Source organism: Pezoporus wallicus, unplaced genomic scaffold (genome assembly GCF_028554395.1).
Source record: "Pezoporus wallicus isolate ANWC-B61680 ecotype Strahan unplaced genomic scaffold, APGP_CSIRO_Pwel_v1 contig_8488, whole genome shotgun sequence".
Classification (NCBI taxonomy): domain Eukaryota; kingdom Metazoa; phylum Chordata; class Aves; order Psittaciformes; family Psittacidae; genus Pezoporus; species Pezoporus wallicus.
The window spans coordinates 287,465-356,046 of record NW_026641095.1 but is presented as its reverse complement, the minus strand read 5'-3'; the positions used below and the strand labels follow the sequence as shown (position 1 = coordinate 356,046).

General features: G+C 54.0%; 3 protein-coding genes across 5 annotated transcripts in view; all 3 read left to right on the top strand.

Moving 5' to 3' along the window:
- ACE (angiotensin I converting enzyme) overlaps positions 1–11,474 on the top strand; it is a 16,887-nt gene extending 5,413 nt beyond the window's left edge. Inside the window, exons 6-25 of the mRNA XM_057421974.1 lie at positions 30–127; positions 641–813; positions 1,027–1,250; positions 2,819–2,963; positions 3,418–3,516; positions 3,740–3,862; positions 4,323–4,534; positions 5,040–5,176; positions 5,446–5,604; positions 5,998–6,085; positions 6,275–6,418; positions 6,643–6,834; positions 7,137–7,234; positions 7,511–7,683; positions 8,105–8,328; positions 8,515–8,659; positions 8,866–8,964; positions 9,366–9,488; positions 10,472–10,659; positions 10,883–11,474. Coding sequence (XP_057277957.1) covers positions 30–127; positions 641–813; positions 1,027–1,250; positions 2,819–2,963; positions 3,418–3,516; positions 3,740–3,862; positions 4,323–4,534; positions 5,040–5,176; positions 5,446–5,604; positions 5,998–6,085; positions 6,275–6,418; positions 6,643–6,834; positions 7,137–7,234; positions 7,511–7,683; positions 8,105–8,328; positions 8,515–8,659; positions 8,866–8,964; positions 9,366–9,488; positions 10,472–10,659; positions 10,883–11,079 — 3,041 coding nt within the window. The 3' untranslated portion in view covers positions 11,080–11,474. The remainder of the gene's footprint in view (positions 1–29; positions 128–640; positions 814–1,026; positions 1,251–2,818; positions 2,964–3,417; positions 3,517–3,739; positions 3,863–4,322; positions 4,535–5,039; positions 5,177–5,445; positions 5,605–5,997; positions 6,086–6,274; positions 6,419–6,642; positions 6,835–7,136; positions 7,235–7,510; positions 7,684–8,104; positions 8,329–8,514; positions 8,660–8,865; positions 8,965–9,365; positions 9,489–10,471; positions 10,660–10,882) is intronic.
- Positions 11,475–17,870: 6,396 nt separating this feature from the next.
- KCNH6 (potassium voltage-gated channel subfamily H member 6) lies at positions 17,871–48,292 on the top strand. 3 transcript variants are annotated; one of them, XM_057421975.1, is made up of 16 exons: positions 17,871–18,097; positions 21,219–21,449; positions 29,498–29,653; positions 32,276–32,385; positions 34,002–34,314; positions 35,705–35,916; positions 38,694–39,122; positions 39,827–40,226; positions 40,813–41,012; positions 43,066–43,318; positions 43,397–43,590; positions 44,662–44,761; positions 45,015–45,302; positions 45,727–45,907; positions 46,789–46,987; positions 47,683–48,292. In XM_057421975.1, exons 1-16 carry the CDS (start codon positions 18,022–18,024, stop codon positions 47,968–47,970), a joined length of 3,630 nt encoding a protein of 1,209 aa, XP_057277958.1. In that variant the 5' UTR covers positions 17,871–18,021; the 3' UTR covers positions 47,971–48,292. The 3 variants fall into 3 exon arrangements, with proteins under 3 accessions (XP_057277958.1, XP_057277960.1, XP_057277959.1); XM_057421976.1 differs by lacking the exons at positions 17,871–18,097; positions 21,219–21,449 and adding an exon at positions 29,339–29,429 and having other exon boundaries at positions 29,470–29,653; XM_057421977.1 differs by lacking the exons at positions 32,276–32,385; positions 34,002–34,314 and having other exon boundaries at positions 17,874–18,097.
- Positions 48,293–49,517: 1,225 nt separating this feature from the next.
- Positions 49,518–66,636, top strand: DCAF7 (DDB1 and CUL4 associated factor 7). The gene is made up of 7 exons (XM_057421998.1): positions 49,518–49,853; positions 56,728–56,886; positions 57,252–57,363; positions 58,408–58,526; positions 59,067–59,276; positions 59,835–59,952; positions 60,341–66,636. Exons 1-7 carry the CDS (start codon positions 49,716–49,718, stop codon positions 60,511–60,513), a joined length of 1,029 nt encoding a protein of 342 aa, XP_057277981.1. The 5' UTR covers positions 49,518–49,715; the 3' UTR covers positions 60,514–66,636.
- The last annotated feature ends 1,946 nt before the right edge of the window (positions 66,637–68,582 follow it).

Genomic DNA, 68,582 nt, shown 5'->3' with positions numbered 1-68,582 from the left:
GTTCTGGTCCAGCTGTTTTCTATTCTCAGGCAACATGTGGGCTCAGCAGTGGAACAACATCTATGACTTGATGGTCCCCTACCCCGACAAGCCCAACCTCGATGTCACCAGCACCATGGTGCAGCAGGTGATGGGCTTAAGGACTCACCGGTGGCACCAGGGGGGACAAAACTGTGGGGTGCTGGCCAAGGCTTACTCATAACATTGGCCCCATGGGAGTGGTTTCTCATACGTGCATAGTGAACAGCAGAAAAAACATGTCTGGGAGGGGAAGGAACAAAGAAATGACCCCTCTCCCTCTCTGGCAATGACCAAAGAGGCAGAGGGTGGGCAAAGAGGAAGGACAGTGCAGTGGGACTGGTCCCCAGGTTGGTGCCTGCATCCACATCATCACACAGCTCCAAATGTTCCTGGGCCATCAGCCCTGCTCCCTTCTCCTGTCCGTGCTGGGCACCAGCATCATTGCTTGGTGCTTCTTAGGGATGCTCACACCAGTTCCGGGGCTGGGGCTCCCCACCAGAGCAAGAGGGGCAGGATGCTGGTCCCTTGGAAGGACTCACCTCATCCCTATGGTGCTGCTTCAGAGGCCATGCCCATGGCATGGGCAGCCCCTTCCTCAGCCACAACCTCCTGCCTGCAGGGCTGGAATGCCACGCACATGTTCCGGGTCTCAGAGGAGTTCTTCACCTCCCTGGGGCTGCTGGAAATGCCCCCTGAATTCTGGAACAAATCCATGCTGGAGAAGCCAACGGACGGGCGGGAGGTGGTGTGTCACGCCTCGGCATGGGACTTCTACAACCGCAAGGACTTCAGGTGTGTGGGGCCATGCAGGGACCCAGGGCTATAGGGTGAGATGCTCCTCCATCCCCCTTGGTGTGCAGCTCAGTCTGTCACCTTCTGGGTCATGGTCCCTGTGGGGCACCATGCTGCCCTGCCTTCCCCTCCTTTGGGTCTTTTCCTTACCCTATGGGGTGCTGCCACCCTCTCGAGGTGGCTCCCTCACTCCACTCTGTTTTCTGCCACCAGGATCAAGCAGTGCACGACAGTGACCATGGAGCAGCTCTTCACGGTGCACCATGAGATGGGCCACATCCAGTACTACCTGCAGTACAAGGACCAGCCCGTGTCCTTCCGCAGCGGGGCCAACCCTGGCTTCCACGAGGCCATCGGCGATGTCATGTCCCTGTCCGTGTCCACCCCCAGCCACCTCAAGAAAATCGGTCTCCTCAGCAGTGCCACGGAGGACACAGGTGTGGTGGCCCCCATGGGGAGCTGGGTGGCACGGAGGAGGGGTCTGGGACATGCCAGGGTGGGCTGCAGTCTGGTGACACAAGACCCCATGGCTGATGTGCTCCTTTCATCCATGCTTGGTTCCATTCACAACCCCTGCTTGGCTCCATGGCTCCACGTAAGAGCCGTCTTGTCTTTATCGGTCCATGCACAGCCCCTACTTGGCTCCATGGCTCCATGCACAGCCCCTGCTTGGCTGCACAGGTCCATGCACAACTCCTGCTTGGCTCCATGGGTCCAGGCACAACCCCTGCTTGGCTCCACAGGTCCATGCACAACCCCTGCTTGGCTCCACAGGTCCATGCACAGCCCCTGCTTGGCTCCACAGGTCCATGCACAACTCCTGCTTGGCTCCATGGGTCCAGGCACAGCCCCTGCTTGGCTGCACGGGTCCATGCAGAACCCCTGCTGGCTCCATGGGTCCATACACAGCCCCTGCTTGGCTGCACAGGTCCATGCACAGCCCCTACTTGGCTGCACAGGTCCATGCACAACCCTTGCTTGGCTCCATGAATCCATGGAGAACCCTTCATGGCTCCAACCTCTCCATCCCTGAGGGCTGGAGGCATGCTTTCCAGAGCTTGTGTATGCTCTTCCCTTCTCCATCAGAGCCCCAGATCTGCAAACAGCATCTCTGTGCTTGGTCATCCCTGACCTCCCCCGTGTTTCCCCCTCCTCCACCAAGAAACATCCCCCCCCAGGAGCTCTGCAGGGGTGGCACTGAGTGCTCACAGGCAGCGTCACAAAGACAGTGTCATTAAATACATTTCATGACAGGGAAGCCATCGCAGCACGCAAGTGTCGGGCCAAAGCTGCATCAACACCACAGAGCAGATGGTCCCTGCCTAAAGGCATCTCTGCCTGCTCACCAGCCTTTGGCAGCTATACCACCATAGTAATGGCAGCCAGTAGCCCCTCAGGGCAGTGCTGCCAACCCCTCTTTGACCCCACAGCTTCAGCTGGGTCTCCAGCTGGTCCTTTTCCAATCTTTCTTCCCTGTGTTTGCTCGAGGCAATGGGGAAAGCAGATATCTCCATCCCCTGTGCTCCCCATGACACGGCGGTGACTGTCCTAGAGTTGGCTCTGGTTCTGGGTCTAAACCATGAGAGATTTTGCAGTGGCAGAACAACCCCCTTCACCCTGAGGCCCCAGAGTGAACATCTGAAGAGAGAACCATTAGAGTTCCACTCACTAAAACCTTCCCTCTGAGAGCAGGGCTGAAGGAGAGGGGACACTTTGTGCCATTTTACTGATTGGGAACAATGGGAGTGACAATGTCCCCTCTCCATGTTTGTCACTCCCATTGGTCCCGATCAGTAAAAAGGCACATATTGCCTCAGGAAGGAGCAGTATCTAGAGAAACCTCGTGTCCTAAGCAGCCCTCCATAGGGAGCAATATTGTATGTCGAAATGCTTGTCCCCATTTCCATCCAGACCTGCTCACCCCATTGCCCACAAGAGGTCCCTTGGGCACAGTGATGTGCAGTCAGGCTCCTTCCCAACCTGGTTCAGGCTCTGTTTCATGCAGAGAGCAACATCAACTACCTGCTGAAGATGGCCTTGGAGAAGATTGCCTTCCTGCCCTTCGGCTACCTCATCGACCAGTGGCGCTGGAACGTGTTCAGTGGCCGCACACCCCCGAGCCGTTACAACTACGACTGGTGGTATCTGAGGTAGGGGATGGTCATCAAGGATGGGTGGGGTGTGCAAGGAAGGAGGGCAGGGAAGAAGAAAGGAAAAAGTAGCCATGGAGATGGCTGGAGAGCAATGGATGGGATGGATGTGGTAGAAGTAGTAAATGCCCCATCCCTGGCAGTGTTCAAGGCCAGGTTGGGTGGAGTCTTGGTTGAAGTGGTCCAGTATGAGGTGTCCCTGCCCATGGCAGGGGTTGGGACTGGATGATCTTAAGGTCCTTTCCAACCCAAACCATTCTATGATTCTGTGATGGGTAGATGGGTAGGTGAGTAAATGGGTGGATGGATGAGTGGATGGATGGATGGACAGACGGGAATACATGGAAGCACATTCTAATTGTGCAGATTTCTTCAGCACTGCACCTTCCCTTCCCATTCCCTACTTTGATTCTTCTTACCCCATGCTCTTGCTCTCGCTCTCTGTCATCCTCAGAACCAAATACCAGGGCATCTGTGCTCCGATTTCGAGGAACGAAAGCAACTTTGACGCTGGAGCAAAGTACCACATCCCTGGGAATACCCCATACATCAGGTAGAGGAAGCTCTGCCACAGGGACAGATGCTTGGGGAGCAAGAGGAATGGGGCTCAGCTCCGTGGGCAGGGATTGGAATGCATTGCTCCTGCTCAAGGCATCCAATACTTGGGACCACAAATGGTGGGGATCTGATACATGACTGGATGCCTTCCCCCAGGTCCTGGGACTTGTCTGCTTCCTTTTATCCCCAGCGCTCACCTCCATGGGCTTCCTTGGCAGGTACTTTGTGAGCTTCATCCTCCAGTTCCAGTTTCACAAGGTGCTGTGCCAGGCGGCCAATCACAGCGGTCCCCTGCACACATGCGACATCTACATGTCCAAAGAGGCTGGAGACAAACTCAGGTGGGGACAGAGGAGGGTCGGGACAATCGCCACGGGCAGATGTGTGCGTGGAAGCTGATGGTGTGCAAAGGAAGGAAAGAAGAAAGGAAGGAAAAGTGGCTATGGAGATGGCTGGAGAAATAGCTTTGCAGATGGATGGATGGATGCATGGAAATACATGGAAGCACTGGGGTGGGGTGAGTGGTTCTCACCAGAGTACTGCTATTGTCGCTGTCGTGAGCTCCCACCCAGACAAGAGGCTACTAAAGCACATCTGGTTCCTATAGACGCCCCGGGTGTTTGCAAATGCATGAGTATGTGATGGGGAGCCCTCAGTCCCCGCAAGCAGAGGCAGTTCCCAGGCTCATGTCCCACTCAGTAATAACGCCTTAAACCCTTGAGATGCTGAGACACCATCACTCCCATCCCATGTCCCACCCATCCCATGGCCTCATGCTCTTGCTGTCCCACTGCTCTGCAGGGAAGTGTTGAAAGCTGGGTCTTCCAAGTCATGGCAGGAAATCCTGTTCAACCTCACTGGCACAGATAAGTTGGATGCTGGAGCCCTCCTGGAGTACTTCAGCCCTGTCACCGAGTGGCTTCAGGAGCAGAACAACAAGACCAATGAGGTGCTGGGCTGGCCTGAGTTTGACTGGCGTCCTCCTATCCCTGAAGGCTACCCTGAAGGCATTGGTAAGGCTGCAACTCCATCCCGGACCTGGGCAGGGGGAGAAAGAGGTCTCCTAAGGGACATGAGTAACCCACAGGCTGAGGGAGGGGAAGGTGCCCATGCCAGGAAAGAGAAACAACCAGCTCCATGTGGAATGCCACAGGGTGTTGCTTCCCAGGAAGCAGTGCCATTAGCCAACCCCTTAACACACCATTGTCTGGTGATGCCATCAGTCATGATGTGACAGATAGCCAGTTCTCAGAGGCATCTTTTCTGCTCTCATGGGAGGGTCTAGGGCATGCAGCTTGCCCTGTTATCCCATCCTTTATCCAATGGGACATCCCAGCATTGCCCCTCTGCCCCCATTTCTTGGCTCAACCTGCTTCCAAGTTGTTCCATCCTTCAATAGACCTGTAGTTCTGGGAAAAGCTCAACTATGGATTCTCTATGGGGTGGTGCTCTTGCAAAAAGGACTCTCCTGACCTACCCCCCCCCCCCCCCCCCCCCATCATTTGTCTCCTCCTCTAGACAAAATATCAGATGAAGCACAAGCAAAAGAGTTCTTGTCTGAGTACAACAGCACAGCTGAGGCAGTGTGGAATGCCTACACCGAGGCATCCTGGGCCTACAACACCAACATCACCGACCACAACAAGGAGATCATGGTATGGGAACAACCCCAGGGCTGTGCAGGGATTGGCATCATCCAAGGCAGGCAGCTGGTACCCAGGATGTGTTTCAGATGAGCTCTGAAAACCAGGGCAGCATCTGTTCTCAAAGGAGGTGGCTTTGCCATGAAAACCCTCATCATGCCATGAGGTACCCACAGGGGAAGGTGTCAGTCATGGCAGGCCAGGTAATGTTTGCAGTGATGGGCTGTGTCCCAGGCATCTCCTCAAAGTAACTCCTCTTCTGTGTTCTCCTGCCCTTGCAGCTGGACAAGAACTTGGCCATGTCCAGGCACACGCTTGAGTATGGCATGAGGGCCAGGCAGTTCGACCCCTCCGACTTCCAGGACGAGAGTGTCACACGCATCCTCAGGAAGCTGAGCATCATTGAGAGAGCAGCCCTGCCCGAGGATGAGCTGAAGGAGGTGAGCTGCAAGGGGACGGAGCAGGATGGGGGAGTTCCTGCTGCTGCCCAAAAGGATGTTGTAGTGAGGTGGGGTCGGTGTCTTCTCCTGAAGAACAAGGGATGGGACAAGAGGAAACTTTTAGGAAATGCTTCTGGGCAGGCCTTGAACAAGGTGGTAATTTGGTACCTTCTCCACAAAGCCAAGATCCTTGTCTCCAGGGTTATCCCATCCTAAGGTTGCCTTAACCCTGGCTCCGTGGGTGTCAATGGCACACTGCTTATTGGCCCCAGTATTGACTCCACTTTGCCTCCGTTTGGTGACACAACCCAGAGGAAAACACCTGAAGACATCACAGGGGGCTGTGACACTCTCCAGGGATGGTCAGCTTACATTCTCCAACTTTCTTTGCAGTATAACACCATCCTCTCAGACATGGAGACCACATACAGCGTGGCCAAGGTCTGCAGAGAGAACAAAACCTGTCACCCACTGGATCCTGGTAAGATCTGGCAGGGCGGGCAGTGAGCCATCTGCAACAGAAAGGAGGGATTAGTTAACAGGGGCATGAAGAAAGGTCAAGCAAGGACCTTACCACCTTCTTTGTGGTGGTGGTAACAGAGGAGCAACATCATTGCATCAGTCCAGCCCATCCAACAGCATCCCTTTGGCTCCATTGCTCTCTCTTCAGACCTCACAGACATCATGGCCACCTCACGGGACTATGATGAGCTCCTCTTTGCCTGGAAGGGCTGGCGGGATGCTTCTGGGAAGCAGATCAAGAACAACTACAAGCGATACGTGGAGCTGAGCAACAAGGCAGCGGTGCTCAACGGTCAGTGCCTCACTCCCTTGGAGACCCACCATGGTCTTAAGCCCATGTGAGCAGAAGATGGGGCTGATCCTACAACCAAGGGTCAAAATCTTGTGTGTGTGGAGGTTCCACCAATCCCTATGAGATCTACTCAAAGATATGGGAGTCCTTGGGGTGTCTTGAGCAGCAAGAGAGACTCTTACCCAAGGAGGGCAGTGTCTGACAGCTTCTCTTGCCTGCTACAGGCTACTCAGACAACGGGGCCTTCTGGAGATCCCTGTATGAGACACCCACCTTCGAGGAAGACCTGGAGAGGTTGTACCTGCAGCTGCAGCCCCTGTACCTCAATCTGCATGCCTACGTACGCCGAGCCCTGTACAGAAAGTATGGTGAAGAGCACATAAACCTGAAGGGTCCCATCCCTGCTCATCTGCTAGGTAAGGGCTCTGCTCGAGCAGAGTTGTGTCTCCAACAGGGTGTAGTTTACTCCGAGTCATACCAAGAGCTGAGGCTGGTCTCTGTTCAGCTCTGGACAAAGGGCCAAGGCCTTATGAGGTGGGGAACACACTCAGCGTGACTTGACCTCTCCTGCATGGACAAGCTCCTCCTCGCATCACCCTTGTGGGTGCAGGCGGGGACCAGGCAGGATGATGCATCCCATGCAGGAGTAGGGAGTAACTTGGTGCCTTTGCTCTCCTCTTCCTCCTCCTGCCTTGCGTTGTCCTCCTGCACTTCCCAGGGAACATGTGGGCCCAGTCATGGTCCAACATTTTCGACCTGGTGATGCCTTTCCCGGATGCTACCAAGGTGGATGCCACCCCAGCCATGAAACAGCAGGTCAGTGCATTTCCAGGGGGAGAACCTCTGGGACCCAGCACCCTTTTGGTCATTGCCTCCAATTGCTGCCAAATGCTTTGCTCTTGCCAAAAATCTCCATCCAAAAGGCTCATCCATACCCTCTCTCCACCTGGATATGCTAAGGGCTGGATTCAGCTCTAGCTGCCCTCAAGTATCTCCCTTGCCCAGAGGAACCAGGCTGTCGCTGGCCTCCCATCCCTCCCACAGCCGCCAGCACCATCAGCATCCTCAGCAGGTCCTCTGCTCTCTCCCCAGGGCTGGACTCCCAAGAGGATGTTTGAAGAGTCAGACCGTTTCTTCACCTCTCTGGGGCTCATCCCTATGCCACAGGAGTTCTGGGACAAATCCATGATCGAGAAGCCAGCGGATGGGCGGGAGGTGGTGTGTCATGCCTCAGCCTGGGACTTCTACAACCGCAAGGACTTCAGGTGCCCGTGGGGAGCACACGATGGCACCAGCTGATGTGGTGCTGGGGCAGATAACAGTGTAGGATAAGGGAACATGGCCTGATGCCACCGCAGCATCTCTTGCCTTGTGGCACTGTCACTGGTACTCAAGATGCTGGCATTGCTGGCAGGACCCTCCATGGTGGATGGAAGACAATCAGGGCCTTCCCTGCCCTGCCATGGAGAATGGAAAAGCCAATGAAGAAGGATAGGGAAATGGGCAGGGTCATCAGGAGATGCAGGAGGAAACCAAGTTACCAACCCCATGGAGCAGGACCAGCCCAGCCTGGCAACAGATGTGGGGAGGGAGGCCAAAGGGAAAAATAGCTCAAGGGGGTGAGATGTTTCCTGGTGATTTTCACCCCAGCACTGCCCTCCCTTGTGCCCCCATGTCCTGCTCCAGGATCAAGCAATGCACCGTGGTGAACATGGACGACCTGATCACTGTGCACCATGAGATGGGCCACGTCCAGTACTTCCTGCAGTACATGGACCAGCCCATCTCCTTCCGCGACGGGGCCAACCCTGGTTTCCATGAGGCCGTTGGGGACGTCATGGCCTTGTCTGTCTCCACCCCAAAACACTTGCACAGCATCAACCTGCTGGACCAAGTCACAGACAACATAGGTGAGGTGGCAGCAAAGGTGGGGAGCTGCTGGGGGCAGGATGGGCTGGGCAGCGTGGAAGGGGTCAGGGACATGCATGAAGGGGACAGGACCTGCTGGGGACACCCTGCTCTTGGGCAGAATGACCCATACAGGGTGGAGAGGTGAGGACAGTGGCACCTCGCTCACACCTTCACTCCCTGGGCAGAGAGTGACATTAACTACCTGATGAGCATCGCCCTGGACAAAATCGCCTTCCTGCCCTTCGGGTACCTCATGGACCAGTGGCGCTGGAAGGTCTTTGATGGGCGGATCAAGGAGGATGAGTACAACCAGGAGTGGTGGAACCTCAGGTGTGCTTGGATTCAGAGCCCCCCTTTGGTGCAAGGGCTTTGGCCATCATCCCACTGGGTGTTTTCTCCCTATGGTCCAGTCTGCCGCAATGGGACATGATGGGATGCAGAACACCTCATGCTGTCCTCACACCCCACTGTGTCCCCTCCTGGATTACCCAGCCTTCTCTTCCCCATGCTGGGCTAACTCTTCCTCTCTGGTCCAGGTTGAAGTACCAGGGTTTGTGCCCACCAGCCCCAAGGTCTGAAGATGACTTTGATCCTGGTGCCAAGTTCCACATCCCTGCCAATGTTCCCTACATCAGGTGAGCAAGCAGGGCTGGGGCAGGAGAGTCACTGCTTGGACACAAAAGCAGGATCCCCAGTTGAGATGCCAGTGATGGCACCTTGTTTGGTGGTTGCTGGGATAAGTGGTGGTACCATCCCGAGGGTGTCAGGAACCCTGACAGAGCTTCAGAGGAGAAGGCTGGATCTGGGGGAACTTCTCCCTATCCGAGGAAGATGGTTCATCCACCCAGGCAATCATAAGACACATGTTAAAGGAGAAATGGCATCATCAGATTGAACTGAGTTGATGCAGGTGTAGCTCCAAAGCCAGTGATGCTCCTCCAGACTGGAAGGGTGCCACCAGGGAATGAGGAGGGGGCACTTCTTCTCTTGCACAGCCACTAGTGGTGTCCATTCCCATATCCTCACCCCTCTGCAGGTATTTTGTCAGCTTCGTGATCCAGTTCCAGTTCCACCAGGCGCTGTGTGCGGCAGCCAAGCACACGGGTCCCCTGCACACGTGTGACATCTACCAGTCCAAGGAGGCTGGGAAGATCCTGGGGTAGGTGTGTGGGGAGGGCAGAGCCTGAGAACACTGGGGCTGTTCAGCCTGGAGAAGAGAAGCCGCATGGAGACCTCAGAGCAGCTTCCAGTGTCTGAAGGGGGCCTATAAGGATGCTGGGGAAGGGCTCTGCATCAGGGACTGCAGTGACAGGACAAAGGGTGATGGGTTAAAACTGAAACAGGGGAAGTTCAGGTTGGAGATAAGGAAGAAATTCTTTCCTGTGAGGGTGGTGAGGCACTGGAATGGGTTGCCCAGGGAGGTTGTGAATGCTCCATCCCTGGAGGTGTCCAAGGCCAGGTTGGACAGAGCCCTGGGTGCCATGGGTTAGTGTGAGGTGTCCCCACCCATGGCAGGGGGGTGGAACTGGATGATCTTAAGGTTCTTTCTGACCCAAACCATTCTATGATTCTATGCCCCCCAGTACCTTAAAGCCAGCCCAGCAACACAGGAGGCAACACAGCTCCTGGTCATCCATCCCCACCATGGGGTGCTCCTGGCCCTGGGTGCAGGCAGGGGGTACCCGGGTGCTGGGTGCTGGGGCTGTGATTGCAGAAGCAGCCACTAGATGGTAGCTGGGACCCTAGCAGGTAGAAGGCTCCCTCTTCCTCCTCCTTCTCTTCCTCCTCCTCCTCCTCCTTCTCCTCCTACTCCTCTTCTTCTTCCTCCTCCCACCCCCTGTTCCTTAGGGAAAACACCCTCCTTGCTTCAAAAAAAGCACCTGCAAAATTAACCCTTTCACGCAGGAACTGCTCTGCACCAGGTTCCATTCACTGGAGGGCTTTCATCCATGCAAATCTCCCCATTCCCCTAAGGAAAACCTCCTTCCCTATGGTAGCAAAACAACCTACCCCTGCAGTGCTGGGGGTGCAGACTGTATGCGGGGTTGCCAACACCCAGAGCCCGAGGGCCTGGGGAAAGGGAAGGGCTGAGGGCCAAGGGCGGGAGGGGGAAACCCACCGGATCCCATTTCTGCTGCACAGGGAAGCGCTGAAGCTGGGATTCAGCAAGCCATGGCCCGAAGCCATGGAGCTCATCACGGGGCAGCCCAACATGTCAGCCGATGCCCTGATGAGCTACTTCGAGCCGCTCATGACGTGGCTGGTGAAGGAGAATGAGAAGAATGAGGAGGTCCTGGGCTGGCCTGAGTACAGCTGGACTCCTTACGCAGGTATGCAGGGCTCAGCCAAGCACAGCAGGGCCAGGCTGGGGCACACGGAAGAGACGGAGCTGTCTTGGTGCCCCTTGGCCACCCAAAACACAGAGTATTGGGATGCTCCTCCTTGATTTCCCATGGAGCTGAGTCTAAAGGGCACAGAGCATCCAAGACACCCAATCCACCGTAGCCCAGAGCCACCGGCACCAACACTGTCCCTCATTTCTCCATTTTCCAGCCACTCCAGCCCAAGCTGGCTCCAGCAGAACTGATTTCCTGGGCATGTCCCTGGCCAGCAACCAAGTCACAGCAGGCAGCTGGGTCCTGCTCGCCCTGGCGCTCGTCTTCCTCATCACCACCATCTACCTGGGGGTCAAGTTCTCCTCAGCCAGGAGGAAGACCTTCAAATCCAGCTCAGAAATGGAACTGAAATAAGGCAGCATGGACAGGGTGCAAGCATGGGTGTTTGGCCAGGCTGGCAGCTATGCCAGAGGCACCTTTGCCACTGAAGCCATGGGCTTCCAGAGCCCAGGACTCCTCTCTCCAATCAGGTCAGATGTTCTTTAGCCACTATGCAAGAGCCAAAGCAGAAAAGAGCTATTTATTTGTCAACGTCTGCACTGGGAGAAAGAGGGAATTCAGGCACCGGCAGGCACGGAGCCGGGGCTCCCATCAGCCATCTCCGACCTGTAGGCAAAGCCACAGAGACTCCAAGCGACAGAGGGCAACGTGGGGAGGGATGGAGCACATTCCCACCCCTCTCTGCCCGATGCCAGGCTGTTCGCTTGCATGGATGGAAAATAAACCCATGTCTTGTCACCCTCAGGGCAGCAGCTCGGCTCCTTCTTGCAGGTGGGACCTCAATGGGGCAGGGCTCTGGAGCAGCACAACACAGTGCAAGCACCAAGCTCTGGGGACCAGCCTGGCTTTGGGGGCAACACAACTGCAGCACCCAGCTTGCCCCATCCCCATCATGAAAGCTCAGCATCCTCTTGCAGCATCTTCATCTTCCCCTAAACCATGGAAGCACCATGGACCACATGCCTAAGGAAGGGGCTCAGTTAGGCCCAAGATCCAAGCCTAAAGGGCTTGGGGTTCACCATGTCCAAGCTGGGACAGGGATGGGGCTCAGAGCACAGGAAAAACGTGGCTTTACATAAGAGCTGGGGGGCTCCAAGGTCAGGGATCGCCTCCTGCCATCCAGCTCCTGATTATCCCGGGATCAGCTTCCCCCCCTCCCTCTTCTTTCTTCTGCCTCTGTAAATAAAACTTGGTATTTGTTCTGCAGTGATTAGGTGCAAAACTAATCCCAGCCTGGGGATTATTGCAGCCTTGAAGAGCTGTGATCTGCTGCAGGCTGGAGCCGCAGGGGAAATGAAGGGATCTGGGATGATCCACCCGAACCCTCCCCATCCAATGGGCTCTGACCGCCCCAAGTCATGTCTTAATGCTGGGAAACTGAGGCTTGGGGGGGGTTCATTGCACCGGGAGGGAACAGAAGGTTCCAACCCACACCACACACCCACGGGGAGGTGAAGCCCCAGCTCACCCCGTGTCCTTCCCCACGGCCACATCCTGATGGGTCTGCTTTATATCCTGCACACCAGGCACCCTCCTCTCCCCCCTTCCCGGCAGTGCACAGACCTGGCACGGTGGGAGCTGCGTTTGAAGCCAAGTGTATTTTCAGCCTGGGAAAGCAGCTGGTGCAGGTGTGTTCCATCCAGCTCAGCTCCTCACTGGTAATTTTGAGCCCCTTCTGGTTCCTTTCTGCCACATTAGTGGGTGAAAAGAGGTCTCCAAGATCATCAAAATCCGACAGGTTTGATGGAAATTGCTTTTTGGAGGGCAAGAACAAATAAAAAGGAGCCACATTGAGCACTGGACACAAGCTCAGCCCTAATTAGACACCAGAGAATCCACCTCGGACTCTGTCCTGGACGCTGGACACAGCTACAAGGATGTGTGATGGTTATGCTGAGCTATGGCCTCCTCAGAGGCAGATGGACAACCCGAGCCCATCAGAAGATGGGGGTTAGACACCAAGTTACCTTGAAATGTGGGTCCAAGGTCCATGCGACAGATGGGATGGGGTTGGACACCAGGCTGCCTTCAACACGGGTCCAAAGTCCACCCTGGTCCACAAGCCCAGCCCAGGGGAAGGCTCAAGGTCCCAGCTTGAGTTTAAATAAAGCTCCTGGCGCAGGGAATGGGGGGGCTGGTGAAGCCTTTTGGGGTGATGAAGGTGTGCTGGTGCCAAGATGCCTTAAAACCCGGGATGATTTTCCCTTCCCTGCTGTGATAACATCTGGAGAGGTTTTGCTGCCTTCTGGCTCCTGCATCGCGCTTTCTGCTGCAATTAGGAGGCTTAGAGAAATTGCTCCCTAAGGAGGGGAAAAAAACACCAAAACACCATAAAAGCAGGAATAAAAGGGGCAGATTCCCCTTTAATTCACCTCAATCTTTGATGGGGAGCGCGGGAAGCAGCGGGGGCTGCCCCGCACCCTGCGCAGAGGCTCCCAGAGTAGAGATTTGCCTTAAAATCATGGAATTCGACGCAAAAAACCACCCCGGGCTCCCTTTGCCACCCTTTGGGCACCGCGGAGAACGCTCTCCCCTTCGGTTTAGGCCCGTTATCCGCCGCAGGGAGGTGGCGGGGGGCTCCCGTGGCCCCGCGCAGGCCGGGGCTGGCCAAGCCGGGTCTATTCTTAGCGGGCGGGTGGCCGCGTTCCTCACATTCCCGTTCCCCGGGGACAAGGAGCGCCTGGAAATGCGCAGCCACAGCTCGGCAGCAGCCGGGGGCCATCGGCAGGGGCTGCCCCGGGCAGGAGGGGGGAGGCGGTTGTTCCCTGGGGAGCTGCGGATGGAACCTGGGACTCCCCATCCCAGCTCCTTGCCTGTGGCTGTCCCCAGCCTTCCCTCCCTGCAGGGAGCAGGAAGAGGGGGTAAAGAGGGTATAAAGGGCAAGTGGGGGACCCCAAATACACACACACACACAGAGAGCAAGCTCAGACTCCCCCCAGCCCCATGGCTTAGCCAGAATTCCCCACCAAGGGATCCAGCCTGGTGTATCAATAGGACAAGGGGTGATGGGTTTAAACTTAAACAGGGGAAGTTTAGGTTAGATGTAAGGAGTAAGTTCTTTACTGTGAGGGTGAACAGACAGCCCACCCTCCATGGGCAGCATCCCTCCATCCTGCATCCTTAGGGTGCGTTGGCAGCAGGACCCAGCCCAGGCTCTGCTTGTGTCCCCATGCTGGTGGGGACTGTCCCCATTGAGGCCCTGCAGGTCTTGGGGAGTGAAATGAGAGCACTGCAGCCCCAAATGATGGGCCAAACCCTTGGCACTTGGCTCCTCTGCATCCTGCCCTTCCTGGCATATCCCGCAGCATCCCCATGACTCATTGCAGCCGCCTGCTCATCCCACTCCCAAGGATGAGCCGTGCCTCAGTTTCCCCCACTGAGCAGTGAAGATGCTGGTGTAGCTGCCATGTGCCGCATCCCACAGCCGAGTCCCTCAGCTTTTCCTGCCACTTCCAACTGGGAAGTAGCTTTTAATGGGAAACAACGTCCGTGACTTGGTTTAATGTCACCTTGTCCCTCCCATGTTTGCAGCCTCCCATCAGGCCTCCCTAGGGATGCTGTGGTGGAAAGCCCAGGCTGATGAGGGTTAATTTGGGCTGCGCAATTAACGGTGTTTGGTTTGGGTGTGTTTCTTTATGGTGAGCAAACAAAGAGTGTGGAGGTGAAAAAGTGGGGAAATACATCAGGATTTGAAGCGGTGAGAAGCAGGAGCATCCTTCCCCCTGCAAAATCCAGCTGCAGCCCTGGTTCCTCCTTCCTGTCACATCACTGGAGCATCTTCCAAAAGCGAAGGGCAAAGCAGGGGCATGCACCGTGCCAGGGAGCCGGGACACTGGAGCCTGTCTGGGAATACAGTGGGGACGGTGCGAGCCCATCTCTCCTGCGCTGGCTGTGTTTGCCGTGTGGCTGTAATTCCAGCCATGTGGAAAAACACCGTCTCCCCGTTGGCAAACACCTCTCCCGACAAGTGTCAGCCGGCAGCTGGGGTTCAAGTGGGTCCCGTCCCCTCCATCCCACACCTCCCACCCCAAACCCGCAGCCCATGGCTGAACCTGCCCCTCACCGGGTGGGTGACAATTCCCTGCGGAGATGATCGTTCCCCGCACTCTCCGGTGCTGCAGGAGCAGGGAGGAGGAGGATACCCTTGGGAAACACCCAGGTCTCCTTTGTCCTGGAAATTGAGTGGCTTCCCACTGATTCCCCAGGGTCGGGAAAGGATGGAAAGGAGGGGAATGGAATAAAACACTCGAGGAGGAGGAGGAGGAGGAGAAGAAAGAACTGAGCGGGGGGGGGGGGGGAGGAGGAGGAGGAGGAAGAGAACAGGGTAGGGAGAGAGGATTTACTGCTTAGCTGAATTAGAGGGAGCTTCCTTGAACAGCAGGAGAATTTGCCCAGACACCCCAATTCTTCCTGCTTGGGATAAATGTAAGCACAGGATTAACTGCAAGCATATGCTTAAAACCCAAGGAATTGAAAGAAGTCTGGGCATAAAGCGCTCCAAGGAGGGCAGGGCATGGACGAGCACCCTTGTGGCTGCAAGAGCCACGGGAGGAACTGGAGCTTAGTCAATAATAACCTGAATGGGAATGAAACAACTCCACATGAGAGGGCTCTATGGGGAAGAGGTTGTTCCCTCAGCCACAAAATGGCATGACAGTCCCTAGGCAGGGAAATGGGGATGAAGTGGTCCCACCACCATGCCCGGAGCAGGACAACACTTCCAGGGGTCCCTTCCCATGCTGAAAGCCCCACTGGTGCCCCCATGATCTGCTCTGCTGAGGAGGGGTGAAGCCCACACGTGCTCTTCTCATCAGACACATCCGTGTCCACGTGATGTGTCCATGAGCATCCTGGACTGATTTATGGGATGAGAGGGGGGCAGGAGGCCAACCTTAAATCCTGACTGCCTGCTGATTAATCATCACAATTACACTCATATTAGCTATAGCAATCATGGGTTTGCTTTCCCTTTGCGGAAGTGGCCATCCAGGAGCCTCCGAGTGGCTTCACAAGGCCAAGTGACCAATGTCCCTTGTTTTCCAGGGAGGAAATTGCGGCACAGAGCTGCCTCCCTCGAGTCACCCGCTATATCAACAAGAAAACAGAGAAGGCAGGAGCCTGGACTCCGTGTCCCTCTCCCTCCCCCATGCTATTAAGCTGCATCTGTGTAATATAGAGCAAAACATCCTCCACGAATTGCAGTAAATCATGACAGAGGCACTGCTCAGGGTGGAGAGGGGGGGAGATAATGGGTTTTTCAACCCTCTTCAACAATAGAACAAGTTTTTCTCCACTGGGGAAGACTGACTTCTATGAGAGACAGAGATAAAAGCAGTACCAGGGCTCTGAAATAGGGCTGGAAGGGCACCTGCCTTTGCTCAGCCACTTACAGTGGTAGGAGGCAGCTCCAGCAAGGAAAACGCTGTGGGTCGAGTGCCCCACAGGCATGGCCTGGTCCCCATGTGTATTGCTGAGGTACACTGGAATATTAATTGAAACTCCCAGCAAAACACTCCTGCTGATGATAATGGATCATAATCCTCTTAGACCAATTTCATGCCTGAAAAACTGTGCATAGCAAAGTAATAATAGAGAGCCCCTCGGTGGGCACTGTTCTTAGCAATGGGCCTGGGAGAAGAGGGGATTTCTCTGGAAGCCAAGGGAGCTGCTCCCCTTGGCTCTGACCCCCAACGGCCACCGAGAGATAGGCAGAGGAAGAGTTGGGTTGGGGCTGCTCTACCAGGGCAGCATCGCTGTGGGACCCCCAGAACACAGAGACCTGGGCACCCACCGGACCCCTGTGTCCTACCGAGCCCGTGGGCCCTGCTGTGGGGCAGGGACCCCGGCACCCTCCGTGCCCACAGAGCCCTGCCACAGCCCCCCCATGGCAGCCGCCCCCCGCCCGCCCCTTCAGCACCTCGGCGGGTGGACAGCGCCGGGCTCGGGGTCCCGCCCGGCCCGCGGCACCCGGAACCCCCTGCACCCCCCACCAGCACCCCTCATGATACCCCTGTACCCCCCAGCACCCCCAATATCCCCAGCAACCCCCCAGCACCCCCCATCATACCGCGGTACCACCCAACACCCCCCAAATCCCTCAGCACCCCCAAAGACGCCCCAACAACCCCTAACACCCCCCAGCACCTCCCAACACCCTACAACAACCCCCAGCACCCCCACATCCCCCACACCCCCCAGCAACCCCGAAAACCCCACAACACCCTCCAGCACCCCCACACACCTCCCAGCACCTCTGACACCCCCCAGCACCTCCGAGCACTCCCAGCACCCCTCAACACCCTCTACCCCCCCCCCCCCCGTACCTCCCACACCCCCCAGCACCTCCAGCACCCGACACCCCCCCCGGCACCCCGGCCTGCACGCCCTCTCCCGTCCCCCTGTGCCTACTAGCACCTCTCCTGCACCCCTCCTCCGCACCCCTCAGCGCCCTCTCCTCTCCTTCTGCACCCTTGCACCCCCCCCATCACCAGCACCTCTGCACCTCCTCCTCCACCTCTGCACCCACCCCGACTCTCCTGCACCCCCTCCTTTGCCACCCCCTGCACCTCACCCGCACCTTCCTTCACCATCCCCATCCCACAGACCCCAGCACCCCCTGTCCCAGCCCCCCAAATTCCCCCCTACACCCCCTGCCCCTCAAGGACTCCACATCCCCCCCAGCACCCCCTGTCCCAGCACCCCGATTTTCCCCCCACACTCCCTGCCCCAGCCCCTCAAGGACCCCACATCCCCCCCAGCACCCCCTGTCCCAGCCCCCCGAGTTCCCCCACACACTCCCTGTCCCAGCCCCTCAAGGACCCCTCATTCGCCCCCCAGGACCAGTCTGTTCCCCCCGGGGCACCCCAAGGCGGCAGCGCCGATGCTGCGGGACACCGGGGAGTCCTAAGGGGGTACGGGGGGACAGCTGTTGGTGCTGCGGGCTCCCCGGAGCTCCGTCGGGCCGGGGAGCGGTGACTAAGCACTTTGGGGATGTCTCCTCTTGTTAGTTTACTCCATCACCTTCTCCCCCTTTCAATCGGGTCCTCCCCCCTTGATCCCCCCCCTCCCCCCCCCCCCCCCCCCCCATCCTCATCCTCGCCGGGCTGTGCGGGGCGGGCTGCGGGGTTCCCCCTTCCGGCCACCGGGAGCATGGGAGCCCCGGGCCGGCTCCGCTCCAGAGCTTGGGCAGCGCTGGGGTGAGGCGGAGCGGGGCCGAGCCGAGCCGAGCCGAGGCGCTCCGGGGCCGCGCCGCGCTCCGCCGCCGCTGCCGGAGGAAGTTGGGCTCATCCCGGCGCGATGCCGGTGCGGCGGGGCCATGTGGCCCCTCAGAACACGTACCTGGACACCATCATCCGCAAATTTGAAGGGCAAAGTGAGTACCGCACCCCCGGCTCCGGAAGGGGCAGAGCGGGGCCCCCGCAGGGTGCCCCCGGGGCAGCGCCGCTGTGACCCCGCAGGGGTGGGCGACGGCCCCGCGCTTACAGACGGGGCGGCAAAGGGGGGGCAAAAAGTGGTTCCAACGCCGGGGGGGGGGGGAGATCCGCACCCCCCACACAGTGTGGGGCAAGGGAAAGGGGTCCCCGGGGTCTGCGGGGGGGTCCCCGGGCAGGGCTTTTAAGGGGTCCAAAAGCCCTACCGAGCTCGCTGCCTGTTTGCCTTCAACTCCGCGCTGCTCGCAGGCAGCCGTCCCTAGCGAGGTGTTGCCATTTGCTGTTGCTCGGAGCAATCCCTTTATGTGAATTTTGGGGGCTGGTTTTCACGTCAAAGAGAGTGAAGGGATCGTGGGCATCGGGGAGCGCTTCGGGGGGTGGGAATAGGGGTCCCGCTCCCACTCTCTGCGCACCCCAATAGGGCTGGGTCCCCCCTCTGCAGCCGGGGAGGAGGGAAGGGGGAGCGCTGGGGGCACCCCAAAAGCTGTGCTCGGGGGTGCGCTCTGGGTTTCCTCCTGTGTGCGGTTTGCCGGGGGAGGGGGGTCCCATGGCGCCCGCCCCGGCTGTGAGTGACGTGACCCTGGGGACGGGAGCGAGAAAAACTGTGCCTGCTTCCTATCAGTGCCCGCTGGGAAGCGGCGGCTGAGGAGCAGCGGGGGCAACACGGGGCGGCGGGGCCAGCGGGGCGGCAGCCAGGCCCCTGCTCCCTGCCCGTGCCTTGCCTGCTCCCTGCTTACATCCCTACCTGCATCCCTTGCCCACGTCCCTGCCTGCTCCCTGCCTGTGCCTTGCCTGCTCCCTGCTTACATCCCTACCTGCATCCCTTGCCCACGTCCCTGCCTGCTCCCTGCCTGAGCCTTGCCTGCTCCCTGCCTGCGTTCTGCCCGCATCCTGCCTACATCCCTGCCTGCTCCTGCCCGCTTGCTGCCCACTCGCTGCCTGCTCCCTGCCTGCGCTCTGCCTGTTCCCTGCCTGCACTGTGTCTGCTCCCTGCCTGCATCCTGCCTGTGCTCTGCCTGTGCCCACACCCCTACCTACATCCGTGCCCACATCCCTGCCTGTGCTCTGCCCGCTCCCTGCCTACATCCCTGCTTACATCCCTACCTGCATCCCTTGCCCACACCCCTGCCTCCTCCCTTGCCTGCTCCCTGCCAGTCATAGCAGGCACCAGGCAGGCTCTGCCCAGACATCACCCCCTGCCCCCCCTTGGCAGCTTCATGGTGTGAAAAGTGCTGGGAGACACCAACACCCCCCCCCCCCCCCCCAGGTCACATCGCTGCCATGGGCAGGGCGTGCTCCCATGGGTGCCTTTACACCCTGCAGCTCCCATGGGTGCAGGGGGGGAGGCCCAATGCTTCCCTCCCAGTGCCGGTGCTGAGCCCCAGTGCCATGGGGGCAAGGGGTGGAAAGCAAACCAGGGGTGAAAATACCCCCAGGGAGACCTGACTGCAGCTCCTTCCCATCCTGGCCCTGGTCTCATCCCCAGCACGGCTCTGGCTCCCTGCAGCCCCATAAATCCTGCCCTGCACCAGCCTAGCCTGGATGAAGCCTGGATCCGGTCCATGGAGCTGGCACTGGCTGGGGAAACACTCATAGCATCCCTCAAGTGCAGGGCTTTGGGGGAAGGTCCCCTCCTTGTGCCACCTTCCAGCTGGCAGAGCAGTTTGGATAGAGAAGGATCGGGAAGAGGAGGCTGGGAAACATTTGGCCAGGGTGGTTTGTGCTGTTTGCAGCACCAGTGTCAGCTCTGCATGGGAGAGGGAAAGGTGCTGGGGGGGGGGGGGGGGGGGGGGGGAATTCCCCACCTCAGAGCGATGTCATAGGGTGGGATGAAGCAGGAGAGCTCGGTGCAGCATCCCTGCGGCCACTGGTTTTACCGGGAGGCTGGGACAAGGCAGGGACATGAGGAAGAGCCCCGATGTGCTGGGGAAGGGTCCCCCCATCCCACCGCGCCCTGGAGCCACAGCATGGGGACCGTTCTCCCGCATTTGGGTGGAATTCCCCACGCGGCTGGAGCGCGGCTCTGGAGCAGGCAGGCTGCAGATGCCATTCCTGGGTAATCCAGGAGATTAATTGGGGTCTGGGCTGGGAGGCAGCCTCCAGACAGACCCTGACCTGCCTCCGGCCCCAGCCCAGGAGAGGCAGATGCTGCTGGGGGGGGGGGGGGGCACAGCATCCACAGCATCAGCATCCACAATCACACCCCAGCAAAGCTGACCCGGAGAGGGTCCTCCCCAGCCCCGCACCCCTGAATTCCCTGGAACCAATGGAAATGAAACCAAATCAATGAAAATGGAACCAAATCAAAGCTCCAGGCTGGCTCTCCCCCAGGATAAGGATGGAAGCGGCTCCGTCTGGGCTGGATGACGTGAGCTGGGCATGACAGCAAGTCCAGCCCAGCGGCTGCAGCAGCAGGAGGGGATGGAGTGGCACCACTCCCTGCCTCAGTTTCCCCTCTCCTCCACCTGAGCCCTTTCCTTGTTGAGTGCCGGGGCCCAGCAGAGGCTGGATTTCAGCTGCAGCCCAAAGGCAGGATTATCCTAGAAAACCTGAGGGGAATCATTAATGTGATGGGTTTCACCTGGCTCCCCATGGAGTTGAGCTTCATGCTCGCTCCTCCTCTCACCGCTTGCCTTCAGTCATCTGAGCCAAGGTGCGAAGCCTTGGAGATAACTCAGGTCGCTGATGAGCTCCTGGGGAGAGATGAATGCTGCTGCTTTTCTCTCTGCTTGCAGTGCCAGCCGGGGACAGATTGCCCATGCATTAGGCAGCAGCGAGGCCCCACATGCAAGCAGTGAGGCTGTGTGGGTTGGCCCAGCTCCAGCAGAAACTGGCTTTAATGGGGATCCCCATGGCCACCAATTCACGTGAAATCAGGGAAAGTGGGGGAATTTCTCCTCTCGGAAGAGCAGCACGGGGTAGGGGGGGCTCCACTGCCCAGTGTCTCTGTATAAGCCCCACAGTCGGTAGCATCCAAAAGCCCCAGCACCCTCTATCCACGATGGGGCTGCCCTTCATCCCTATGGGTCTCCCTCAGCCTGGTGCTCTCCTGGCTCCCTGCAGACCGCAAGTTCCTCATCGCCAACGCGCAGATGGAGAACTGCGCCATCATCTACTGCAACGACGGCTTCTGTGAGATGTTTGGTTACTCCCGCGTGGAGGTGATGCAGCAGCCCTGCACCTGTGACTTCCTCACCGGCCCCGACACCACCAAGAGCTCCATCGCGCAGCTCACCCAGGCCCTGCTCGGCTCCGAGGAGTGCAAGCTCGAGATCCTCTACTACCGCAAAGACAGTAAGAGGGGCTTGATGGGGTGAGCTGGTGCTGGGAGCTGTCACCTGGCCTGGGGCTGGGGTGCCAGGAGCTGGTGGTGGGGTGCGAAGGGGGCTTGATGCTAACAGGGCATTGCTTTGTCCATGGGGGCTGGCACTGGGATGGAGCCGTCTTCGCTGTGACGGGGACCTCAAGCGATGGAAGTTGTTCATCGAATCACAGCATGGTTTGGGTTGAAGGGACCTTTAAGCTCCTCCAGCTCCAACCCCTGCCACGGGCAGGGACACCTTCCACTGGAGCAGCTTGCTCCAAGCCCCTGGGTCCAACCTGGCCTTGAACACTGCCAGGGATGGGGCAGCCACAGCTTCTCCGGGCACCCTGTGCCAGCGCCTCAGCACCCTCACAGGGAAGAGCTTCTGCCTTATACCCAACCTAAATCTCCCCTGTTTCAGTTTGAACCCATTGCCCTGTCACTGCAATCCCTGATGCATCCTTGTAGCCCCCTTCAGCTATTATTGCCAGATTATTTGGGAATGGGGTCATTCACAGCTCCTTGGTGATGGCTCAGAGCTCCCAGAGCCGCAATGGCCTCACTCCCTGCATCACGAATGAGGATCCGGTGGGAAGCCCATGGAGGAGCCAGGCTGGGGCATGGTTTTCCTGGCCTACACTCCAAGACAAGATGAGACAGATCCTTCATCCCTGCCAAAAGCAGGCACAGGCGATGGCCTCGGAGCTGCCATTGCAGTGAGCAGGAGGCGGCTGTGCGTGCACAGATGGAATTACGCTGGGATGAAAATGAAGCTTTGATGGCCCATACGAGTGATTAGTGGTAATGCTGCAGGAAGTTAAACACATATGTAGTGCTTGGTGCTGCAAACCAGCAGTGGCCACGGCTCCCGGGGGTGGGGATTGCAGATCCAGTGCTCAACAGAGGTTAAAATAGGAAGTATTCCCCTTTTCCAACCTGTGGAGCTTTCCCATGGCTTCATCAGGGACTGAAGGACGAGGGGTGATGGATTTAAACTGAAACAAGGCAGATTTAGGTTGGAGATAAGGAAGCTCTTCCCTGCGAGGTGGGGAGGCCCTGGCACAGGTTGCCCAAAGGTGATTGCCCCATCCCTGGCAGTGTTCAAGGCCAGGTTGGACAGAACCTTTGACAACATGGTCTAGGGTGAGGTGTCCCAGCCCATGGCAGGGGGTTGGAACTCGATGATCTGAAGGTCCTTTCCAAGCCGCTCTATGATCCTATGATGGGCTGAGCAAGGGGCTGCACCCTGCAGGGGCAGGATGGAGGAGAAACAACTGGAAGCAAGGGGAAGGAGAAGGCAGGAGCCCTGGCTGCCAGCCCAGCGCTATCTGCGGGCTGGGACACGGGTGTGCTGGCCTCCCTCCCAGACCCTATCTCCCGGGCTGGCATCCAGGTGCCAGTGTATCAGCCCCGGGAGTTATCCTCTGGCAGCACCCTGCGTGTTACCCCGCACCGTTAACGTGGCGGGGCTGGATCACACCCCTCACTGGCTGCCTTTCCCATAGGATTTTCCTCCCATCCTCCCTGACTGAGGCTCTTCCCGGGTGAAGAGGGCCAGGGCTTGGTTGCGCATCCCCACTTGGCCGCTGTGATTGGCACTGGAGCTCAGCACACAAGGAAGCACGTGGAGAAGTGGGTATATCCTGTTCTCCGGGTCCGTCCCCATGTGGATGCACGGCCATAGCAAGGACATGTGCAGCCTGGTTCCCCTCCCTCGGGACTGCTTCCCCATCCATCCGCGGGGACCGCTCAGCCGGGAGCCTGATCCAGAGCCTGCTTTGAAGCATTCCCAGCTGGTTGGCGGGATGCTCAGTGCTCTCCTCAGAGCCCTGCTTTTCCTCTAGGCCACAGGAAACTCTCGGTGCAGCTCTGAGCTGCTTTCTTCTCTTCTTTATTAACAAGAAAGGGGAAAACTGAAGCCAGAAACAAGCCCTTCGTGTCTATTTTTAAATCCCAGCCCCACCAGCAATCTGCTTTCCAATTGTTTCCCCCCAGCTCTCAGCCTGCGACTGCTCAGCCCAGTATAAATGGGTCTTATCGGCAAAGAAAAGGCCTTTGCATTACAGGGAGCTGCTGCTTAATTAACCAGCGGAGGCTCGGAACCCGCCTGTCCTCCTTTTCATGCCAGCAGCACCAATCTCCAGCCTCAACCTGCTGTTTATTACTGCGGTACTCCTGGCTCTGCAGCTCCCCGGGTTGTTTCCTTGCTTTTCTGGTTGCCAGAGGCTATATTAGACCCCAAATCCACTCGTCAGAGCCCCCACGGCAGGGCCAGAGTGGGATGGGTGGATGGATGAAGAGATGGATGGAGACACGGATGGAGAGAGGGATGGAGGGAAGGAAAGGGGCAGCTGTGGGTGTTTGGTACAGCAGGATGCTGAATGGTGGGTGATGGGTGTCCCTAGGGACAGCCTTGCTGCTCTGTCCGCATCCCGTGTGTCATCAGCTAATTATAACAGGGGAGCTGAGGATGAGCCCAGCTCTGGGCAGCCAAAACAGAGCCAAGAAGCAAGTACTAGTGTGGGACAAGGGCTGTCCCTCCTTGCCACAACAGCCTCAGAAAGAAGGGAGAGCCCAGCCGTGGCTCATGTGGGCTCTAATCCCCGGCTCAAAACCAGGAGATCAGGGAAAAGTTAATTTCCTCACAAGATGCTACACAGCTGGGGGGTCATTATGGGATCATCAGGAGCATCCACAGCCACCAGCCCCAGGGATATGCTCCCCGTTGTGGCCAGGGCTGAGCTGAGCATCCCATGGAGATGACCCCAAGAGGCTGGTGGCAACAAGCAGGGATGGGGTTTTAGCCCCTGAGGGTGATGTGCTTTGCAGCAAAGCGACCATCGGGAGCCGCTGGAGGCTGGTGGCCAGAGGTGCTGGGTACCACGGTGCTGGCATGGCCCGAGCAGCAGCTGGTAGCACTTAATCTGCGTGAATGTGGTGCTTATGAATATGAAAGGGGAGACGTGGGGCCAAGGCAGGTGGAGCAGCTGGTGGAGCAGCTCCATCCCGAGCCCGTGGAGCAGCTCCATCCCGAGCCCATGGAGCAGTTTGTGCCGGTCCCCTGGGGCCAGGGATTAGGGATGGGGATGGCAAACCCATTACACTGGTGCCAGAAGCTGGGCTTTCCCCCCAGAGGTCCAGGAGGAGGGGGGGGGGAGGTTGCAAAGGGATTGGGGTGCTTGAGCTGGCAGTTGTGGGGCAGGCAGGCACAGATTTGGGTGTCCACTGCACCCAAAGGGGGCAGCGGGACTCATGTGACATAGAATCATGGAATGGATTGGAAGGGACCCTAGAGATCCCTTTTGTCCCCAGCACGGGGCACATCCGTGGCACAGCAACCACCTCTCCAGTTACCGCTGCCAGGAAGCCCTGGCTGAGGCAGGCAGGGATTCGTCCAGCCCTGTCCATCCATCCATGGGGCAGACAGGGAAGGATGCAGGGGATGCCCCAGCTGGGAGCTCTTGCCTTGTTCAAACGTGTGGGTTTAAGCCAAGCTGGGGCTGTTTGCTTTGTGTTCCTTTAAGGGCCAGGCTCAGCAGAGCTGGGCTGTGACCTCCATAAGGACACACACAGTGGCCCAGCTCCAGACTGGGACTTATAAACATCCCACCCTGCAATGACAAACTCTCTGCTCCCGGAGATCCCGAGCTGTGGGCCTGATTCTACTACCCTCAGCACCACCGTTGCCCCATGGACAGCACAGCTGGGGCACAAAGCTGGAAGGGACATGTTTCCATCCTCTGCTGCTCCTTGGATGCTTTGTGCTTGGACCAGATGTCCCAAGAACAGAGGGACAGGCCCAGAGCACCCCCAGCACCCCCTGGATGCTTCCCAGGAGACTTTTCCCTGAAATCCCTGCCCCAACAGAGCCAAAATCCCACTCAAATCTCTCCATCCCCATCCTCACTGCTGTTACATTCCCAATGGCCCCATATGGCATGGGGACAGGGCCCTTGGGATGGCAGGACAGCCCTGGGAATCGCTGTCAGCACTGCAGCTTTGGCTGCACAGCCCTGCGCTAAGCTGGACTAATTCCTGCAGCCAGCAGGGATTTAGGAAGGGAAGGACCATGGGCCTGGATGTGGTCACTCACTCTGTGCCAAGGAGATTAGGCTGCATTTTGCAACTCCCTGTATTGATTTGGGACCCCTTTTGGCTCCCGGGGATCGGAGCATCCTTCCATCTGCATCCAAAACATCCCATGTGCCCGGAGGCATCCTCCTGGAAGCTGCGCTGTTGGTGGGTACCCTGAGCCACCTAGAACTCTGGATTCCCCCCCTGCTGCTGCTTCTCACCACAGAGATCCCTGCCCATCACCTCACAGGGAGAACCTCCGTCCTCACACCATTACTTCTTAAGGTCATTTTAGCACTTCGGGGGGTGCTGCAAGGACCGTTAATGGTTGGTCTGGTGTCACGGTGGGTTTCAGTCTCCTGATGCCCTGTCTGGGTTTGGGGAGAGGCCAGCACCCATTGCACACACCAGACCCCAAGGGTGCCCCATCTCTCACCAGCCCATCATTTTCCATCCCACCTCCAGGATTTGCTGTAGGCTCTCCCAGCAATCTGCTCTTCCCGTTGAAGTCTTTACCCAGCCCTGACACTGATTTTTCCCTGGACAAGAAGGAGCAAGGCTGGGCCCTCCCAAGCATTTCCCTGGCTTTGCCATGCAGCCCCATCCGCATCCTTGTCCCCATGCCCTTCCCAGCCCCTCTCCTCTGCTCCTTTATGTAATACCACGATAGATTTAGCCACTGTGCCATGAGACCCTGCAGATTAAATCTACCATCCAGGGGGAGGGAAGGACTCAGGAAGAGCTCAGAGGGCAGATTAATAGCTTGATTTTAATATTCATAACAATGCAGTTCGTGTCCTGCTCTCGGAAACCCCCGTGTCCTCTTGATTAGTTTCATACTGATGATCCCAACAAAGGCATTAACCACCGCGGATCAGAGCCGGGGAGGGAGGGCCCCCGATGGTGACATCTTTAATGTTATTAAATGCTCACTTTTATCAAGGTCAGAAGACAAAGATGGGTTGGGAAGCACAAAGCTCAGCCTGGGGGAGCTGGGCTGTGGGCTGGGACGATCCAACCCAGGCCTGGGGTTTAGGGAATGAGCCCATGCAAACCCATCGCATAAACCCATGGAATGGTTTGGGTAGGAAAAGGACCTTGAAGCTCATCCAGTTCCACCCACTACAACACCTTCCACTGGAGCAGCTTGCTCCAAGTCCCATCCATCCTGGCCTTGAACAGGGATGGGGCAGCTTCTCTGGGCACCCTGTGCCTCAGCACCCTGGCACTGACTGCGGGAGCCTCCAAAGCTGCATCCCTGCTGCATCCCTCCTGCCGAGCCCTTTGGCAGCCCCAGGCTGGGTTTCCCAGCGGAGGGGCATGCAGCAGCCCCACAGAGCTCACTGCAGGTTGTGAATGCCCCCGGGCTCCTCCAGGAGATCATTTGGCAGCTGGATAAAATTAGATGGATGGAGCTGAACAGCTGAAGGGAAGAGACAGGCAGATGGATGGGGACAGTGATTGAGGAATGGGGATGGGAGCAGGGTGCCCAGTTTGGGGTGCGGGGAAATGCGGAGGCTTGGCATTCCCATCCCCATTGACCAGGGGGTTGGAACTGGACGAGCTTTAAGGTCCCCTCCAGCCCAGCCCAGCCTGGGATTCTCTGATTCCATATAACCTGATGCTCTATCACCCCCTCAATGCCATCCATGCAGTGGATGCAGGTCTGAGCAAGGCACCAAGCTCCTGGCACACAGGGCTGTGCCTGGCAGATCCACTTCTGGGGTGATTCCCCTGGGTTTGGAGAGTCCCACACCAAACTGACAGCCCTGAACAGGGCAGATCATCATTATAGGTCCCTTCCATAGGTCTAGTCTATTCTATTTAAGAAAGGATCAGCCTGGCGGTGTGCAGCAGCAGCTATAACTCAGGCTGAGCACCTCTCAGATTTGCAGGATCAAACCAGGCACCAGCTGCCTCCCAAACCCAACCCAAACCACATCCCAGCTGCTCCTTATATCCCTCCAACTGGGCTGTAACTGGGCCCAGTTTTCAGCTGTTCAGCGTGGGCAAGGGATTAACACTTTGTGTACCACCTCGGGACCCAGATCCCATGAGATCCCATCCCTTCCCACCACCATGGAGGGGTTTAAGAAGGAAAAGTGAAGCAGTGAAAGGGATGCAGCAGGGCAGAGCATGTGAGCAGGATGAGGCCATCTAATTCAGGATTCCCAGTCCATGGAGCTGATGGATGAACCATGCTGGGATGCGGGTCCCTGGGAAGTTCATGATGCTTCACAGTCACTTGTGGGGGGGAAATAGCTCATTTTATAACACAACGAAGTAGGAAGCATCCAGTGCCACCGAGCATCACACACACAGGTACAGACATGCAGAGAGCCGTGGTACCCCAGGGAGAGCACCGCATCATCCCACTGGGCATGTATCACCTTAGGACACCTCACTCCGCATCACTTAAAGGACACCACACACCTATTAGATCCATAAAAGCCTCACAGGAGCCTTCCAGTATCTGAAGGGGGCTACAGGGATGCTGGTGGGGGGCTCTGCATCAGGGACTGTAGCAACAGGACAAGGGGTGATGGGTTTAAACCATAAAGGGGGGATTCAGGTTGGAGATAAGGAAGAAGTTCTTTACCATGAGGGTGCTGAGGCGCTGGCACAGGGTGCCCAGAGAAGCCGTGGCTGCCCCATCCCTGGCAGTGTTCAAGGCCAGGCTGGACACAGGGCTTGGAGCAACCTCATCCGTGGCAGGGGGTTGGATCCAGATGAGCTTTGATGCCCTTTTCCAACCCAAACCATTCCATGTTTCTATGAAAGGGAGGGAAAAGGGCTCATTTCTTCCCATCCCGTGCCCGCGCATCCCTCCAAACCAGCGTTATCTGCTGGAATCCCCCCCGCCTCCTCCCCAGCTCACACATTTAAGTGGATTTCCTTTCCCCGCGGTGAACAACGATGAAATAAAGAAAGAAAGAAATAATCCCAGGCCCTTTAAACAGATTTTCCCATATCCGTTTCTTTCCCGTTCTTGTGCATGTGTGTGTGTGGATGTGCACATCCCTGACGTCAGGGCAGCTTTGGAAGTTGCCCGATGCCGGCCATCTGCTCCTGATTACAGGAGGCCCTGAGCTCCTTAAAACTGTACACAGGAAGGCTGATATGGAGCCATGGTGAGAGGGGAGAGCACGGGAGCGGGATGGCAGCGGGATGGAGCCGCTAATCCCTGGTGATCAGGGAAAAGCGCGATGAGGGATCCGCAGCCGCAATAGCTGCTGTGCAGGGAGGTGCTTTGCTTTGTGCCGCTGGTACCTGGCTGCTCCATCATTTCTAGCTCCCATTGGAACCCGTTGGAGTTAGCAGGGGGGTTGGAACTGCATGAACTTAAGGTCCTTTCCAACCCAAACTATCCTGTGATTCTACGGCTCCAGAGGCTTGGAGTAGGAGCCCATGCAGTCCCCCTCATTCCCGTGACACTGAGCCAATCCATGTGCCCACTGTGCCTCAGTTTCCCCATGGACCACTCCATGCCAGTGTCTTTAAGGGATGTCTTTGGGGGCCGACCCATTGATCCCACCACACCCTGCTGCCCAGTGTTGGGAACGGGGCACTGGTCAGGCTCAGCCCCATTGCCCCCATCCAGGACAGCTGAAGCCAGTCCCCAAAACCTCCCTGGTAATTGCAGGGTAATTAGCTGCAGCATGAGTACAAGCAGGATGCTTAATGAGGTTAAACCAGTACCTGAGACTTTATGAGTTCTTAATTACCCGCTTTTAATTGCTGCTCTCAAGTACATTAATATAAATGACTGTCTGGGACCAGAAGCAATCGAAGGCAAGATGTGATGGGTGTGAGCCGGGATGCTGCAGCGATACGGCTCTTTCCCAGGCCTCAGCTTCCAAACCCTCTGCTCCCCATCAGCAGGGATTGCACCCCCAGTGCTTAAAGGTCTGCTGTGTGCTGGGGGTGGTTGTGCAGAGCCCCTGATCCAGCCTCTGCTCCGCAGCCTCCTGTTTCCGCTGCCTGGTGGACGTGGTGCCGGTGAAGAACGAGGAGGGAGTCGTCATCATGTTCATCCTCAACTTCGAGGACCTGGCACAGCTCATCGCCAAGAGCACCGGCCGGAGCCTGCACCAGCGCCTGTCACAGAGCTGGCACAGAGGTGGGTGACAGCATCCGCAGGGATATCCCCACCCCTTGGCTTTCAAAGGAGCTTGTAAGGGCTGAAGGATGCACCGTGGGGCTGAGCCCCGCATCGTGCGCTGGAGCAGAGGTTTGTGTTTCTGCACAGGGAATGATCCAGCCAAAACCGGGTGACACAGGGGTGTCTGAGCCACTATGCCCCTGCAGCCTGCAGGCAGGAGGTGCTGGAACGGGACAGGACCCGTGTGTGGGGTCAATGGGAGGGCCAGGGGACATCTGGTGTCACTGATGTCATGGCTGCGCTATGGGGACATCGCTGCAAGAGAATGGCACAAGGATGATAGTGCTGGGATGGCTCTGCCCCGCCTTTGGGCTGCTCCAAAACTCATCCTGGAGTTTTGTGGGGCTTTTGGAGAGAGTGGAAAATTCCAACTCCCTTTTTTGGGAAGGCTGGATCAAAGGGAAGCTGTGGTGAGGTGCTCAAGCGGATGTGGATACCCAGCGATGCAGGTGTTAGACCTGATCATGGGAGGAAGAGCTGCAGCTCCTGTTATGCGGCCCTCGGTGCCAGTCACCGGAGCCAGAGTATCATGGACCACAGCATGAGGAAGAACTCCTTTCCACTGAGGGTGGCAGAGCCCTGGAACAGGCTGCCCTAATGGTTCTGTGATCACTGATGGGGACCCTGCCCATTGTATTGGTGTGGTAATGTGAGCTTTAATACACTTTAATACACTTAATGCACTTTAATACAATGCAAATCCACCCCCTGGAGCCACTGAGGTACTTGTATCAGCAGAGATGCTCTGTGTGGTGACAGGCTTTATGGACCCTCAGGCACCTGGAAATTACAGCCATATGTGTGTGAATGTATATACAGCCTGTGCATGTGTTCCTGTGTCTGCGAAGAGATGAGATTTGTATTTCGGGTGTGTTGCTTTAGTACCAGTTAAATTCCAGCATCACCTCAAATCCTGTGTTCAGCTCTGGGCCCCTCACTACAGCAGAGACATTGAGGTGCTGGAGCGGGGCCACAGAAAGGAATGGAGCTGGTGCAGGGCCTGGAGCCCAAGTGTGATGGGGAAGGGCTGAGGCACCTGGGGGGTTCAGTCTGGAGAAGAGAAGGCTCAGGGGGGACCTGATCGCTGCCTACAACTGCCTGAGAGGAGGATGGAGCCAGGAGGGGCTGGGCTCTGCTCCCAAGGAACAAGGGATGGGACAAGAGGAACCGGCCTCAAGCTGCACCAGGGCAGGTTTAGATGGAGCTGAGGAACAATTCCTGCCCCAGAGGGTGCCCAGGCATTGGAACAGGCTGCCCAGGGCAAGGGCTGAAGTCACCGTCCCTGCAAGGGTTCACACAGCGTGGAGACGAGGCCTCAGTGCCATGGGGCAGTGGTGGCCTTGGCAGTGCTGGGAACGGTTGGACTGGATTGCTATTAAAGGGCTTTTCCAACCCAGTTGATTCTATGGTTCTATGATCAGTGCTACTCTGCAGCCCCTCAGCTCAGTATGTGTTGAACTGTGATGCATCCATTGTCCCACCCTAAGATGGGGTGCAGAAGGCACCCGGATAAAAGGGTACCTGTTGCTTTCCCATGCATTGCAGATTGCACTGTGCATCCCTCGGAGCGTTGGGAAGTCCAGAGCTGCTGGTGCCAGCCCAGATCCCTCTCTCGTGCGTGGGTTTTCAGGCTCAGTCTTCCATTACCTGGCCATAGGCAGCTGCATTGCTGCTCCCTGGCTCTCTGGTGTGCAGGGAACATTGGCTCCTTAGCTTCTTCCAGCTGAAAAGCTGCTCTGGGCATTGGAGATGGGGTGAGCAGAAGGAGCTCCTGTGGGTCCCCCCATTGGCGGTGGCACTTTTGGGGATGCCTGAGCAGCATCGGGGCTCTTTGTCCCCTGTGCTTTTCCCCCTATGGGGAGCTTGTGGAGCATCCCACGTGCTCCAGGCTTTAGGCCACTTTTGGTGCTGTCAGTGAGTAGAACCGGTGCTGGCCCAGGCCATGAACAGCAGGATGCTTGCATTCACTCTGCTGCAGTCTTCTCCATAGACCAGCATTAGAAGAGGTCAAGTAACTTTATACCGGGTGTCTCCATTTGGGGCACTGCCAGTTCCTCTCCACATTTGGTCCCTTCTCCTCCTGAACCTCTTTCCCAGCTCCTTGCTGCATGGTCTCCATGATGGCAGCAAGGGACCTCTTTGGTCCAGCATCCCGAACAACTCCAGGGCCAGAATTGCTAGAACTTCTTAATTCCTCACTAACTCACCACCTCTTTTGTGTTGTATTCCCCCCCCCTCAAGGAGATTTAGAAGCTCGATTTCCTCCAGATCCAAATCCTTTAAGTAGCTTTGACCTCTGTAATTGGCTTAGGGATGCTCTGCACCTTGCCCACTTTGTGCCTGTAGTCCTAGGGGACTCTCCTCCAGCCTAGCAGTGCTTTCTGCCGGGTCAGGCTCTGCCCTGAGCCATGTGATGGCACGGGAACAGCGAGTGCGTTGGAGAAGGAAGGGCCACGTCCCCCAAAGCCACACAGAGGCTTCCGTAGCCTCTTCCCCTGCCAGAGCCCCGTCCCGCTCCAGCCATCGCATGCAGCTAGGTTACATCTGTGTCTCTTGTGTTTTGTCTCTCTTTCTAACAAGGTGAAGGTAGGAGGTTGAAGTGTAGTCTCCCGTCCCTGCGGCGACTCAAAGTCCAGCGGAAATCTCTGCCCACCAGTGAGTTTGATGGAGTAGCCATTGACTATGGAAAGGTAACCGTAGCTTTGTCTGATCTAAGCCAGGTCCCAGCACTCTTCCTCCGCTCTCCCCATCCCACTGTCCCTCAGCTGCTGTGGCTCGGGCCGTATCCGGTGTTAGGGGCTCCGGTGCTGGAAGCGAGCGGCGGTGCTTTGGTGGCGTGGGATCGAGCTGGATGGTGCTGCTCTGCAGGGGGAGCGGGAGAGGTGCTGAGCTCTGGAGCTGGGAGGAAGGTCTGGCTCTGCAGGGCAGGTCACCCTGGATGGTGGAGCTCCAAGGAGTTGTTCCCACCTCGAGGAGGGGACACGGTGGTGGCTGCAGGTGACTGGAGCGGGTGTGCTCTGAGCAGGGACTTGCAGGGCACAATTCCCATGTTTTCCTGGCAGGGGGCAAGCAGCTCTGGCTTCTTCCTCCTCCAGCAAAGACTGCGCTGTCTGTGATGAAGGGCAGTGCTGGCATTGCTGGCATGCTGTTGGTTGGAACTCTTTAGAGATGGCTGTTCTTGGTGGCTTGTCAAAAGTGCTCCGGGCAAAGCCGTGCTGTTTTCTGAAGTGCTGTAGCTCGAGACACAGGGCTGTGGGCCAGAGGCTTTTGCTCTGCTAATGCATCCCCAGGCGCCAGGTTCCTGCTGGGCATTGGCTGGCTCCAGGCAGCCTGGACAAAGCTGCTTCCCAAATTTGTGATACATGAGACGAAAGGTGCCCGTTTGCTCAGAGGCTGTTGTGCTCATGGCAAGTTGAAGATGCGTGTGACATTGCCGCATGCTCTGGGTATGATGCTCCTACAGACACCAGCGGTGCTCAAGTCTCTGGGTACCCCCAGGCTGAAGCTGCATAGGGCACTGCAATGGAAGATGTGCATTGAGGACAACCTGATGACCCATCACTTTGGTGGAGCTTGGTCAAGTTGGGGCTGCCAACCCCTCCAGGCACCCAATCCCAAAACATGCAGTAAGGTCCTTAGGGATGGTGAGAAGTGCCACGCTTCCTCCCTTGGCCGTAGCTGGCATGGGCATAGACCCCTAGGTTTCTGTTCCAGAAGCTGGCTGCTTTGTGCATCCCATAGCAGAAGTCGTTAAAGACTGGAAGCTCTTTAGGTCTCCAGGGAAACAGGAGGTTTAGCAATGCCTGGGGGTTGCTATAGGAGAAGGTGGACGACAAATGGAGCCCAGCATCTCCTCCAGTGCTTCCTGGTGCAGAGCATGCCCCCAGTACAAACACCAGCACAAGACCCCAAGGCGCCAACCCTCACCCTTGGTGGTGGCCTGAGCTCTTACAGCAGGTGAGGGAAGGGCATACCCGGTGGTGGGATGTAGGGACAGCATGGAGGAGCTCCAGGCAAGCCTATCCCTTAGGGTCTCCTCTTTTCTTCTCGCTCTGGCCTGCTTCCCAGCTGCGCAGCATCACCTCGCAACGCATCCCCCAGCCTCTGGTAGGAGATGGGAGCTGCCAAGCCCCTGGGGTTTTGGTTGCCCCATTTCAGGTCCTGATCCCAGTTGGAGGCAACCTCCGGAACCGCAGCGCTTCCCAGCCCTCTGCCCCTCCTCTTACCTCCCCCAGCTCCCTCTCCTTCCCCCCCAAGCACATGAGGACCCCTTCTAATGAACCGCTTTCTCCCGGCTGTCTTAAAGCCTGGTGGTGACTCCCTGATTTTGAGGGACTTGAAGACATCGCCCAAGGAGAACTGTGTGCAGTCAGAGACCGAATCCCTCCTGGAAAAGGAGCGGAGGCCGAGCCTGGAGGCTGACCCCACTCTGCAACACTCGTCCCTGAAACAAGAGCCTCCTTTGGTGGGCCCACGAGGGTCGTATTCTGCGTGGGGTTTCTTTCGGTCTCGGCCCGGGGGCAGCTTCCACAGCCTCCGCAGGGTCTCCTCCTTGGACAACTTTGAGGCTGCGAGGTCTGAGTTCCAGAGAAAATTCAGGGAAAGGAGGGCAAATTCAGGTAGGGATAAAACCCCGGAGCTGTGGGTCCTGTTGTGGGTCCAGCACATCCCGGGGGGGAGGTCTCTTACCCTGCTTTTCCCTCTGTAAAGCGGAGATAAGCTGGGATCTGCTCCATGTGATTCCCCTCGGAGGCAGGTCCTGTTCTTTGGGCAGAGCCATCCGTGGTGCTGTGTGTGAGATGTGAGACTGCAGGAGGTCGCGTTTGGATCCCGATGCCATCCCACCTCTCCTTGAGGGAGGGAAGGAAGGGGTCTGCAGGCGTGTGCAATGTGAGCTGTGTCCACGTGTTGGAGGTGGATGAGACACCAGCAAGGCCACTGTAGGAAATGTACCTCCAGCACGGTGTTCGTGTCCAGACCTCTTGTTCTCCACAGGGAGATGGTGACAGATACGATGGAGGTCAGGCAAGAAGAGCTTCAGTAACTGGGGTTGGACAGAGAGCAGTCTGTGGTGTCTGCCGTGAGAAAACAGGGTGGGGAATCACGATCCTCAGGAGGGGACACGACATAGAGGGAAGGAAGGGCAGTGAGCAGGGAGAAGGGCGGCAGCAGTTCACTGGGCACCTTCAGAATGTCTTCAGACACCTCCTGCCCATGGGTCAATGTCAGAGTGCAGGGGTAGAGGGGCAGAGAACTGGAAACGTAACCCTGCTCTGCCTGGAGGAGATAGACACTGGTTCCGATGCCTTGGGATGTTCCTGAAGGGAATGTGGGTACATGATCCCTTCCATGGCTACACATTGCCTAAGCCTGGCCACGAACTGACCTCCTCCGGGGCTTCCTCCCTGCTCCTGTACTGGGGTGACCCAGAGAGAGAGGTCCCATACCCCTGGAATCCAGCCCCACTACAGCTCTTCTTCAGGAGATAGCTCTGACCTCCCTACCTGGAGCCTGGGGATGGAGTATGCATCCAAGTGGGGAATCATCCATCTCCTGCCGTTTGGTGGCCAAAACCCAAGGCAGCAGCTCCAAAGCTTTGTTGATGAGGCTCGGGCATGCAAGGGTGGATGAGACCCACCTCCTCCTTCACCTGCTTTGGGATCCCTACCCTGTGGGTCTCACTGGGGCTGGTCCCCATCCTGTCACGGTCTTCAGAGGCAGCAAAGGATTTTGGGTGCCTCTGTATTTTGGCAGCTGGTCTGAGGCCCCTGAAGGAGGTTTCATGGCTAAAAGATGGGTGATGTGGCTGAAGAGCAGTCCCTTCTTGGGCATCTCAGGTTGGGCTTCATGTCTGAGCCACCCTGAAGGCGCCAAGCCCTTATGGCCAGGCAGACACTGGTACCTTGTGGTGGTGCCCACCTCCTGGATGCCCTTCACAGAGGCCAGGGCTCTGCAGATCTGCTTCTGCTCGCACTGCCCTTCTCAATGCTCTTCTCCATCCTCTTTCAGAGGCTTCCCATGTCAAACCCAACCCCCTGAACTCCACCTCGGACTCGGACCTCATGAAGTACCGGACCATCAGCCAGATCCCCCAGTTCACGCTCAACTTCGTGGAGTTCAACCTGGAGAAGCACCGCTCGGGCTCCACCACCGAGATTGAGATCATTGCTCCCCACAAGGTGATGGAGCGCACCCAGAACGTCACCGAGAAGGTCACACAGGTACGTGGGTACTGAGACGCCACCAAAGGCATCGGTGGGGTGGTGGTGCTGCCGTTGGGGTACAGTCACAGCCATTCCGGTGGGGTTTGGAGCTGAGGAGCAGAGAGGACAGTGACACCTGGAGTTTCTATCCTGGGAAACCCCAGTATCCCTGCGTTTGACTTAAATCTTTCTGAATGGTTCAAATGCTCCTTTTCCCCCTGAAACCAGTGTTTCTGGTAATGTGTGGCCATGGGGACACCAGCTCATGGTGGGATGGTGGCCTTGAAGAGGACACATGCATGCATGTGGCTTTGTTTGGGTGCTTGAGCGCACCAGTGGTGACACCAAGGCTCACAGGGACAGCAGATGGCACTGCACGGTCACCAACACGCATGGCACTGCACTGTCCCTGCAGGGGACACTTGGGGCAGTGCCCTGTCACTAACAGGGACATGCATGGCTTTGCACTGTCCCATAGGGGACACACAGACATCAGTGGGTGTGAAAGGTGCTGCTTCATCCTGCAATTGAACAGGGAGCTCTCCCCAGTGGGGAAACTGAGGCACGGGAGAGCCATGATGTACAAAATACACCTCGGGGCAGGTCCCGCTGGTGCTGGTAGCAGTTAATGGAAGTGACCCCAGAAAATCCTCCGGGATTGACAGTTTGATCCATCAGAGAGGGACTGTCCTCCCATCTCAGTGCCAGCAAACCTTTCCCCTCATGACCTCCATGCACAGTGGAGGCTCCCCGCAGCATGGGGCAGGTTTTAGGCTTGTTGTCCCCCTGGTTTGTCCCTTTCATCCCAAAGTCCACTCAGTCCCCCTGATCCGGGAGTGACTGCAGTGACATGGGATCATCCCCTGAACACCCCAGTGGGACAGTGAGCTGGGGGACCATTGGGGTGATGCTGGGGTGGTGGCACCGACCATGGTAGGGTGATGGGATCAGAGATGATGGGTGGTGACTGCAGTGCATCCGTGCAGCACCCACAGAGGTCAATCCTCCCTTTACTTTCAATCTCCAGGCGGGATGGAAATGGGGATGGGATGGGGTGGGGATGGGGATGGGATGGACCTCTCCTCCCCACCACATCTACACATGGCCTCCAGGGTCCTGCCTCTCCTCATCCCAAGGTCCCCCAGGCATCCCTCCAAGCCACAGCTCCCTGCTCCTGGATGCTGAATAATTCATGGATGAGGCAGAGACAGTGGTGAGACACCACTAATGGCATCTAAAAATATGGGCTGGCAGGCAGGGAGAGGCAGACATCGGCTGGTCCATGGGGAGGTCCAGCCCCACCGTGAGGGGCAAAGAGGGACAAGACTGTGGCTCTGCATTGGTTTGGACACGCTTTTGGGGGTTCTTTTCCCTTTTCTGCCTCAAATCTTTGCCATTGGGTTTTTTTATTCATTCCTACTAGGAAAACAATGAGGCTTGACTGCTCTCAAGAGCTGGGTGCCGGGAGCACCCAGAAATTCAGTACTGGCCCCTCAGAGCTGTCTCCAGCCAGGCAGGACTGGGGGGGGTTCAGCTGCTGGGGATAGGAATGTTGCTGGTTTTCCTAAAGGTGTAGGAGCCCATCTGGGCACGTCTTAGCTTTGGGAACAAGCACTGTCCCCTTCCCCACGGCGCCAGTCCCAGGCCCGTCCCGTGTCCCGTTCCCCTCCGCAGCGCCCATTCCCCTGCACAACGATTGTGTTTGGGTCACTTTTTCCAGTCCCTCCCCTCTCCATGTGCCAGCCGACGTCGGCGGCTCCCGCTGCTCCATTGGTGCTTCCATCCCCACGGGGGCTCCGGCATCGATCGCCTTTGATTAATCCCCACTGGGCTCCCCGATGCCCTTCGCGTCCCACCATGCGCGGCTGCACGGGCGATGCCACGGCCCCGGTGCTGCGCCCGCTGGGCCGGTTGCTGCCAGGGCGCGCGGGACTGGGGACCCCCATGCTGGACGCCCGCACCTCGAGGCTCAGCTGCCGCCTGGGGCGCCGGGCGAGCTGCAGGCAGGTAGGAGCAGGGGTGCACTGGTAGAGCAGGGCTTCAGGATGGAGGAGTGGTGATGGGTGGTGGGATGGGGCAGTGGGGATGGATCCGCTCTGGGCTGCAGCAGCAGGAGTCCTTGGGAAGCCTTTGAATAAGGCGGGTGTCTGCGCAGGAGGATCTGACTGCCCCCAGCTCCCTTCTGTCACCATCTCTCAGCCCTCCCTTGCATCGTGTCCCCAAGGGTGGCTTCAGAGTCCACCAGGAGCTGGCATTGGAACTGGTATTGGAGCTGGGATAGAGCTGGGACATGTGGGAACTCCCTGGTGCCGTGGGAGCGTGTCCCCATGAGGACAAACAGACCTGGGGACAGATGGGAGGGTGTTCGCATGCTGGTGCCAGGTCACCCCCTCCCTGGGGATGCTCTCTGCAAGGGACACCCATTATCTCCTGGGCTGGTGGCTCCAGAAGACACAGCAGGAGGCACTTTTCTCTCTGCTGGTAGCGTCTGAAGGGCATAAAGCAGCTGCCCCAAGGGTGCTCTGGCCATCAGAGACAGACAAGGAGCTGAGTGCACCTTGGTAAAGGTTGGATTCATCTTAAAGGTCTTTTCCAGCCTGGTTAGTTCTGATTCTATGATTCTATAGCAGTCAGCCCTTCTCTTGCCTCCTGGACAAACACACATGAAGGCAACAAAGGTGAAAAGGGTGTAGGAGACTCATTGCATGTTCCTCACTCTATGTATGAGCCCCTTGCCCGGCTCCTGGCCTTATCCACCCTCTCTCCTGGTCCTCCTCACATCCATCTCCTGGCAGGTTCTGTCCCTGGGTGCTGATGTCCTCCCCGAGTACAAGCTGCAGGCACCACGCATCCACCGATGGACCATCCTGCACTACAGCCCCTTCAAGGCCGTGTGGGACTGGCTCATCCTTCTGCTGGTCATCTACACAGCTGTCTTCACCCCGTACTCAGCCGCCTTCCTGCTCAACGAGGAGCAAGTGGAGGAGAAGCACTGGGACTGCAGCTACTCCTGCGACCCGCTCAACATCATCGACCTCATCGTGGACATCATGTTCATCGTGGACATCGTCATCAACTTCCGTACCACCTACGTCAACATCAACGACGAGGTGGTGAGCCACCCCGGCAAGATCGCCATCCACTACTTCAAGGGATGGTTCCTCATCGACATGGTCGCTGCCATCCCCTTCGACCTGCTCATCTTCCGCTCCGGCTCTGATGAGGTACAGGCAGGTCCACCAGGAATAAGGGGGGACTCCTGGGTGGACAGCAGTAGATGGAAGGGAGAGGGAGAAAGGGCTATGGATGGCTTGATGTAAGCAGTGGATGGCTGCAAGAAGAGGGGTGGTCAGAGGATGGGCAAGGATGTTATTTAGCTGCTGAGATTTTATTGAGTAGGGTCAGACACCACAAAGACCCTACTGCAAGTGCTAAGACAGCATCTAACTGGGCCCACTGCCCTTGCTGGGGCTGACCCAGGAGAGCAGGCTGGAAGCTCAGTTTAGGGACTGAATTTGGGGTCGCATTGCCAGCCAGACTCAGGATTTTGGCAGTGGGAAGGCCCTGTGGTTACTGTGCTACCTGGAGCCCCCCCCTCAGCTGAAAGCCTGTGGGGTGGGTGAAAGGCAGCTGGTTTGGGAGCAACAGTTGGCAAGGAGTGGATCCATCAGGAAACACAAACCTTGGCTCCTGTCACTTGCTCTCCTGTAGTCCCAGAGCTTGTTGCCTTTATGGTCAGCAGAGGGGAACAGCCCTTTCTGTGGCATGATCCATCCAACCTATTCCAGATGTCACCTCCAGGGCAAGGTGGTTCATGCTCCAGAAATGCATCTTCATCCTTCAAAGGGAGCACAGACAGGCTGGAGACATGGTTTTGGCCAGATTTCCCCCCTGCTTGTCCATAAGGAATCTCACCTCTCCCCTGCAGACCACCACCCTCATTGGCCTCCTGAAGACTGCCCGGTTGCTGCGCCTGGTCCGCGTGGCCCGCAAGCTGGACCGGTACTCTGAGTATGGAGCAGCCGTGCTCTTCCTCCTCATGTGCACCTTTGCCCTCATCGCCCACTGGCTGGCCTGCATCTGGTACGCCATCGGCAACGTGGAGCGGCCCTACATGGAGCACAAGATTGGGTGGTTGGACAACCTGGGAGACCAGATCGGCAAGCGCTACAACGACAGCGACCTCTCCTCCGGCCCGTCCATCAAGGATAAATACGTCACTGCTCTCTACTTCACCTTCAGCAGCCTCACCAGCGTGGGGTTTGGCAACGTCTCACCCAACACCAACTCTGAGAAGATCTTCTCCATCTGTGTTATGCTCATTGGCTGTGAGTGCCCCCGCATGTGTCCTGCGGTCCCCATTCCTGCTTTGGAGGTTGGAGGAGAAACAGGGAGAGCACATGGGATTTTCAGCCTGGAGAAGAGGAGCTGAGTGGAAACCTCAGAGCAGCTTCCAGTGTCTGAAGGGGGCTACAAGGATGCTGGAGAGGGACTCTTCATAGGGACTGTAGTGATAGGACAAGGGGTGATGGGTTCAAACTGAAACAGGGGAACTTCAGGCTGGAGATAAGGAAGAAGTTCTTCCCTGTGAGGGTGGTGAGGCACTTCTTTAGAAGTGGTGAATGTTCCATCCCTGGCAGTGTTCAAGGCCAGGCCGGATGGGCCTTGGAGCAACCTGCTCTAGTGTGAGGCATCCCTGCCTGTGGCAGGGGGTTGGAACTGGATGATCCTAAGGTCCCTTCCAACTCAAACCATTCTATGATTCTATGATTTTAAGAGAGTATATTACTGCACCTACGCTGCTGCTACACAGACAAATAGGTAGAAATACGGGTTTCAGAATCCCAGGGGTTTCAGGTCCATGGCAGATCTGGGTTTTGGCTGGTCCCACTGAGTCTTGCTCTCTCGTTGCAGCTCTGATGTATGCCAGCATCTTCGGCAACGTCTCCGCTATCATCCAGCGCTTGTACTCGGGCACAGCCCGTTACCACACACAGATGCTGCGGGTCAAGGAGTTCATCCGCTTCCATCAGATCCCCAACCCCCTGCGCCAGCGCCTGGAGGAGTATTTCCAGCATGCCTGGTCCTACACCAACGGCATCGACATGAATGCGGTGAGTACGCGACATGGAGGTCCCATGTGCTAGAACAATCCAGGTTCTAGCTCGAACAAACCCATCCTTTCAATTAGGGAGGCAGGAGCAGACTAGAGAGGCTGGAGGCAAAGTCTGCCCATCCCTTTCTCCTTCTCCCCCTGTCTGTCCATCCCTATGCATCTATTCAGAGGCCATGAAGACGCCTCTCGGCTGGAGCGCAGGTTCGGTGCTGGTGCACTGGTGAGGAGCTTAGAGTCCTCACCAGCACCAAGCCCTTCCCGGCCGGCGCCTGCTGGTGTCACAGAGCCACAGAGCACGGATCGATCCAGCTCCTCTCCACACCGCTGGTTGCTAAGCAAAGTGCATCCCGCTCTCAGCGGCAGGGAAAGGAGGGCATTTAAATAAACCTCGATCCATTTTAATTAGAGCCGGGAGAGGAGGATGTTTGTTGGCAAAGGGGGATCAATGAGGGGCCATGGTGCCGTGGCTCCGAGCCTGGCAGGGAACCTGGTACCAATGGCACCAGGGCAGCATGAGGATGAGGAAGGGGCTTGGCCGAGGAGTCCTGGGCTGGGGATGAGCTCATGGGTACAGGGTGTAAAAATGTGCTGGCTCGAGAGATGCAAGACACAGGGAGGAATAAGGAAGGACAAGGCAAGGAGAGAGATGGGACCTTGTACTCCCCATCTCTTGGCCCTGGGCAAGCTATTGGCCCACTCATTCTCAGCTCATGCCGCCTTTTTTCCATGACTTGATGCTCTTCCATCTCTGACCACCATCAGGACGCAGATTTGCGTGACTCCAACCACTCTTGTCTTCAGTTGCTGCTGCCACATTAAAGAACTGGGCAGCACTGGGAGAGCTTTGGGTTAAACCTCTCCCATGGAGGAGACCTCAGTGGCAATAACCAGAAGCAAAGCCATGGCACCCTACCAAGCCCGGATTCTCCTGGCTTAGTGCAAACCTGGGTCACAAATCCCTTGTGACAAGCTGAGCTTGCAGCTTGGACGTGCTGTCACTCACACCGATTCCTGCTGGATGCTGCTGAGATGCAATCCAAGCTGATCAATCATCCCACAGCCCGATCAATTCATCCGTCCCTCATTTCCCAGGAGGGACTCTAAGGCACTGCCATTAGCCTCTGGGATCCTGATGGAGCAGCCTGGATGTCCCAGATTTGACTGCCAACAGGATGTGAGCGGAGAGGAAAGCCCTAGGGCCAAAACCAGCCCAAACCCAGGCACATTTTACCCCAGCACCATGAATAGCAGCAGCGCGTTGGAAGTTTGACCTTGATTTCACCTTCAGATTTAGCTCTTGTTCAACACAAGTTGTTTGCCACAGGTATATTTTCTGCACAGAACCGGCCCGTGCTGCTGCTTGGCACTCAAGGCAGGTGATGTTTAATTAGGACAGCACTTTGTTACCACTCTGAGCTCTCATTCAGCCAGGATTAGTGGGTGTAAAGATGAAAAGGGGGAAATGCCACCAGTGGGTATAAATAGGTTGAGCTGGTGGTTGTTATTTATTGCTCTCATCCCTGGCCATCTGCAGGGACAGGCAAGCAGGCATCCAGCACGGGAAGATCAGAGATGTGCCCAGCTTCTGGGCTCAGGGGCTACCCATTTGGCACAGCCATGCTGGTGAAGCCACTGCCTGCAGAAGAGAAGCTGCCTGGAGACCTCAGAGCAGCTTCCAGTGTCTGAAGGGGGCTACAAGGATGCTGGAGAGGGACTCTTCATCAGGGACTGTGGTGATAGGACAAGGGGTGATGGGTTCAAACTGAAACGGGGGATTTAGGTTAGATTTATGGAAATTCTTCAATATGAGGGCGCTGAGGCACTGGCACAGGGTGCCTAAAGAAGTGGTGAATGCTTCATCCCTGGCAGTGCTCAAGGCCAGGCTGGACGGGGCTTGGAGCAAGCTGCTCTAGTGGAAGGTGTCCCTGCCCGTGGCAGGGGCTGGAACTGGATGAACTTTAGGGTCCCTTCCAACCCAAACCATTCCATGCTCCTATGACTGCATGCTGTGTGGGGCAGGTGGTGGTGTGATCCCTCCCTTGCTCTTGCAGGTGCTGAAGGGCTTCCCTGACTGCCTGCAGGCAGACATCTGCCTGCACCTCAACCGCACGCTGCTCCAGAACTGCAAAGCCTTCCGAGGAGCCAGCAAAGGCTGCCTGCGCGCCCTGGCCATGAAGTTCAAGACAACTCACGCGCCGCCCGGAGACACCCTGGTGCACTACGGAGATGTTCTCACCACGCTCTACTTCATCTCCAGGGGCTCCATCGAGATCCTCCGGGAAGACATCGTGGTGGCAATCTTAGGTGGAGAAGTCCTTCCTTGTGCGAGGGCAAGGGGTGGTGGGCGAGGAGCTGGGCCCTAACAGCTGTCTCTTGGCACAGGGAAGAACGACATCTTTGGAGAGCCCATCAGCCTCTACGCCCGCCCAGGGAAGTCCAACGCTGACGTGAGGGCTCTGACCTACTGCGACTTGCACAAGATCCAGCGGGAGGATCTGCTGGAGGTCCTGGACATGTACCCAGCCTTCTCTGACAACTTCTGGAGCAACCTGGAGATCACCTTCAACCTGCGAGATGTGAGTGCCAGGGCTGTCCCGGGGAGGGTCAATGCCTTTGGGAAGTGCAAGGGCTGAGGCAAGGATGCAGACAAGTGCTCCTCACTCAGGTGGGTGGTGCATTGGCCAACAGCCATGTTTCCCAAGGTACTCTCCATGGGGTTCTGATTCCCCCCAGAGCACACTGCACATCCCTAAGCTCTTCACAAGGGTGGCCCCCCCCAAGCAGTGTTGGTATTGCTCTTTGACTTCAGCTTTATGACTGGATTTCGTCTTTTCCTCATAGCTATTTTCAGAGACACCTGCCTGGTGAGATGGAAAAGAAGGGCAAATCCCCTCTATGTCCTGGCCCACCTCAGGGTGCTCCTTCCCTCCCCATGGCCCTCAACTCAATCTCACAGCAGCAAGGCCACCTCTAGGGTCCCCTGAGCTCTGAAACCAGTCCAGGACTCATTGGGTGGGACAGGGCAGTGATGGAGAACCAGAGGGAGCTGGAAACCAGCCCTAAGGAGGATGCTGAATGGGCTGTAACCCCCATGGCACCCATGGATGGGCCATGGCACTCATGGATGGGCCATGGCGTTCATGGACGGGACTTGGCATCCATGGATGGGACTTGGCATCCATGGACAGTAGTTGGCACCCATGGATGGGACATAGCATGCATGGATAGAACATTGCACCCATGGATGGGCCATGGTATCCATGGACGAGCTACGGCATCCGTGGATGAGCCACAGTATCCATGGATGGGACATGGCACCCATGGGCAGGCCATGGTATGCACATATGGGACACGGCACCCATGGAAAGGACATGGCACCCACGGATGGGACATGGCACCCATGGATGGGACATGGCACCCACAGATGGGACACGGCACCCACGGATGGGACATGGTACCCACAGATGGGACATGGCACCCACGGATGGGACATGGTACCCACAGATGGGACATGGCACCCACGGATGGGACATGGCACCCACAGATGGGCCATGGTGCCCTCGGATGGGACACCCCCCCCACGAATGGGACATGGCACCCATGGGTGGGCCATGGCCCGCTGGTGACCAGCCCCTCTGACCCCCCAGGCAGACAGCGTTCCCCGCTCTCCGCTCAGTGAGGAGTACGACTGCACGTACCGGCGGGCGCGCCGGCGCAAGCACTCCCTGTGCCAGCCCGACAAGCCTGGTGAGTCCTGCAGCACCAGCAGAGCTCGGCCTGAGGGCTGCGGATCATCCTGTGCCTGCTGCTCTGGAGGAGCCCCGGAGCACAGGCAGCTCTTGGTGCCTCCATCCCTGCAGTGCTGGGGGCACCCACGCTGCCTTCCATCCCTCTCTTCTTCTCCTTAGGGTGCCCCTGGTTATGGGTACCCTCGAGGGGATGGGGGCTGGTTTTGCCATGCGTGGTACTCCCCACATTAACCTGTTGTGCTGCCCCACAGACCCAGACACGGGCATCTCTGATGCAGAGCAGTATCACACCTACTCAGAGCTCACCAACCCGCAGGACCCGCTGAGTAAGGACCAGTGGGACGATGGGGGCAGCAGCAGCACTCCCTGCTCCCAGACCAGTGATGATGAAGCCAAGACCGGCAGCCCTAGGAAAGCTGAGCCCTTCCCCACATCCAAAAAGGAGGATTTGGCTCTGCCCACACTCAGCCTCGTCACCACGGGCACCGGCAGCACGGAGGCTGGCAAGCAGGCAGCAGAGAGCAGCCTGTCCTATGCAGGTACCACAGTGTAGCCCAAAGCTGGCAGGAGGGTGGTGGGAGATGCTTGGACATGATGACCTCGTCGGCCTTGTCTTGGGGCAGAGTGGATTTGAGGGCAGCCAAGAGTCTTTGCTGCTTTTTGTCCCCAGTATTTTCTGCTCTGTCCCTCCCCTGCCCTGCAGTTTCTCTTAGCACACCTTTGGAACCAAATGTGCCTTCCAGAGATGTGTTGGGTGCCAGTGTGATGGAGTGCCCATGAGCACCTTGGGTCCCCAGAAGCACCTCAGGTGCTAGGGTGATAGACTACCCCTGAGGTCCACGTACGTCAGGGTGATGGCTCTCCATCATGTTGGGTGGTGGATTCTGGAGCACCTCCATGCCAATGAGACTGAAAGATGCAAGATAGAAGTGCTGATAGAAGCGATGTGTCCTCTCCTTCCAGCCACCCCCATGGACATCCCCAACGTGTTCTCCTTCTGGGAGGACCGAAGGCCAAACCACCACCCGGAGCCATTGCAACACATCTCCTTGGTACACAGCTCGCAGGATGTGCCCCTGCACAGCGACTACAGACCAGGACAGATCGAGTCCAGGCTGGAGCTCCTGCAGGCTCAGCTCAGCAGGTAGGCTCATCCCTGGGATGTAGGGATGGAGATAAACCAGGGAGCCATCACCATAGATCTCTATGGGTCACTGCAGCTCTTTGTGGGGTCTCTATGGGTCTCTGCTGGGACACTGCATTCTTTGGGGAGGTGATGGGAGCACCTTGCAAATGCAGCTGCTTCTCAAACTGCAAGTCCTGGCCCTGGGGAACTGCTGCTTTGCTGCTGCTTCTAAACACAATGCAACACCAGACATGAAACCACCCCCTGAGCCCTTTGCAGGGCTCCTCTTGCTGCTGCAAAGAGCTGCAAGCATCCTCTTGCTTGGGCACATGAGCCTCGTGTGCATCATTGCCCTCTAAATGAGAAATATCCAACCTAAACCTCCCCTGGTGCAGCTTGAGGCCATTTCCTCTTGTCCCATCCCTTGCTCCTCAGTTAAAACCAGTTGGCACCAAGCTGCCTTCCCCCCGTCTGTCAGCAAAGGCAGCTGGCCTGGAGCACTGATCCAGATTAAACCGAACCATTGCAACTCTTTCCCCTCTCCAGGGCAGTTTTAGCTTTGTTCAGGTCCCTGCTCCAGATCCTGGTGGGCTCCACAAAAGGTCAGCCAGGGGATGATGTAGGATGGATGGAGCCTTGTGTGACATGGTTCAGAGCAGGGTGTTCCTGCCCGTGGCAGGGGGTTGGAACTGGATGATCTTAAGGTCCTTCCCAACCCAAACCATTCTGTGATTCTATTCTGTGATGGATCTTTCCGCAGCACTGGTCTGAATCTCTGTTAAACCCTCCCCAGGCAAAGCATCTTCACCCTCCCATTGGTGCCTGCTCCCCAGGGCCTCACATCCCGCTGTAGCTCCCATGGGATGCACTGTGCTAACTCCTGGCTGCTCTGTCCCCAGGCTGGAGTCCAGGATGTCATCAGATATCAGTATAATCCTCCAGCTCCTGCAGCGCCAGCTCTCCCAAGTGCCACCAGCGTACAGCCCCATCTCACCGTCCTCCCACAGCCTGGCCATGTACAGCATCCTCCCGCGGAGCCTGGAGCCGCTCACCCCCTGCGCACCCCCGGAGGACCAGGAGCTGACCACCCCGGAGCAGGTAAAGCCACCCCTGGTGTCCCAGCCCCAGGTCCAGGCAAAGCCCAAGGGTCTTCAAATGGGAACAGATGTACCTGGAGATGCTTCTGCCCAGTGCATCACTGAGTGAGCACCTCCCCTACGGAACCAGGCTGAGAACATTGGGGCTGCTCAGCCTGGAGAAGAGAAGCTGCGTGGAGGCCTCAGAGCAGCTTCCAGTGTCTGAAGGGGGCTGCAAGGGTGGTGGGGAGGGACTCTTCATCAGCGACTGGAGCGATAGGACAAGGGGTGATGGGTTCAGACTGAAACAGGGGAAGGTCAGGTTGGATACAGGGAAGAAGCTCTTCCCTGTGAGGGTGCTGAGGCACTGGCACAGGGTGCCCAGAGAAGCTGTGGCTGCCCCATCCCTGGCTGTGTTCAAGGCCAGGCTGGACACAGGGGCTTGGAGCAAGCTGCTCCAGTGGAAGGGGTCCCTGCCCGTGGCAGGGGTTGGAGCTGGATGATCCTAACATCCTTTCCAACCCAAACCATTCTATGATCTGGAGGCCCAGGCTGCCATCCCCAGTACCACCCGTCTGCCCCATCAGCATGGAGGGGATTGGGTTCCTCTGCTCATGCAAGTAAAACATCTGGGGCTTGGAACCTGATGGGGTGAGGAGGGAGCGTGCCTTGGGTTTGGTTTTACCATAACCCACCCGGTTCCTCCTTTCCCCCCAGAGCCCGAGCTACGCGGAGGTAGAAAAGTTCCACTTGAAATCCAGGGACTCCTCATCAAGCGGCACGCACCTGGCTGCGGCATCCGACCGAACCATGGTGGTCTGCTCTGAGCAGCAGCATCATTGCCCCCCTCTGCCGAGCCCAGAGCCTGCCCACCAACGGGCACCAAACACACAGGGACTGTGCCGGGGCTCTCGTTTCCCTTCCCTCCCCGAGCACTTGGAGGCATCTCCCGGGCACCAGGATATTCAGAGACACCGCTCCGACCCGGTGCTTCCCGGCAGTTAGAGACGTGGCGGCTGCCAAGCAAGCCAAGAGGAACCTCAGCGGTATGCTTGGTCAGTTGGTGTTGGTTTTGACTGTGAGGGTGAGACAAAGGACAATGCCATTGGCTCAGGGGTATCACTCGTAGCTGTCTTCTGCCACCGTGCAAGGAGGAGGAGAGCGACCGGCTTCCAAGGTCAGCCTTTGCCAGCGGTTCCCATAGAGTAGATCGATTTCATCCGCACATCCTAGTGAGCCCCGAGCAGTTCTCTCCTGCAGCCACCAGCCAAACGGTGCCCACCACCTCCTCCTTGCCAAGGCTTCCTATCGAGCACGGCACAAGCGACCAGAGGAAAGCAAAGGCCACTTTGCTGCCAGCTCCTTGGAGCAGGGACCATTGCGTAGGCACTGGGTTTAGATGCCCCATTAGAGAGGGTGGTCACTGGAGATCTCCATAGCGTGGTACTGGGGGAGATACAGGTGGGAAGCCCAGGATAAGGACAGAGGCCAGAAGAGAAACTAGAGGCCAGCAGCCCCTTCCACTTCAGCATGCTTCAGCACAGGTCCTAGGGCATCGATGACTCCAGCAAGGCTGATGGCGCCTTGCAAACCCCAACCCAAATCAACCCCACCGGTCGCTGGCGTGGGCATATAAAGCACAAAACTCAAAAGCACAATCCCGGAAAGCCCCAGACACCTCATCCCAGCTTCTCCCTTTTGATAACGGTTTGATAGATGCTTCCTCTTCCCCAGCCCCTTCCCTGGCAGGGTCCCGCTGCATCCCCTGTAGGAGAAGCCCACTCTTAGCACTGCCGCCTTGCCCATGGTTAGATGCTGTGACAGTCCTAGGCTGCTGCTCATGTACCGAGCTCCCTTTGAGCGTAGTAAAACTGTGAGCATCTCTTCCTCCGGAGTTTTAGCGTACACTTTGCTAATAAAGATGTTTTTGGCACCTAAATGTGGACTTCACCCGTGTCCGTTGGGAGCGTCCCAGGACCCATCCCTGGCAGGCGCTGGTGTGCCTTGGGGAGGCTGCAGGCAAATCCCAGTTGCTTCATCCAGGGAGCGTGGGACTCGGGGTCAAGGACAGGGCCTGGGGGGCTGCAGCCAAATGACACCCCGTAATTAAGCTTCGGTTAATTACAGCCAAACCCGTGCCCGACTCAGCGGAGGCGGGATTCGAACTCGAGTCCTCGCCTCACGCTTGCCTCGGCCTGAGATGACTGACACCTCTTCCAGCCAATCGATGATCAAGAAAGCCCCAAGGTCCCGCCCCACTCCACTGCGACCACTGGTAGCCAATAAGATGTCGAGAAGTAGCGGGGCCTCCCTCCGGGGCGGAGTCAAACGCGACGATAGGTTTCCCCCAGCCAGAGGGTGAGGAATGAAGGGCAAGACCACCAATAGAAAGCCAAAGAGGGCCAAACGGACGGGTGAATTAGCCAATAGTCGCCCGAGACTCTAAATGGCAGCCAATCCTCGCGCAGGGGGCGGGGCTTCCCTCGTGGCTTCCGTTCCCGTTGTGTGAGGGGCCGAGTCCCGCACGGCCTCCGCGCTGCTCCCGCCGCCGCCGGGGTCCGGAGCCTGGGGGCGCGGCGCCGAGCTGCGGCCTCCCCCGCTCCCTGCCCGGCCTCCCCGCGCCCCTGCCCGCTCCCACGGCCCGCTCCCGTCAGCCGGGCCCATTGCTCCCCGCCGAGCCCGGTCCCGCCTCGGCTCAGCCCGCTGCCCCCCTCAGCCCCGCCGCTGCCCGGGACCCCCTCGGCCGAACCATGTCGCTGCACGGGAAGCGGAAGGAGATCTACAAGTATGAGGCGCCTTGGACCGTGTACGCCATGAACTGGAGCGTCCGGCCGGACAAGAGGTTCCGTCTGGCGCTGGGGAGCTTCGTGGAGGAGTATAACAACAAGGTGGGCAGCGGGCCCGGCTCTGCTGGCAGCGGGGCTGGGGCAGAGGGAAGGGAAGGGGAGGAAAGGCCGACACTTTTATCCCATGGGCCCCTCACTGCCACAGAGACATTGAGGTGCTGGAGAGGGGTCAACGGAGCTGGTGCAGGGCCTGGAGGACAGGTGTGATGGGGAAGGGCTGAGGGACCTGGGGGTTCAGGCTGGAGAAGAGAAGGCTCAGGGGGTACCTGATCGCCGCCTACAAGTGCCTGAGAGGAGGATGGAGCCAGGAGGGGCTGGGCTCTGCTCCCAAGGAACAAGGGATGGGACAAGAGGAACCGGCCTCAAGCTGCACCAGGGCAGGTTTAGATGGAGCTGAGGAACAATTCCTGCCCCAGAGGGTGCTCAGGCATTGGAACAGGCTGCCCAGGGCAGGGCTGCAGGCACCGTCCCCGCAAGGGTTCACACAGCGTGGAGACGAGGCCTCAGTGCCATGGGGCAGTGGTGGCCTTGGCAGTGCTGGGAACGGTTGGACTGGGTGAGCTTAAAGGGCTTTTCCAACCTGGCTGATTCTGTATTCCCTTGAAGGGCAGGATGCTGGCCTAGATTCAGACTGGTTTCCTTCCTGCGAGTCCTCAGCTGATGGGAGACAGGATCTGGGATGGGAAGAGCCATAGGTGCTGCTGCTGAGGAAGGGCCCTTTGCTGGAGCGTGCCTGTTTTTTTGTCAGTGTAAAGGATAGTTTGTGGCCAGGACTGAAGTTTGCTCATGTACAAGTGTCTGTGTTGGAAATCTCTGCTGTTCTCATGATACTTTCTTGCTGTCAAGACTTCTGTGTGATAACTTCTTTTCATAAGTATCTAAACCATGTTCACTGATCACTCAATACCTTTGCTTTGCTCATAGAACAACGGTGTAATGAGGCATGAGATTATATCTTCATTGTTTCCATGCCAGATATAAGTGGAGAACTTTATGTTGAGATTGAGACTAATAGAGACTACATGTTCAGCTCTCCAAACACATGCAGTCATTTTTTACCAGATTTTAATGTGCTGGTCTGGTGTAAGGAGTTCATCTAGATAAGAGGGATGAGGAAGAGGCCATAGCTATAGAGCATCCTGAAGTCTGTGTGAAACTAAAGGTTTTGCAACTACAGTTTTGTCTGTGGGTAGCATATGTGCATTGTAGCTTTGTCAGGAGGTTGTGAAAAATCATGTCAGAAGGTTGGTATTGGGGATTACTGAGCTTTGTGCAGGATATAATGAGAGGGAGTGAGGGAACTGCCTAGGTGACACCTTACAGTACTTACATTACAGCGCTTGCAGCAGTGCATGATCCATGTGCGGAGCACTTTGTACCTCAGGCAGGATGAGTTGGCTGTGGATGAGTTGTCCCCTTCCATTGGGACTGCTGCTGGGAAGAGGCAGGTCCTGCAGCTTGAGAACTGAATTTGTTTAAAGCCCAACTTGGAAATGGTTTTGGAGTGTGTACTCTGAGAAGCCCAAACAACAAACTTGCCAACAGGTTGCTTGTTTAGAGGTTGTAGAAGTGGTTCATCTAGGGGTATGTGTTTATGTTTGCCTTTACCTCCTTAAGTTTGGCCCATTCCCTGGGGTTGCTCTCAATGACAGCGTGGTCAGGTCTTCTTTCCAGTTCAGGCTTCACATGGAAAGAGGTTGAGTCAGCCCCTCTCTTTTCTGCCCTTTACACTCACAGCTGTTGCAGACAGAAGGCAGGTAGGATGATGTAAATCACTGCTGTCTGTGAATGTTCCCCTCTGAACTTCAGGACTAACTATTCTGGTGACTTCAGTCCACATAAGCACCACATGCTCTTGAGTTTTACGTGGTGTAAAGAGCTGGAAGGTAATGAGACCGAGGGAATGCCAGTCTGGATTCTGCTGCTATAGAAATAAAGATGGGGTGTGATTGAAAACTAAACTTGACCAATAAATGTGGTGAAACCTTCACTTTGCTGAGATGGTTTGCTGTGTCTCTGCTATTTCAGAGTTGTTTTTTCTTTTGGGGTGGATTTTTGTCTGTCTGTGTGTGTGGTTTTCTTTGGTGCTTTTTGTAGTGCTCTCCGGTACAGCCTTCCACTGCAGAAGGGTAATTACAAGTGTTGTTAATGCTTCAAATATTGATGTTGTCCCCTTTACTTTTTGCTCCAGATGGGGAACTCCTGGACAGGTACTCTGTGGTTGTGTTGGGTGTACACTGGGTGTAAACTCTTTCAGCTCCAGCTTTTGTCAGTGGTATAACTAAGGGAAGGGGAAGTTGTCCTGTGTTAAGTGGTCCATAACCTTGTGCTGCGAAGGGTGTGGAGCAGTTGGGTTTATAGCCTGACTTCTGGGGTAAGTAGAAGTCAAAGATTTTTACAGGGTATGTGTGAAACTTTTGTCCTCCTGCATGATTTGCCCTTCCCAGTTGAGATGTTTTATATTGCCAGCTTCTGACATCAGAATACACTTACAGGTGCAGCTGGCGCTAATTAAAAGGATAATGAAAACTCAGTTTCAGTTCAGCTTTCTCTTTGCACTTACAATCTTTTGAGGTTTCTGACAATCTCCAGGCATCTCTGTTCCTCATGTTGCAATGGTTTGTTCCAAAGGCTTTCTCCCTTATCCTTAGTGTGTTAAAAAAAGCCAAGAGTCTGGAATAGCCGTTCTAGCTTGCTTAAAATCTATCATATAGGTGACTGTACCTTTTTCCTTATTACTCTTCTAGTTTAGGGCTTCTTTTAAGAAGGCTTTAATGCACCAAGTGTTGCAGCAGCAGCCCTCACTGTGAGGGAATTACAGTGAAAGGAAGAGGAGAGATTCTTGTCTCATTTGTCGCTGTGATTTTCTGTTCCTGTAGAAATTACCAGAGCTTGAAATACTTGTGTTACGTATGTGAAATGCCTGTTTACATCTCTCTTTTATGGAGAACTTGGATTTATTGACTGCCAAACCTTAATTTACTGCTATCCCCAATTCCCAGACACTTCTAAGCTCTGTCAGCCCCCACACTAACAGGCTCTTAGCATACCAAAAGCTGGTTGCCAGGAACTGCTTGAACCCCAAAGGAGTTTTGTTTCAGCTCGTACACCTTTGCTGATAAATCACTGGTACAAGAGAGATGACTTGCTCTGCTTGGAAGAACTAAAATTATTTCAGGTAATGTTTCCTGAATTTCTGGGATTAGGAAACTGCTGTCAGCCTTCAGAACGGCTCGAGGGTCACTGTAATGGGAGGGAGCAGAGCTGTTCATAAATGTCCCTGGTAATGCTGTTCCACAGACTCCTGACTGTGGCTTCATGGGTTCATGGAAAACATCAGGAAAGGCTGGTTTGGGGATCTATCTGCAAGGCAAAACCGGAGTCCAGTTTAGAAAGCAGTAGAGGATGGTGCTGTACACTGCTCCTCCCGCACCGAAGCACTGTTGTGACCGTGTGCTTCCCACCTTTTCCTGAGCAGTGCCTCAAATCAAGAGGGTTCAGGGTGGTTGGTTTACCAGAGGGTCATTGTTTTCTGTCATGCAAAGAAAACTTGATTGCATGTTGAAGATGAATTGGTGCAGTGAGATCTTTCTGATTGTACCTGACCCTAAAAGAATGTAGTTACTAATTAGATTAAAGTGATATAGTTAAATAAAGTAATTTGAACTCGCTTCACTGTTCCTCAAAGCACACAAGAAAAAGCAGCAAGCTGTTATACTGTGCATTGTGTAATTCTGTGTCCAGTTCTTTTGGATCATGTTGAAGAGAGATGTCATCCTTTTAGAAGTTAAGGAATGCTGATGAAATGATTTCTTTACTCAGTTGCACACTTGCAATTAAACCTAATGACAACCCAGGTCCATTTTTAGCATATCTTAATGTATTGGAGAAACATTAAATATTTAGGATTTCTGGCTACTGTCACAGTGTAATTGCAAAACTAATGGAGATGGAACACAGTGGTCCTCATTTTGCCACTGGAATGAGTTGCAGGTAGGTGCAGAATGGTTCAAATCATATCCAGACTGACGGTTACTTTGCTGTTAGTATCCCCTCACTCTTACCTGGGCTGGACTTCATGCAGCAGCACATCTTGCCTCGCTTGCAGGAGAGAGTGGCAGGGCTCTAATATAATTAAGCATCCTGAAACTAATTCCGTCTCCTCATGCTCAACCTGCGCAAGAGAATAAATAGAGGGATTCTGTAACTGCTGTATGTGATCAAGTCCAAAGAGAGGAGTCATACCTTTGAATATGCTGAGTTAAGAAAGAATAGAGCTTCTCAAGCAGTATTTTCTGCTCCTGCTCCTGTCTGGTCTCTGGGCAGGCCAGTGCCTCCTGCTCGGAGCTGTCACAGGCTTCTGCCAGTGTCAGACACCTGATCTGCAGCTCTTGCCCAGTGGTGTTAGTGCAAGTTTGGTTCTCCAAACCGGCCTACATCTGCAAACATCCCAGATCACAAAGATACTGGGTTGTCACAGAGTTGAGGGGTTAAACCTGGAGGTGCAGTGCAGGAAGATGAGCATTCACAGCAATGGAAGTGGATCCTTTGCTGTTCGAGACTGGCTTCTGGTTCTGAGTATGTTGATTGCTTGTACTGAGCTGCAACCAGCAGAAGCAAAGCAGACGAAATGCTTAGAGGTCGTTTGTCTTCTGATCCTGCCCTTGCCATGTGATTTTCTATCTCCAAGGACAATTTGCTTCCTTTGTAAAATCGGCTTAGTAGTTGTGATCCCTAAAGGAGTTTGAAAGCTCTGTGTCAGTCACTGCAGGACACTAGGAGATTCTTAACTGATTCATGCCAGAGTGTAAAGTGCAATAAGGAGTAGCTGTAATAGAATGTGAGGCAGACAAATGACACAGTTTCTAGAAACATCCCATAGGGTCTTTTAGGGCTTGTTATGGGGTGGAAAGGACTTGTGACAGGGGCAAGGTTTGCATTTGTTAGGAGCATGTCTAAATGGGCTCCTAACTGCTAATGTTATAGTTTAAGATCCACTGAAGCATTTGTTGGTTTGCTATTATGTAGAAAACAATAGGGCAGATCGAGTTTAAATGTGTAGTTTATTAACCAAATTGGTTATCCCACAATATTCAGGATTTTTCCAGATAAACATCTTAGACAAAATCCATTAAGCCACTTCCCAGGAGGAAGCTGCTGTGTGGAAAGTATTAGGAAGTTCCTACCATGAGCAGCTTACAAACACATTGTAGTGAGCTGTCCCCACGATGTTTGTGTTTGAGCAGCATTGAACACAGTGGGGCTTTCATCCTGTGGTCACTGCTAGGTCAAACACATCCTCCCAGCACTATATTGTTCTCTGAACACTTTGACATGTCAATATTTTTCTAATAACATCATGTCTAGGACTTCAAGCATTACTTCAGGTGTTGTCATGACCAAGCTATGTGGAGATAGTTTCTTGTTTATTCTGTCTTGCATCACTCTGGTGTGATTTAGCCTTTCCCCTGTCCCATTACTGTGCGAGAAACCTAACTTGGAATTCGGTCACCAAGAATCCTTCAGTAGATCTGCTCTCTTGGCCTTTTCACACAAAACATTGGGATAATGATGGAAATCTTTGAGCTTTCCAGTTCTGTTTTTAGGTCTGAATTCTGTTTTGCTTTCTGATTCACTGATGTGATTAATCTGTATCTTAATTTCATGCAGTTGTGACAGAACATTTTAGGTAATGGGATGCTGAAAACAGCTTGATTAATTAGCTGACAGGATCTGTCACAATCTGCAGGGTTATGGCCAAGAATTCCATGATATGGGCTTTAATTGTGGGTGGTTGTCATGCAAACTGCAGCTCCTCCTGCTCTCTGAAAATGACATTGCCAGCATCAGCTCAGTTAAAGATGAGTTGCAATAATGTTTGTGCAGTTTAAGCCTGTGATTTGAACTAGGCTTTGCAATGTGGAAAAGAGAAGGGTGGTCTTTAATCCTTTAGGATTGGATTTTGCTTCATATGAGATCATCTCTTCAAAGTTAAGCACTGTGCGGATGATGTGGACTTCACTTGGCTTAACATGCCCCAGCTTGGAAGCAAAGCTTTAATGATTTCTCATTCCATTGGCATGATGGGACTTTTATATTGTCCTTGAGGTTACAGAAGGTGTCTTTCTGAAATACATACTCAGCTACAGGCTGGGCAGAGAAGAGATTCAGAGCAGCCCTGCAGAGAAAGACTTGGGAGTGTTGGTTGATGAGAAACTGAACATGAGCCGGCTTCAGTGTGTGCTTACAGCCCAGAAAGCAACCGGATCCTGGGCTGCATCAAAAGGAGCGTGAGCAGCAGGTCCAAGGAGGTGATCCTGCCCCTCTGCTCTGCTCTTGTGAGACCCCACCTGGAGCATTGTGTGCAGTTCTGGTGTCCTCAACATAAAAAGGACATGGAACTGTTGGAACAAGTCCAGAGGAGGCCACGAGGATGATCAGGGGCTGAAGCACCTCCTGTATGAAGACAGGCTGGGGAAGTTGGGGCTGTTCAGCCTGGAGAAGAGAAGCTGCGTGGAGACCTCAGAGCAGCTTCCAGTGTCTGAAGGGGGCCTATAGGGATGCTGGGGAGGGACTCTTCATTAGGGACTGCAGTGACAGGACAAGGGGTAACGGGTCAGAACTGAAACAGGGGAAGTTTAGATCGGATCTAAGGAGGAAATTCTTTCCTGTTAGGGTGGTGAGGCACTGGAATGGGTTGCCCAGGGAGGTTGTGAATGCTCCATCCCTGGCAGTGTTCAGGACCAGGTTGGACGAGGCCTTGGGTGCCATGGTTTAGTGTGAGGTGTCCCTGCCCATGGCAGGGGGGTTGGAACTGGATGATCTTAAGGTCCTTTCCAACCCTAAGACTCTATAATGCTGTAGTTATAAATGAGAGCTTTGATAAAATGCTTTCTTTGGATATGGCTTCTTACAGGTGCAGCTTGTGGGTTTGGATGAAGAGAGCTCAGAATTCATTTGCAGGAACACCTTTGACCACCCCTACCCTACCACCAAGCTTATGTGGATCCCAGACACCAAGGGAGTATATCCAGACCTGCTGGCAACTAGTGGTGACTATCTGCGAGTGTGGAGAGTGAGTAAATCCTCCCTAGGAGAAGATGAACCATGGTATTTGTTGGGTCTTGATCTCATTTCCACTTGAGAGCAGATTTCTTGAAGTGAGTTACTTTCCTTCCAGGGTGTCTTGCCCTTGCTACAGTATTAAGGCATAAAATCAAGTCCGAGCACTTGATGATTTGTTTCCTTAATTGCAATAAATGTGCTAAATATGAAGATTATAGGAGAAGTGGAGTTATCGTGGTAGTTGCTTTAGTGAAGATAGAGATGGTGATTGTGTTTTCCAGAGCTTTAGGATTAACACCTTATGTTTTGGGAGGTCCAAGTGGAACAGGTTGTGTGATGTGGATGTTTAAATTGGATGTTTCACTTTCTCTCAAGGTGGGTGAAACAGAGACCCGGCTGGAGTGTTTGCTGAACAACAACAAGAACTCTGATTTCTGTGCTCCACTCACATCATTTGACTGGAATGAAGTGGATCCTTATCTTCTAGGTGAGACTGACAAAACACTACGTGTTTGGCATGGAAAAGCCACGCTTCTGAGTTCAGTCTGGTGAAGTCTGGGCTGTGACTGGCTGCTGTTTCATTGCATGTCCCATGGTTAATCTGATAACTACCTACTGGACAAACTTCTGCATCATAAAGCTGCATCATTGTGCAGCTCATGGAGACTTTCTGCACTGAAAGGTGTCCTGTTCAATGCAGAATAAGTTGGTTAAGTTGGATTAGGCATGTTCCTGATTTGCAGATAGGGAGGCTTACTCTTCAGGGTACGTAAGCTGCTGTTGTGGTGTTAAGTACTGATGTACATCAACTCCTGTGGCTCATTTCAGTGTGTTCTGGAGTGGATAGAAAGCTGTGTACCAAGCTTTGTCTTTTGTGAAGCCATTTCAGCAGCAGGAGTCGAGCCAAGGGCCCTTAATTCAGTTGGAGGAGGGGGCTGAATGCTTAAGGTTTAATTATAGCCTATGGGACAAATTGTGAATCCTAGATGCCTGATCCAGCAGAGGTTTGTTTCCCAGAAGAGTACAGCCATTTATGTCAGGGGGATTTGCTCAGAGATTAACAGTGATAATATGTCTTAGTAATTATTTACTACATGATTTATTTTTTTGTGTGTTGCATCTCTCATCTCTTAAGAGCTTTACTGCTCCCCCCACCTTCAGCCCACAGGAACAACCAATTAATAATCACACAGTATTGCAACACTGATTGAATTTTGCTTTTGACATGCACATGAGACTTAGAGGATGGGAAAGCTCATCTCAGAGTTCCATCAGGTTTCTGAATAGATGGAAGTAGACATGAGCTATTTACACTTTATTCCTGTGTGCAAGACTATTTCTGCAGCTAAAAGGTCTGGGTCATTTAAATGCATGGTAAGCTCTTGGCTGTTTGACATTCCTGATTTCAGTCGTGTGTTGTTCTTGTAGCTATTTCCATCTGTAGATGGTGGAGGGTATTACATTAATCCAGTAAGTGATTAAATACTTTGTGATCATATTAATTTTGATAATGACGTGTTTTTTGTTTCAGGTACATCTAGTATTGACACAACCTGCACTATTTGGGGTCTGGAGACAGGACAGGTTCTGGGAAGAGTAAATCTGGTCTCCGGCCATGTGAAAACCCAGCTTATTGCACATGACAAAGAGGTGACAGGGCTTTTTCTGATGATTTATATTACATACTTTTGAAGTGGTAGAAAAGGAGCAGAACTTTTCTGTTTTCCCCCTTTTTCTTGAAAGATCTAATGATCCAAAAAGGTAATTTATCTAGGATTAAGTTACACAGTTTTGAGTACTACCAAACTCATTAAAACTCTACTATTGTCTATCAAAACTACTCTAGTTACTCGTTGCAGAATCTGGACTTAAATGCTTGTTTTATTATGCTATGCCCCTGAGTCATAGAATCCCAGACTGGGTTGGAAGGGACCTTAAAGCTCATCCAGTTCCAACGCCCTGCCGTGGGGCAGGGTTCCACTAGCATGGGTTCCTCCAAGGCCCATCCAGCCTATCCTTCGTCCTCCTTTTGGCAAGTGAAATCACTAAAACTTGCTAGGAACATCAAGTACTTTACCTATTATGTCCCAGCTAGGCCTGCTGTCCATAGATAACATCCTTTTTGGTGTGAAGAAGAAGGCAGTGTGCTCACTAAAGCTGAGGTTTTCTTTCTGCCCTGTCACCAAACAGGTCTATGACATTGCCTTCAGCCGGGCAGGCGGCGGCAGAGACATGTTTGCTTCAGTCGGTGCAGATGGCTCGGTGAGGATGTTTGATCTCCGTCATCTGGAGCACAGCACCATCATTTATGAGGACCCACAGCACCATCCACTGCTGCGTCTCTGCTGGAATAAGCAGGATCCCAACTATCTTGCTACAATGGCCATGGATGGTATGGAGGTAAGGTGGCAGCTCATCCTCTTTGGGTGCTGTGGTTTCTTGGTGCTGCTTAGTTGTCAGCTCTTTAGAGGGCAGTGTCAGTACCTGAGCTGGAGTATGATTATGCACCAGTTCTTCATGCACTAACTTTAATTTGAGAAGTAACTTTGGCATTGTAAACTTGAAGATCTCTCTGGCCCATGTGTTTTAAGCTGATGTTTAAGAGGGGTCTGTGAGCCAGTTGAGCAATAACTTCCACACAGAATCTTGCCTGCAGGTGTTTCAGTCACCTTGTTCTGAGTTCAACATACAGGGCAGGGTATCTTCATTTGTCAGGTGTGCTGCTTCAGGGAGGCACAGTGACTTTGCCCTTGTGTATCCTGCAGTCTCTCTCTGAGGTCTGACTCCTTTTGAGACATCTGGCACATTGGCCACGGTGAAGTGATTCTTTGAGAGCAGTGTTTGCTTCCCAACCACATCCTTTAGGAAAGGGCTGTGTTTATAGCCTTAGCTCAAAATATTTGGTTTTCTGAAGAAACAAATGCAGGTTCCTAATTTGGTTGGGTTTTGTTTCTGAAGGTTGTGATTCTGGATGTCAGAGTTCCCTGCACTCCTGTTGCCAGGTTAAACAACCACAGAGCATGTGTAAATGGAATTGCTTGGGCACCTCATTCATCCTGCCACATTTGCACAGCTGGTAAGTGTGATCCCTACCCAGCTGCATTGGTGAATCCCTGAGTGTCTTTCAGTGCTATGAGGTGAGCACTTAGCAGCTGATTGTGTGGTAGCAAAGCCCAGTGCCCAAACTGGGCATCTGCTTTAGCTAAGCTAGAGTATCTTAATGTTCCTTAGCTTTTTGCAGTCTAGTTCTTTAATGTTTTCAGTTGAAAGGAGTTCCACTGATCGCTTGGTTTTCAACTCTGTCCTGGGTAATGTATAATGATCCAAGTTGATTGTGTTGGACCGTAGTTGTATCTCCAGACTACAAAAGCTCTATCCTGTCTTAACTTCCTGGACTACGTGCCTGTCAGTAGCCATGTATGAAGATCTTTGGTTGCATTTCCAATTTTCTCTTCCATTTGCAGCGGATGACCATCAGGCTCTCATCTGGGATATCCAGCAAATGCCTCGTGCCATTGAGGACCCTATCTTGGCCTATACAGCAGAGGGAGAAATCAACAATGTACAGTGGGCATCAACTCAGCCAGACTGGATAGCTATCTGCTACAACAACTGCCTGGAGATCTTGAGGGTGTAACATTGCTGCTTCATGCCACAGTGAGGCAGGGCTGTATAACTACCCCTCCCCTCTAAAGTAAGAACAACGCAAGTCAAGTGGCCAGTATCTGTGTTGCTTTGCATCTACTGTTACAAGGAACTGTTACAAGAATCAATGGCAGGTTTCTCCTGTCTCTCCAAGACTCTAAAATGCAGAGACGTGCTGAGCCTCTTGGACCTTCTGGGTTCTGGTTTCCTTCTTTTTCCCCCTCAGTTAAAGTTCTGTATATTTGTTTGACTGTATTAAGAAGCTTGCAGGCTTTTAAGTTGCAGCATATGTCCATGTGTGTGTCAGCCAGCTGAGGTAGCACATCAACTAGTTTAATAGATGCAGGTGCAAAACAAGGTGTGTGGAGGGGAAGACACTGATGTTAACAGCCACCTTGGCAGGAATCTGTAGCATTCCTGTTGCTGCTGCCTCTAAACTGTTGAAACATTTGTATGTTTTTTATATATTGGGCTATAACTTTCTATTGAGTAAGGTGGTTTTTTTTTTCCTCCCTAATTCTTACTTTTGATATGTGATCCATTTCCATATGCCCAAAGCAGGATCTGTTCCTTGACACAACACTGCAGGCTCCCTGGCAGTAAAGGCCTGCCAGAATTAACTGTTGCCTTGGCTCTTATACCTGGTGAGCTGGGCAGAATTTCCTGGTGCTGTGAAGTACAAGTACTTGTTGCACAACTTCTTTACACTTCTCTGATGCTAGAGGCAGTTGTTACTATGGTAGGCCTTATTTTTAACTTATAACTGGATTTGTGTGTATCCTGCACTTGTGGTAGCTGACAGAATGGTTATAGGTTTCAGGAAGAAGATACGTGCATGATTTAAGCTCCCAGGAGGTAAACTGCTCCTGGCAAAATGTGATTTGTAATGGACTTGGGATTGAGACTTCCAATCAAATGATTTCCCTTCGGAAGACTTCCTATCTAAACCAAAATAAAATGGTTTCACACTTTGTAGCTTGCTTGATTGGCAAATGATCTGAGCAAGATTTTGGGCTTAGCTTGTACCTTGGGCTGTATTCCTGGGAGTTCTTGAGAGGACTGCAAAGCAATCTTCCTTTCCAAAGTGTATTTGTTCTGTACTGTCAGGTCTTGTTGAATGAGGGAGATGAGTCAGAAGAGCTGGTCTGCTCTCGAGATAAAAGCTGTTTCTCTGAAAGAAATTATTCCCTAATGCAATGCACAAAGATAGATGTCGAAGGAAAGAAAGCACCACTGAGGCTAAGGTTTGGCACTTGTCACCCTCATAGCTTTGGGGGATGTGCCCAAGGGCTTCTGTTTCAGTTTTGAAGAGTGAATCACTCTACAATAACACTTTTCAATCAAAGCTGAGGGGGTTAGGCAAGATAAAAGTCATCGCTGAAGTCTTAATGTAATGTGGCTACTCAGATGGATGCTCTGCAGTACTGTCCCAGTGAAGACATGCCAGGCATAGCTGGTCTGGGAGGTTATTCCAGCTGAGTCTTGATGTAAATGTCAGAACTGATCAAAGTTCTTTCCACCTAGTGAGTATTCACGTGCAATTGGAGGCAGCAGGACACTGGCAAATGTGGCTCTTGGCAGTTTGTGCAGGAAAGGCAAGTTGGGAATGTGATTGCAGTGAAACAGTGAAGCTGACACTGAAAGTACTGTCAAACAGAGAACAGAATCAGAGGAGTTTCATCACTCTGGACATACAGCAATACTCTTCTACAGGCTGCTTCTCAATGTGGAGCTCAGGAAAGCACTGCCTGGCTTTGAATTTGATAGGATTTCAGTAGGGACAGCTTTATTCTGTCACTCTTTTTACTATCAGAGAACCAAGAGACTCTCACACAGTTCAGGCTCATGTTTTGTCAATGCCATTCTGTGTTTGGTTGTGGGATACTTGATAGAAAGCTTGATTTGACTTGAAGGTCAGTTTTTTCTTACTAGCAGCAGTGCTATGAGTCCCATAGATCTGATCTAGATGTCAGACCAATGTTAGCTGAATGATAGGGTACCACTTATTACAATAGCACTTCATCTTAAGCTGGCAAATACTTGTGCAGAACGAAGTGAAGAGGAAGATTTCCTTAATAGAGGCACTTAATGGCATTCACAGCTTTAGATACTCATTTACAAATCTGTACTTGTCATGTACTGTTTAATTATGAACGGTAGGCATAATATGCTGTGTTACTAAGAGGGAACTACCTGTAGTTTTAATACTTTCTGTAGTCCCCTTTATACTTCAGAGCCATCTTGTATCGATGGCATGAGTAAAAGATGGTACATCTGTGGCTCACCTTAAAAATGCAGCTTTTACAGCTGCAGAGCTGTGCTTTAAAAAAGACAAAAGACAGTTTAAAGTCACTAAAAGACTCCATAGGCTATATTAAATGGCAAAGGCAGTTTATTCCTAGAGGAATACAATCTATTATACTAAGATAAGGGAGCATGTATAAGAGAGCTAATAGCCTAACAGCTCAGGTAGCTTTTGCTACTGTTGGAAAACAATTCTGTTATGAACTTGATGAGTGTCAGTTCTTCCATCCATAAAACTGCTTAAAGTTATCTGTGGAACTTGGAAACCTGTTGCAAACTTGTCAAAGACAAGCGAAGGCATCTTGTAGGCTCCAGTGGGTTCTAAATAAAGCCTGAATCCTGTTTGTTTAGCCAGTTGGGGTACCTTCTGGATCCACAACATATTGCTTTGGGCATAATCCATTGTCATTCTTCATATGAAATTACATTTGAAATCACTGGAGGCTGGTTTAGAACACGGAAATGCTCCTTAAAATAGCTTCTTTTCAAAGGAGTCACTTGAAAGGTTAATGACTGAAAAGACATGAAAATCCTCATGGGTGAGATGTTCTGTAGTGCAAATGGCACTTCCAGATAGAGAAGGAAGTGAGAGGCTTTGGTGCCCTTTTGCCAGCACCTGCTGACACAGAGGCAGGAAACTCATGGTCTGCCTCCTGCTTCAAGTTTGTTTGCAAGATAAAATAAGCCCCTGAGCCTTGTCACTGTAGTCTGTGATTCAGAAGGTACAGTTTTTGTCATGTTTTGCATGCTTAACAATGATGTTGAGTGTAAAGGCCCTATAAGCATTAGTTTTGTCCAGGAGTTTACTGCACAAGCAGAGGATGCAGAGCAACTGCTTTCACATGCTTCCTATCCCTTGAGTACAAAGTAACATGCAGGGAAAAGTGAGCATCAGTGAGGTTAGCAAAGCAGAACATCACATGCTATTGTTGGTATAGGCAAGACTGATTTTGGGGCAGAAAGATACAGACTTATGTAGTTCTGTATCACTTCTCCAGTCGATTAATTCCAGATCCTAAGCTAATGTTTGGTGGTTATATTCTGTTTTAAACCAAGTTCTCTTGGTTTAAACAGAACGTAGATTCCTGCTTATATATTGGCCCTCAACCAGATCTTGATCGTGTAAAACTCATTAGTAAGGTGAAAACAAGGTGGCTGGCACATTAGTGCAGAGGGTGCCAGCTCTGTTAATTCTCTAAATGAAATGGTCTATGGGAGGTTGCATCTCTAGGAAATGTACTGCATGCAGGGATTTAAAAGGCAAGGATCTGAGTGCTCTGACAATCTATTTAGAAAGAAAACAAAGTGGTTTCAAAGAATGATGCAAAAGGAGACTGGATAATACAGGTTGTTCCTTATGGAACCTTGAAATGTACTGAACGGGGGAGGCATTGCCTCTCATAAGTCAAACTTAATGATCCTTTCAAAACTTAGCTGCAAGTACTCTCCTGAATGTTCTGGATAATAGTAAAAAGATCTATTTTTGCCTGGTGTTGCAATGAGAAAGCTGCATCAGTCTCCCCTGCAGATCACTGCATGCCAGAGCCTAGGTGAGGGGAGGAGTCCCATAGCTTAGAATTCACAGATGCTGTTGTGCTTGTTCTAAATGTAAATGAAGAAAGCTGAGTGTGTCTGGTTTGTTCTCTTGCAGATGGCACTTTATCAAGTATATTTTTGGTGAGATTAGGAGGGGAGTCGTCTTTTCCTCAGCCCTTTTATGGTAGGCATTTGTCTGTGTGTTGTATGAAACGTTAAACACCACGGTCACCAAAACCCTAAACTGGCTGTGGTGGTTGTGGACCCTCTTTTGGTTCCACTGAACACCAAAACTGAGCACTTGACAATGCTGTTAATGTGAAACTGAAGCTCTGTATTGAGACTGCCACAACCAACCCAAGCAGCCTCGTGCTGGTTGTTACCCACAGAGTCCCTTTTGCTGAGGACCTTGATGGTGTTTTGAGTCTTCTGCCATCTAAACAGGATGGCAGAAGTTGGTTGTGTAAAGATGTAGCTGGATTCTTTGCTTAACTTATTTTTGTGATAGACAAACTGCAGCTGCTGTCTGTAAAGTCTAACCTAAACTCTGGAACTTGTCCTTTCTTTCTCAGTGGTATTTAAACTCTTTCAGGCCATCCTGAAAAGGATGAACAGCAGCAAGGGTAAGCTCTTGGCTCAATAGATTGCACAGTTCCATCAAGGTACTGAAGGGTTTAGTCTTCCCACTGCTTACTGGTCCTGCCACCCCAAATCCTGGCTATAGTACCCCATCAGTTAACGCATTCTCTATGATACATGTTTCCTGCTTTCTAGCAGTATTCCAGAGCAGGCCTGTGCTTATGGTACAATGAACGTGAAAAGGAAGTGTCCAAAATCAGCTCTGGAATGAGCAATGGCCCCGCTTCTCTTGATCTTTGCAGAGAATCCAAGGAATCAGTTGTATGTGGCACTTACTGAGCACTTTCTCACACTTACTTGGAGATGCTGCTGCATTCCCCCTGCTTACCTGAGAACAGTCAGGAATGTCTGGTTTTCAAGGACATTGAGAGGACTGTAGCATGCCCATGGCTCCTCTCTTTAAAGGGAAGACATCCCCAGTACTGATCAGCACCTTTCACCAGCACTAAAACCTGGTAAATATAGAATGCAGCTGAATCCCAGTCACTCACTAGTGATTCATGGCAGTCTCCAGAGGCAAAGGCACCTGTGAGCCTGGCTTGCTGCTGCCCCATTCCAGATGATCCCTTTGCCAAGTATCCCAGTGGCCTGTTGTGCAGCCTCTGATACTTGGCATCAAACTAGAATCCCCATCATCATAAAAGCAATGTACAAAGTTACCCACGTAGCTTCCATCAAGTTGATTTCTGGTCAGAAAATGTAACCAAGAGAAGAAATAAGCTGTTTCCTGAAGAAAATGCTGTGGCCATGAGCAGCTGCAAGCCCATGTTCCAGCTGTCATCCCTTGGAGTTTGCTTTTCTGCTTGCAAGACATGCGACTCACCAGTCCCCTCGGATAGAGATGAGGATGAGTCTGTGGAACCTGAGCAGGGGCAGAAATGCAAGAGGCAGAGAATGAGTGAGTCTGGTCCAGCTGAGAAGCTTTTCTTTTCCTTTGACACCCTGGTAAATATGAATTCTGCAATCTACTGCTTAAAGGAACCTTTTCTTTTGTTAGCCTTGGGTTGGTCGCAGTGCCCAACGTAGCTGAAACCTGTTGCACCGAAGCATTTTTGTTCCCAGTAGTCAAGTAGATGTTCACTTTTCTGTGTGTTTTCCCTTCTGCTCTTCCCACTCACCGTCCCGTTGTGGTAATTTCCTGAAGGTGTAATATTTGTAGCATGATTGTACAAGCATCCATAGGCGATTCCTGACATCTTGTTCTCACTAAACTATGTTAAAGCAATAGTAGTTCTACTTCTGTCCTCCTTTTCTCCACCTTCCCTATTGAGATTTGTAACTCTGCTGCTGTCCTAGAGGAATCCTAGTATCCTGCTATTCAACAGACCTATGTTGTTGACATGGATAACTGCAGTGTCCCTATATTCCTTTATTTTTATGGAGAAAATACAAAACCCAGTTTTGTTACAATGGATTTTAACACCTGAATCATGGAACCATGTTGTTGAAACCTTAAATTTAAACGCAACTTTCTGAAATGGCTTGGACGTTGCATCCTTTTATGCTCTTTCCTGCTTCCTATGTAGTTCGATTCCGGTTTTTTAACCTCCTTTCTAAGTTTCAGCCTCCTGTGTATTAGGTACAGTATTTTCTGCCTTTCATACTTTGTAATAAAAATGGAACATTTGTAGATCGACTGCAGTTCACTGTGTGGTGATCCTGGGATCCATTGGGATGAGCAGGGAGGGACACAAGCTTCTTCCCTTCTGAGTGAAGCTTATTGCTGTCAAGGGGAGGGCCATTGCTTTATCCTGTCTCTGCTGACATGTATTGATGTCTCATCCTAAACACCCAAACTGGATCGTTGTGGTTCCTCCGAGTTGCAAGTTACTCCCAACAATTGTGTTGTTAGGAGCCCAGTCACAGCAGAGCTGTGATGGGATGGTTAGTGCATGTAGACTTCAAATGTGGGGTCCCTGTGTGGGAGTGGGGTTTGTGCTTATGATTTGCATCGTGCTTGTTCCCTGAACAGCAAACAGTAATTCCCTGCCTGTTGTTAAGATGAACCCAAATAATTGGTCTCTGAGGCTTTCTTGAGTGAATTGAAGACAAAGCAATTAGGTGCTGATTTAGCTTCTAAGACTCTTCTGTGTCCAGGTAAGCTCTCTTCAAGGGTGTTTTCTTTACAGGCTAAGTCACTGGTGTCATCACAACTGGGACCTAGAGGGGAATAGAGTGGCAGAACTTGGAGATTTGGGGTTCCCTTAGACCTTGGTGTGCAGGACTGATGCCTTCAGTCAGTATTTAGATGAACTCCAGTGCAGCTGAGCTGTTGTCTGGCAACACTGAATTCCTCTCTAACTCTTTGCGTACAAGCTTTGAAATCAAAGCTGCTTAAGCTTCATGACCACAGTGGAAAGAGTTGCCTGTGAGGATGCTATGGTGGTTTTTAATCTATATATGGACTTTGTTCTCGTGGTCCTTATTTGGAAAAGATGCTTTCCTTCTAAGTATTGTTTGTCTTTTACCATAGAGATGTATTTACATCCTCCTAGATACTGCATCCTCCTGGATAGTTTGTTTTCCCTGGATCTGTGCTTTGGATCTCTCTGAAGGAGCTTTCTCAGCTTCCGCTCCAGTGAAAGAAGGCAACTTTGGAGCTGCAAAAAGGAGCTGGTAGACAGTCTGTTGCTCATCTCATCTATTGGCAGGGGGGGACGACGACAAGTGCCATAAAAGCCTGGAGAGGAGTATGGGTAGAAAAGGAGATGAGGAAAAAGTATTGAGGAGCAGCTGATCTCTGGCTGACTTGCTCTAATGGCAGCTGTAAGTGAAAAGTGCATGGTCACTGATCAGTAAGTGCCTTGAAAACAGTGGAAATGAAAGAAAACCTCTATGGGAACAGAATATACTCTGCATAGAGGCAGAGAAACAGTGGTATCTGAGGTGTCTGGGGGTCTGTGACTGTAACAAGCATTTAATTGTGTGCCTTTTACTTAGTGCTGCTCTATAAACAGTCCAGGCTGCCAACTCAGAAGGAAGGAATGATCTAAAAGCATGTAACATCTCTAACATCCTTCCTCCTCTTCCTTCTCTTTAGGTTTGCCCATTCCAGCAGAACGGCTCCTGGTTCTTAACCAGTTTCTGAGCCCCCTCTGCTGGAGCACTCTCAGCAGCAGGACAGGAGCAGTGGAACAGGACAGGAGCAGTGGAACAGGACAGGAGCAGTGGAACAGGACAGGAGCAGTGGAACAGGACAGGAACAGCACAGGTACTACAGCTGCTCTACAGAGGCTGGGCAAAGGTGCTCCAGGCAGGCTCTAAGGAGCTTCCCGTGGTTGATGGATGCTGCTGGAGGTGAGGTAAGGTTTGGCCTGCCACCCTGCCCTGCAGTTGGATGATGATGTTGGGTTTCCATTCACTTTGCTTTCAAAGCTGCGAGCACAACAAGAAAGCATCAGCAGCATCAGAACTGCCTGAAATGGCTGAGATTGCTCTTCCCTCAGGTCTGCAGCAAAGAGTGCAGAACCCTTTCATCATCCTTTGAAGATTTACAGGTTTCTCCTCCTCCTCTCCTTCAATTTATTAGTTCTTTTCAGTGCTTCTGCTCAGTGTCTCTGCCTGTGGAGCCTGAGGTGTAGA

Bases quoted from the DNA above. Each gene is read 5' to 3' on its own strand.
- KCNH6 (XM_057421975.1), top strand. From the start codon at position 18,022: ATGCCGGTGCGGCGGGGCCATGTGGCCCCTCAGAACACGTACCTGGAC. The intron at 34,315-35,704 runs GTAGGGATAAAA...ATCCTCTTTCAG, and splicing joins GGAAAGGAGGGCAAATTCAG to AGGCTTCCCATGTCAAACCC. The intron at 40,227-40,812 runs GTGAGTGCCCCC...CTCTCGTTGCAG, and splicing joins CTGTGTTATGCTCATTGGCT to CTCTGATGTATGCCAGCATC.
- DCAF7 (XM_057421998.1), top strand. From the start codon at position 49,716: ATGTCGCTGCACGGGAAGCGGAAGGAGATCTACAAGTATGAGGCGCCT. The intron at 57,364-58,407 runs GTGAGACTGACA...TTTTTGTTTCAG, and splicing joins AGTGGATCCTTATCTTCTAG to GTACATCTAGTATTGACACA. The intron at 59,277-59,834 runs GTAAGGTGGCAG...TTGTTTCTGAAG, and splicing joins TGGCCATGGATGGTATGGAG to GTTGTGATTCTGGATGTCAG.